Source organism: Bos indicus, chromosome 7 (genome assembly GCF_029378745.1).
Source record: "Bos indicus isolate NIAB-ARS_2022 breed Sahiwal x Tharparkar chromosome 7, NIAB-ARS_B.indTharparkar_mat_pri_1.0, whole genome shotgun sequence".
Lineage (NCBI taxonomy): Eukaryota > Metazoa > Chordata > Mammalia > Artiodactyla > Bovidae > Bos > Bos indicus.
This window is the reverse complement of record NC_091766.1, coordinates 39955703-40027791: the sequence shown is the minus strand read 5'-3', so window position 1 is coordinate 40027791 and position 72089 is coordinate 39955703. Positions and strand designations below refer to the sequence as shown.

The 72089-nt window shown below is 39.7% G+C and overlaps 5 protein-coding genes and 1 pseudogene across 5 annotated transcripts in view; 5 read left to right on the top strand and 1 right to left on the bottom strand.

Annotated features, from left to right (window-relative positions):
• LOC109561940 (olfactory receptor 2V1) overlaps positions 1 to 295 on the top strand; it is a 948-nt gene extending 653 nt beyond the window's left edge. Inside the window, exon 1 of the mRNA XM_019964795.2 lies at positions 1 to 295. This exon is cut by the window's left edge and continues 653 nt beyond it. Coding sequence (XP_019820354.2) covers positions 1 to 295 — 295 coding nt within the window.
• Positions 296 to 16507: 16212 nt separating this feature from the next.
• On the top strand, positions 16508 to 17458 carry LOC139183985 (olfactory receptor 2V1-like). Its single transcript, XM_070792278.1, has one exon. It carries the CDS (start codon positions 16508 to 16510, stop codon positions 17456 to 17458), a length of 951 nt encoding a protein of 316 aa, XP_070648379.1.
• A 7669-nt stretch (positions 17459 to 25127) lies between these two features.
• On the top strand, positions 25128 to 26078 carry LOC109561005 (olfactory receptor 2V1-like). Its single transcript, XM_019963436.2, has one exon. The coding sequence runs from the start codon at positions 25128 to 25130 to the stop codon at positions 26076 to 26078; it is 951 nt and encodes a 316-aa protein (XP_019818995.2).
• Positions 26079 to 34060: 7982 nt separating this feature from the next.
• On the bottom strand, positions 34061 to 34575 carry LOC109561945 (large ribosomal subunit protein uL23 pseudogene; annotated as a pseudogene).
• Positions 34576 to 46891: 12316 nt separating this feature from the next.
• LOC109561004 (olfactory receptor 2V1-like) lies at positions 46892 to 47842 on the top strand. Its single transcript, XM_019963435.2, has one exon. It carries the CDS (start codon positions 46892 to 46894, stop codon positions 47840 to 47842), a length of 951 nt encoding a protein of 316 aa, XP_019818994.2.
• Positions 47843 to 65219: 17377 nt separating this feature from the next.
• On the top strand, positions 65220 to 66152 carry LOC139183984 (olfactory receptor 2M3-like). Its single transcript, XM_070792277.1, has one exon. The coding sequence runs from the start codon at positions 65220 to 65222 to the stop codon at positions 66150 to 66152; it is 933 nt and encodes a 310-aa protein (XP_070648378.1).
• Positions 66153 to 72089: the final 5937 nt, after the last annotated feature.

The window sequence follows — 72089 nt, the reverse complement described above, 5'->3', positions numbered from 1 at the left end:
CTATGCTCGAATTTTGGGGGCTGTGCTCCATATGCACTCTGCTCATGCTCGTAAAAAGGCTCTGGCCACCTGTTCTTCCCACCTTACTGCTGTGTCCCTCTTCTATGGGGCAGCCATGTTCATCTACCTTAGGCCTAGGCGCTATCGGGCCCCAAGCCATGACAAGGTGGTCTCTCTCTTCTACACAGTCCTAACACCTATGCTCAACCCTCTCATTTATAGCTTGAGAAATCGGGAGGTGATGGGCGCCTTGAAGAAGGGGCTGGATCACTGCAGGGTTGGCAACTGGCACTGAACACCAGGGCATCTGGAGCCTGGTGCTGCCACCTCCTGTTTGCATAATGTTGGCAAGTCATTCACACTTTGTGAGTGACTGTTTCCTTATCAATAAATGGGAATCATGACACTACCCTACCTCACAGGGATTTTGTTGGGATAACTATATGTAAATCTAAAGTGCCATGAGGAAGCAATGCATTAGTTATTATTATCATTATTGATCATTTATGAAGTCTTTGAAGGAAATTCACTCTATTTTTAATTCTTCTTGGTTATAGTTGTGTTTTATTGAGTGCTTGCTATGTCCCGGCCACAGTCTTTTTTCATTTATGTATCATCTATATTATTTAGTTGATGATTTCACCTAAATATAAATATTTTTAAATAAAAATTTTCTAGATGGGAGAAATTGAGTCTCTATGATTCTTTATTGGGTGGTTCCTAGTCTAAGGGATGTGGGGGAGGGAGAGTCATGGAATGGGAGTTTGGGGTTGGTAGATGAAAACTACTTCCTTTAGAATGGGTAAGCAACAAAGTCCTACTGTGTAGCACAGGTAACTATATCCAATCTCCTGGGATAAACCAAAACGGAAAAGAACTTTTAAAAAAGAATATATATATGTGTAAAACTGAGTCACTTTGCTGTATAGCGAAGATTGGCAAAACATTGTAAATCAATTATACTTAAATAAAAAAGAAATACAAATATATCCCTAAATGCTAATAAATTATTTATGTATTTCCAGTACCTGGTTTTGTGTCTCATAGGTAGTAGTTACTTAATAAACCTTATTAAATGAAGGCAAAAAGAAGACATCAAAAGAGATATATGTATAAAAACATTTCTAAAAGCACTATTCAGGTGCCAGACTTGCTGTGGCAACTGTGATTATTTCTGTACTTAAAGTTCTGCAAAAGTAAAACTATATCTGTTTTGGAAAGTAGAGATTAGAACAGAAATAAAGACAGAATTCAAGCCATTGTTTAATAACTTACATATCAGTCAGGGTACAGCCAGGAATAAAAACTTTTTAAGTTACTTTAGCAGAAAAAGTGTAGTGTAAGGAGTTGTTAACCAGATATTTGAGAACTGAAATGGCAAAAGAACACTAAGGATTGCAGAGGAAAAAACAATCTGCAAAAAGAAGTTACTCTTCCTGGTGTGAGGTTGTTCGGTTGCTCAGTTGTGTCTGACTCTTTGTGACCCCATGGACTGCAGCACATCAGGCTTCCCTGTCCTTCACTATGTTCCTTAGTTTGCTCAGATTCATGTCCACTGAGTCAATGATGCCATCCAACCATCTCATCCTGTCACCCCCTTCTCCTCCTGCCCTCAATCTTTCCCAGCATCAGGGTCTTCTCTAATGACTTGGCTCTTCACATCAAGTGACCAAAGTATTGGAGCTTCAGCATCAGTTCATGGTGTTCTCTTATACTCATTTCTATTTCTGTATAGTCTCTAGTAATATCCCTACTTTCATTTCTGATTTTAGTTATTTTATTGACTTCTCTCTTTTTGTTTGCCATTCTAGCTTAAGTTTGTTCAATTTTGTTTATCTTTAAAGAAAAGACTTTTGGTTTCGTCAATTTTATTTAGTTTTTTAATCTCTTTATCATCACTCTAATCTTTGCTTTTTTCATTCTTCTAGCTTTTGGTTTAGTTTTCTCTTTTTCTTTAAAGTATAAAGTCAGGTAATCATTTTGAGTTCTTTACTTCCTTTCTGATATAGGCTGTAAAATTCTCTCTGAGCATTACTTTCCTGGCATCTCATATTTTGGTATATTATGTTTTCATTTTCATTTGTCTCAAGATTTTTTCTAATTTATCTTTAATTTATTCTTTGGTCCATTTGTTTTTTAAGAGTGTTCTGTTTAATTTCCACATTTTTTGAATTTTCCATTCTCTTCCTATCACTGATATCTAGTTTCATTCTATTTTGGTCAAAGAAGATATTATATTATTTCAATATTTGAAATTTATTGAGACAATTTTTAGTCTAACATGTGGTGTATCCTGGGGAGTGCTCCATGTACACTTGAGGAGAATGTGTGTCTTCTGTTGCTGGGTAGAGTGTCCTATATATGTCTGGTAGACAAAGTTGGGTTATAATATTGTTGATATCTTCTATTTTCTAATTAATATTCTGTCTAGATGTTCTATCAGTTTTTGAAAGTTAAATACTAAGTCTTCAACCATTATCACAGAACTATCTCTTTTCAGTTCAGTTTTATCAAAGTTTGCTTCATGTTAATTTGAGGCTGTGTTTAATACATGTATGATTAAAATTGTTATAGCTTCTTGATGAATTGACAATTTTCTCAACACAAGATGTACTTAGTTTCTTGTAACATATAACATAGTCTTTTAAACTATATTTTTTTCTTATATTAATATTTCCACCTCAGCTATTTTTTGGCTACATTTGTGTGGAGCATCTTTTTTCCATCTTTTTATTTTCCATCTACTTGTGGTTTCAAATCTAAGAGAGTTTCTTATAGACAAGATGGAATTGAATGATATTTCAAAAAATGTGTTTTGCCAGTCTTTGCTTTTTAATTGGAGAGCTTCAGTTCACTTCAGTTCAGTCGCTCAGTCATGTCTGACTTTCTGTGACCCCATGAATCACAGCACGCCAGGCCTCCCTGTCCATCACCAACTCCCGGAATTCACTCAGACTCACGTCCATTGAGTCAGTGATGCCATCCAGCCATCTCATCCTCTGTCGTCCCCTTCTCCTCCTGCCCCCAATCCCTTCCAGCATCAGAGTCTTTTCCAATGAGTCAACTCTTCGCATGAGGTGGCCAAAGTACTGGAGTTTCAGCTTTAGCATCATTCCTTCCAAAGAAATCCCAAGGCTGATCTCCTTTAGAATGGACTGGTTGGATCTCCTTGCAGTCCAAGAGTCTTCTCCAACACCACAATTCAAAAGCATCAATTCTTCGGTGCTCAGCCTTCTTCACAGTCCAACTCTCACATCCATACATGACCACTGGAAAAACCATAGCCTTGACTAGACGGACCTTTGTTGACAAAGTAATGTCTCTGCTTTTGAATATGCTATCTAGGTTGGTCATAACTTTTCTTCCAAGAACTAAGTGTCTTTTAATTTCATGGATACAGTCACCATATTCAGTGGTTTTGGAGCCTCCAAAAATAAAGTCTGACACTGTTTCCACTGTTTCCCCATCTATTTCCCATGAAGTGATGAGACCAGATTCCATGATCTTCGTTTTCTGAATGAGTAATGCAATATTATTCAGCTGTAAAAAGGAACACATTTGAGTCAGTTCTGATGAGATGAATGAACCTAGAACCTATTACACAGTGTGAAGTGAGTCAGAAAGAGAAAGATAAATATCATATTCTAACACATATATGTGCTCTCTAGAAAAAAATGGTACTGAAGAATTTATTTACAGCGCAGCAATGGAGAAACAGACAGAGAATAGACTTACGGACATGGGGAGAAGAGAGGTGAGGATGAGATGTATGGAAAGAGTAACATGGAAAATTACATTACCATATGTATAATAGGTAGCCAAGGGGAATTTGCTGTATGTTTCAGGAAACTTAAACCGAGGCTCTGTATCAAGCTAGAGGGGTGGGATGCAGTGGGAGATAGAAGAGAGGTTCAAAAGGAAGGGATATATGTATACCTATGACCAATTCATGTTGAGGTTTGACAGAAAATGACAAAATTCTGTAAAGCAGCTATGCTTCAATAAAAAATAAATTAAAATAAAGATTCTTACCTTCTAATAATTTAATTACAATGTGTAACTGTAAGGATATCTCATGTTTGTGCTTTTTGAAATTCATTGAACTTAAATGTGTTGATTCAAGTCTTTTTATCAAACTTGAACAGTTTCAATATTTATTTCTTTAAATATTCTTACAGTGTCTTTCTTTCCTCTCTTTCTTGAAAAGAAAGAAATGCCTATGTTGCTTTGCTTGATGACATCCCATAGTCTCTTAGATTCTTTTAGTTATTCTTCATTCTTTGTTCTTTCTACTTCTTAGATTTGCTAATCTGAATTGACCATAATCAAGGGCTCTCATTTTTAATTTTGCTTTTTAAAGTGTGATATTGATGCCTCTAGTGAGTTTTTCATTTCAGTTACGTACTTTTCAGGTTCAGAATATTTGTTTCATTTTATAATTTATATCTACTTATTGATATTGTCTATTTATTCATGGATTGCTTTCCTAAAATATTCCCTAAAAATTGTTTTCTGTAGCTTTTTCTCCATAGTTTCTTTCAGCACTTAAAGAATATTTAAGTCAGTTGACTTAAAGTCTTTGTCTGGTAGGTTTAATGTCTGCTTTCTCAAGGATAGCTTCTTTGCATTTCTTGTCTTTATAGTTTGTGATTTTTCACTGAAAATTGGATATTTTGAATATGATAATGTGGTAATTCTGGAAATTAGATTCTTCCTCCTCCTCCTCAGTATTGTTTCTGTTGCTTGCTCTATTTGTTTAATGAGATTTATAAACGATTTTTGTAAGGTCTGTATTTTGTCTCTATTTTTGGGCTTTAGAGGGACTGAGTGACTTCACTTTCACTTTTCACTTTCATGCATTGGAGAAGGAAATGGCATCCCACTCCAGTGTTCTTGCCTGGAGAATCCCAGGGATGGGGGAGCCTGGTGGGCTGCCGTCTATGGGGTTGCGCAGAGTCGGACATGACTGAAGTGACTTAGCAGCAGCAGCAGCAGCAGCAGAGGGAATGCAGGGAAGTTACACTAGTAACTGCATTTCTACAACAGGGAGAGGAATTTAGTTTGTCTATTCAGTTTAATTCTTAGAACACATATTTTATAGTTAAAATTATTATTTCCATTTTACAAATGAGGAAACTGGGGTTCACATGAGTCCCTTGCGTAAAAGAAGTTTAAACATCATGGACATACAGCTCTGCCTGACTTTAAGGTAAAGTGTCTGTTGTGCTATGCTACCTTTACTTTTTGTAAATTTTTTAGTATAACAAAAGCTCAACTGGGTTAGAGATGACAGAAAAGTGGGCAGGAGGAGGTCAGTCCAGGGACAGATTACTTCTTTATCATAACAGATTGTTTGTTGAATCTTTCATCTCTTGAGGACTTTGAATTGCAGCAGAATTGAACTCAGAGGTTAGAAGGGTCATTATGATTTTAGGTGGGCATCTCTTCATTTATCCTGGGTCTCCTTGGTGGTACAGTGGTAAAGAATCTGCCTGCCCATGCAGGAGATGCAGAAGACATAGATTGAATCTCTGGGTCAAGAAGATCTCCTGGAGTAGGAAATGGAAACCCAGTCCAGTATTCTTGCCTGGAACATTTCATGGACAAAGGAGCCTGGTGGACTACAGCCCAAGCTGTCACAAAGAGTCAGACATGACCCAGCACACGGTGCACCCTCTTCATGTAACCTAGATAATGGGAAGAGGCAGAAGGAATCAGAGGGGCAACAGTCTGGAAGACTCTGGAAGCTGTCCTGGTGGCTTCAGCTACACACATTATTTACTGAACATGCACAAAGTGGACCACAACTCAGAACAAAAGCCAACATTTCCCATTCCATTTTGGAATGGAAGGAGAGCCAATTTCCCCCAGATTGTCCTGTAGAATCTCTTAACAGTTTTCTTCTCTACATATCCCCAGGAGAGATTTTGTTTTGTGGTGAGATCAGGTGAGCAGATAACTTTGAAGGAGACTTCCTTCCCCAAGAGATTTAATTGCAAGGGACTAGGAACAAAGATGTTGCAGAAGAGGGTTCTCTAAGGATTTGTGAAAACAGAAGTAACTTTCCTCAGTCACAGCAGAAGGGAGAACGATGGATGGCAGCAAGGGTTGGCAAGGAATAAAGTCTCTTAGATAGATGCTTGACCTAGCCCAGTAAGGGGTTTCTTCCACAGGTGAGAGGCTCTATATTTTCTCCCAACCAGAAGCCCCTTTTCTTCTGGTCTGACCCACTCCCACACGGCTTTCCTTTGGGATGAGGAATGTCTGGTCTCTATGTGCTCTAATTTTTGTTCCTGAAAGACTCTTTCTTAACTCTTAAAGATTTTGCCAGGTTTTAGCATGGAACTCTCACTTCCAGGTTTTCCTAGATTTCTACATTCTTTCAGACTCATTTTCTTCCATTTTTAACCAGTCTTAAGTGCATTTCTTCAGAACCATGGTGAAAGGCATTTAGTATTTCCTCCCTCAGCTTGGGAAGTACCCATAGCACCACAGCTAACTGCTATTTTCATAAGACAGGAGGATATTCTTGAGGTGTTCTGACCACACAAGACTTTATTTCTCCTGGAAATTTCTTTTCTTTACATTTCCTAAGTCCCTCCTGATTCCATTTCAGGCCCATTTCCTTTAAGAAGATTACAAGATCTTTCTTGCAATGAGAGAGATCCCACTGTAGACCCAACTGACCGATCTGATCAGTCCTCCCTGGGTTGTGAAATCTGTTCACCAAGGACATAGGGCTCCCAGTGGGATCTGCCTCTTGACTCTCCAGGCTTTCCTGATGTCATTGATTACCTGGGTTCAGGTAAGGCTCTTCTTGCTGTGTCTTGTATCTCACCTCTCTGCTATCAAATGTCTTTTACCCCACTACCATTCCTGCCATTCTCCTGTTTACAATTTCTCTTAAGGTAGGAAACTCGTGTGGTTAGATTTTACTTCTGAAAAAAATTTTTACCTCTCTTAATCCTTTATTCCTTGGGCAGAACTAGAGAAGACCTGAGGGTTGTTTGATTGAGGTTTTCGGTTTAAAGCTTGGGAGACTGAGACCCAGAAAGAGAAGATTACCTCTCAGGGTCTCATCACAAGTTTCAGGAACAGTGGGCACGATTTGTCTTTTCAAGTCGAGAGAGGATGCAACAAAGTCTAGACTACCTGAAATTGGCTGACTCAGGGTATGGGGAGAGTTATCTGCCTGTGATGATATCTGGTTGTTAGATTTTGAAAGACAGGATAAAATCCTCTACTTACATATGTGCCTATATTTCCAACCTTAGAAAACAAATTTCTTCTTGCTGTTCCCCAACATCCTGTATATATATTTTTTTCTTTTGGAAGTCCTCTCCAATACCCCATCTAGTTGAATGTCAGAGCTCTACTCTCATTTGGAGAAATATGTTTCGATGTGCCTGCTCCCTTCTTTTCCAACCCTATAGCTTTTTCTTCTTTGAGAAAGTTACCCTATAGGTTTGACTTCCCCCCTTTGCGGTCTCTTACAAAATTCCTAGGTGTACCTCTGCAGGAGTGTCATGTACAGACTTGGGCTCCGGCAAGTCTGATCTGAGTGGTGCAGGAAACCTTTTCTGTCCTAAAATATCTCCTGCTTTGCCTAAGCAAAATCTTGTATGTTGCCACCTGGGAAGGCTTTCTCTGGAGAAATTTGTATATCAATCGATAGCAAAGTGTTAGATTACATTATAGTGGGGTTTCCTTATTAGCAAAGATCAGTTTTCCCATCAATTCATTAAAAGACATTTATCAAAAATCAATTGATTCATTTGGTAAGTCAGAGTAAACAGCTCAAATTTTCTTTTAACTTGTATGTTCTGATTTCCAGTGCAATTAACTTTTAAAAAAACTTACCTCTTTTACTGTCCTTCTGCTACCACTTTTGTCCAGAGCATAATAAGTAACAGAGGTTGTAGACATCATAATAATTGCCACTGTGTATACGGCACTTACTGTATACCAGACATTAGAGAAGAGGCTTTATATACATTATCCTATTTTACCCTCATTGTATTCTTTAAAGATGATAAAACTGGGGGGCTCCTGCTTGGACCATCATAGCTAATTACTAGTAGTTACTTCTTTCTCTCCTCTGTCTTCTTGTCTCTCTGCCATTCAGTGACTAGGCATTGACCTGCTCCTTTTCTCAACAGCCAAGGATACCCACCATTTGCTGAGCCTTTTCTGTGTGAGCTTTTAAACATGTGAACTCATTTAATCTTCATAACCACGGTGGAAGATGATTACACGTCATTTTATTGATGAGATGAAAGATTCGGTGAGCACTTGCCCAATGCTAATAATTGGCCAAATTCTATCTCTTAGCCATGACCTGGTGATATATAGGTTTCCATTCCAACTCTTGAATCTGAACATTCATGGGTAGGCTCCCTCAACTGCCAACCTATGCGGATCCTCTGCTGAGTCAATAGGCCCAACTTGCCACCCCCATCAATATTTTGCTTTCTCTTCTCTGCCTCAAGCTCTGTCTTTTCCCTATCTCTGAAGTATTTAATTGACTTCTGCTAAGTTTGGATATTCCAATTATCCTTCAGGATCCAACTTCACCTCCTGGGCACCCGGAGGCCTCTCTTGATTCCACAAAATAGTGGAGAACTTCCTCCCTGGTACCCTTAAGGGCAGAGAGATTGCACCCATGGGAATTGCTGGACTGCCACATCCCCTTAGTGCTACATGTTCTTGGGTGTGAACACTTGTGGTGCACACAGAGACCACACTAACAGTGTTTGTGTTCAGTAATTTAAGTTTGGGGAAATCCATTCTTAAAAGTGTAAACAGTACCACCAGATAAATAATGTCAATTTAGAAATGAAATGCATTTTATTTTCACTTTTTAAGAGAATATAATAGAACTGCAGACTTTCTATCCATAATTGTGCACATAAGCACCAAATTTTGTGCATAACTTCAGGGTTTATAAATTCCTATTTAAGCTAACTTTGATGTTCTGTTGGTCAATAAAGCACTACAAGATTAATCAGCAACTTATTAATTCTAGACACCAACTGATATAAGAGGAGAGACCACTGAGGAGGAGGGACTTGATGGAAGAGTCAGAATTTGGGGGGTTGGGAGGAAAGATCATCAGGAGTGTCAGATCCCAGGAGAGGAGTGCATCTGCTTATCCAGTCTATTCTCCACACCTAGAACAGAACCTGGAACGTTATAGATGTTCAGTAAGTGTCACCTGAATGAATGAATAGTCAGGGAAGGCATTCCAGGCAGATAGGATGGTATGAATTCAAGCACAGACTCTGTCCAGTAGGAACCTGAGTGGACTTGGACATATCAAGATGGAGATAAAGTCTGAGACTCAACAGGCAGGTCTGGCGTGTCAGGATCTGTTGAGTTTGGCCTTACAGGGTCTGTGGATCTCTGTTCACCTGGAAGAAGCCAGGCTCTTGAACATGAGCGCAGGATGTTCCAGTGGGGGTTGGGAAGGAAGCTGGGAAGGGTCAGGCCATTGTACTGCTTCTCTCCAGACTGTAAGCAACTGCCTCTGAGGAAAGCCAGAAGAGTTTGAAGACAATCCAGTCTGCTCCACAGCTTTCCCCAGAAGGGTGGGCAGAGCCAAAGACATTGGGCTCTCCCAGCTCCCAGAGTCTCAGAACTCAGAGAGCTCATTAATGTGTTGTTAACGGGAGAATTCTGTGCCTCTGCCTGGCTGCCTTCTGCACTCAGGGACTCCTTTTCCTATGTCTTCTCTCATCTGTGCCATTGTCTTTCCCCTGATCCTTCTCTCTCAGCATCTGTGTTCCCTTTTCTCACCATGTTTGTGTTCTCTACTTTCTCTGTCTCTTCTTGGGAAGAATAATTTTTTATATTGCAACACAGTTCTCTATTTTTTTTTTTTCTATTTTTTCGTGGCTATTAATCTTGTCTCCTTTTCCATGACATTTTCTCATTATTCCTTTCATCTCTCCCTTCCTCTCCTGGTCCATTGTTATTGTTTCTCCTCATCCTTCAGCTCTCTAATCCCTCACCCTCTTTCTTTCACATTCTCATCCTATTGCTCTACAAGGCTTACAGTCTTTGCCTGGAATGGGATTATCAATTTGATCCTATGTGCTACGAGTGTGGTGTGTATGGCTAGTTAGCTTTGACAACAAAGAGATCCCCCACAATATCCCCCAAGTTGACACTGAGAATTGTATTTGGCCAATGTTGCTAAAATATAAATTATTTCAAAAAATTTCCTAATGTTTAATTTGTTGAATGTGTCTTAAAAGTTATGTTACAGTGCAAGCTGAAAGAGCAAAGATCTACCAAATATGTTAGTTATCCGCTGATGATAATCTTCACTTAAATCCGGAAACACATAAATACATTCTTGTCAAAAAGTCAGTCATTATAGGTTAAGTTAGAGTTCCTCTTTGACCACTGCTGCTGCTAAGTCACTTCAGTCGTGTCCAAATCTGTGCGACCCCATAGACGGCAGCCAACCAGGCTTCCCCGTCCCTGGGATTCTCCAGGCAAGAACACTGGAGTGGGTTGCCATTTCCTTCTCCAATGCATGAAAGTGAAAAGTGAAAGTGAAGTCACTCAGTCGTGCCCGACACTTAGCGACCCCATGGACTGTAGCCTACCAGGCTCCTCTGTCCATGGATTTTCCAGGCAAGAGTACTGGAGTGGGGTGCCATCGCCTTCTCCGTCTTTGACCACTATCCTCACCCAATTCTAACCTTCTCTCCAGAAGTATCCATTATTATCCTCTGTGCCCTTCAGGACTTTATGTGTACTTGTTTTTCATATTCTTGCCTCCCCACACTTAATATTCCCAAACTTTATTCCAATTTGGTTAAAGAGTTGTATCTTTGTTTTAGTTTGATTTTCTCTAGTTACTAGTGAAATAAAGCAGTCTTTCTTGCTTATTTTTGCTTTTGTTTTGGTGAAGTAAAGAATTTATTGCACGACATCAAGGAAGAATGATGTAAAGGAGTTTTTATCTAATGTTTATTTGGATTTTTCCCCCTGAGAATTACTGCTTATTTTGTTTATCTTTTATCTTATTGTATTGTGTTATTCTTTAAACATATTGAATAGAAAAATGTTATGAATTGCTGTCTAATATGTATTTTATAATATATCATATCATTAAAAATTTTTATTTTATATTAGAGTATAGTTGATTTATGAGGCTTGTTAGTTTCAGGTGTATAGAAAAGTGATTTAATTATACATATACATGTATCTACTCTTTTTTTTTCATGTAACTTTCTTTTTCAGATTCTTTTCCAATATATTATTATAGAGTATTGAGTAGAGCTCCCTGTGCTAAACAGTAGGTCCTTGTTGATTATCTATTTTACTAAATACTTTTACTAATTATTAGTAGTATGTATATGTCAATCCCAATCTCCTAATTTATCTCTCTCCTTCACTTTTCTCCTTTGGTAACTATCAGTTTGTTTTCTAAGTCTGTGAGTCTGTTTCTGTTTTGTAAATAAGTTTATTTTTTAGATTCCACATATTAAGTGATATTTTATTTATTATTGCATACTTACTATATAAAACAGGTAGTATATATATGTATACGTCACTCTTTATGTCATATTTAAATGCATCTAGTCTTTGTCCTAGGTCATAAATACATTCTCCCATATTTCTTTTGATACTGTTATTTATTAATTCAGTTCTTTAAGCTTCCAGAATTTATTTTTGTGTGTGGTATGATTAGAGACCTAATTGATTTTCAAAAGAGATGAGCAATTGTTCTACACCATTTATTTAATAGCCCTTCTTTCTCACAGAATTTAGATGGTATTATTTAAATCAGAATGTAAATTTTCATACACATAGGATGATTCTGGACTTACTCTTTTTTGTTGGTCAGTTTTTCTATTCCTTCACTGATACTAGATTTTTAAAATTTTGATAATAGATGAGGTAGTATCACTTTTAACTTTGGTCTGTTAGCCATTGTTTAACCCTTTCAAAATTTTTTGACTCTTTGTTCAGAAAACATTAATTAAGTACCAACAGGAATCTTGGTTCTCACTTTATCAGTTCCCATTAATAATGCTATTGATTATCATTTCAGCATTATATTTATGTATTTATTTAAAGTATGTATTGTCTCACAAAGAGTAAAATTCAAGAGAGACAACACCATATACCATAAAGACTTTCTTTTTCTACCCTAGATTTCAGCAATCTGATTCTTCTAATTCTTTCTTCTGGGGCAAACACTGTTAGTAGATCCTGTGTTTTATTTCAGAGATTTAATTTATTTGTATATGCATGTATTATATAGAAATATCTTCGATGTATGTATGTATATATCTGTGTATATATACACATTTATATATATGTAAAATGTAATATTATATAAATTACTTGTATATATTATATAATATGTGACATAGTATATTATTATAGCATAAAATTTACATAGTAATATATAACATAATTATGGTACATAATTATATATTATACAGTATAACATTTTATATTTACAATTACATTATAAACACCACTTTGTAATGTGCTTTTTTTTTGAACAGTATTATTTTGGAGAAGTTTTTATCAACACATAATAAGCAATCTCATTCTGTTTCTTACTTGAATATTATTCCAGTGTTTATTCATTTTTTCCTCTGTTGATAGATTGCTTTCCAGCTTTTTTCTCCTATAAACAAATCTACACCAAACTGTCTTGTCTGTGCATCAATTCATGTATGTGCACATATATCTGTAAAATGAATAAATAGAACTATATTTTTACTAAAAAATCCTCCATCCTCTGAATGTTCCTTTTTCTATTGCACATCATTCTAGTTCATGTTTACTGTATCTTTCCTTACATCATTTAATGTTGAATGTAAACAGTTTTGTTTCCCTGAAGAGTTTCTTTTTTCATCCATTTTGCTCTGCTGTTGATTTTCCTTTCCTTCTTTGAGGTTGGAAACATTTTTCAGATGTTTGCTGACCCTCTGTTGTCTACCTGTATTAAAATGTGGGGTCAAAACAAACACGTTGGGCACCCTAAGCATGTAGGTGGTGGTGGTTTTTAGTTGCTAAATCATGTCTGATTCTTGCAACCCCGCGGACTGTAGCCCACCAGGTTCCTCTGTCCATGGGATTTCCCAGGCAGGCATACTGGAGTGAGTTGCCATTTTCTTCTCCAGAGAATCTTCCTGACCCAGGGATCAAACCTGGATCTCCTGCTTGGCAGGTGGATTCTTTCCCAATGGATTCTTTCCTAGGTGGAGGTATCAGGCAAGCCCATGGGCATGTCATTGTGGCTTCACTTAGCAAAATGACTGGCCTTTTTTTTTTAATTTACAATGTCAGTATCTTTAGATGTTTTCTGGGTTGAGTAGAGGCTCATCTATTTTCCTGCTTAAAGGGAATAAATCTGGATCTTGGGAACTCCCCCCAACCCCCAACCCCATTCTTGACATGTTGCCTTGTGCTCACAGCACCATCACCTCCACTGGGCCTCCACTGGGTTTGGAATTATTGGATTCAACTTCTCTGGAGAATTATTCTCCTACTTTCTGCCAGGATGAGGGATGGGTGGGGCCCATGTGTGCGGAGTTGGGAGGGAACTGTGCTCCTTTAGCCATCTTTCAGAAAATCACCATTTTCAGTCTCACCCTTGCCCTGACTTCTAGTCCCTTAGCCATCTTAGGTCTGCATGCTAGTTACAATCCACCCATTTATTTGAGGTTCTAAAAGCTTTGTTATTCTTGCTTTTCTCATGTTCAGATTTTACTCATTACCCTCTTTCTGGTAAGATTTTTTTGAGGAAACAAAAGTTGAGTATGTTCAATCAGCCATTTAATTCCAGAAGTGGAGTTCCTGGGACTCTGGTATCATAGGTCTTGGGACTCTGAGTGCCGAGTATAATATTTAGTTAACCTCAGGTTTCTAAGTTGAAGAACTACAGGGCTTCTTTTTTTTTTTTTGGCCATGCCACTGTGCAGCTTATGGGATCTCAGTGGCTCAACAAGGGACTGAACCAGGGTACAGGAGTGAAAGCTTGGAGTCCTAACCTCTAGGCTGCCAGAGAACTCCCTGGAGGGCTATTCTTATGTATAGCCTCTCTTCTCTCTATGCCACAAGAACAGAATTCTTGCAAATACAGCTCATCTGTGTGAGTCTTTGTTGAATCCCTTCTCCTTTGCTAGAATAAACCAGGTCCCAAGACCTTCTTTGTACCAGTTCTTTCCTTCTGCTGGCACAATCAGTTTTGGTTTTGCCCCACTCTTTGATGAGTTACTTTGAGGTCTATGCTCATGGGTGTTCTTTTCCCCTTTTCTCTTCACCCTGCTCAGTTTCTACAGCTTCTGGTGACCCTTACAATTTTATTTAGTGAGTTCTTTTTTAAGCTAACTCCAACTTCAGCCAACATGGACAGTGTTTCTGCTCTTGATCTCCTTACTGCCTTTGAGTGACTTTTGAGAGAATTCTGACTGTACACTGTCATTTCAAAACTGCAAGTGTTGTGTTGAGAATTTAATCATGATTACATGGAAATGATAGATTAATTTTGGGGAGAATTTGCATCCTTACAATGTTGAGCTGCATAGCTTTCTTCAGGCCTTCTTTTCTGTTTTTAACTTATGTTTTGTAATTTTTAGAATCAGCATTCTTTCCTAGGTACTTCACAGTTTTTTTTAAATATATTTTTAAATTTTATTTATTTATTATTTAGGGCTGTACTGAGTCTTCATTGCTTTGTGTGGGCGTGGGCTTTCTCTATTTGTGATGAGCAGGGACTACTCTTCACTACTTGTGGTGAGTGGGGGCTGTTCTTCAACTGTGTGAATGGACTTTCCATTTCAGGAGCTCCTCTTATTGCAGTGCATAGGCTCTAGGCACTGGGCTTCAGTAGTAGGACGTGGGCTCGTAGTTGTGGCCTGCAGGCTCTAGGGCGTGCAGGTTTCAGTAGTTGCCACACACAGGCTCAGTAGTTGAGGCTTGCAGGCTCCAGAGTGCTGGCTCAGTAGTTGTGGCACATGGACTCAGTTGCTCTGCAGCCTGTGGAATCTTCCCAGACCAGAGATCAAACCCATGTTCCCTGCATTTGGAGGTGGATTCTTATCCACTGTGCCATCAAGGAAGTCCCTACTTCATAGTTTTTGCTGCAGTTGTAAATATTTTTTTTCTACTTTTTAATTGGTTAGTGGTATAGTATGAGAAAGATACAGATTTTTGGCTGTTGATCTTATACATAGTATAATGTTACTTTAAAATTAAGTTATATATCTAAATAGAAAATGTGTAAAAAACAAAATTTTGGAGGGAGATAACTCTTAACCCCACTATCTAGGTGGAACCGCATGGTTAATATCTTGGCATATTTCTCCCAGTCTTTTGAAATACAAAAATATTTCATTGATATAAACTTTTTATTCAGTATCTATTAAAATGTCATAAGTATCACACTGACAACATATTATTTTATCATTTAATCATGCCACAATTTACTTAGGTTTTCCTTTGGGTTGGGCTTTTGGGTAGTCCCCAGTTTTTCACTCGGAGAAGGCAATGGCACCTCACTCCAGGACTCTTGCCTGGCAAATCCCGTGGATGGAGGAGCCTGGTGGGCTGCAGTCCATGGGGTTGCTAAGAGTCGAACACGACTGAGTGACTTCACTTCCACTTTTCACTTTCATGCATTGGAGAAGGAAATGGCAACCCAGTCCAGTGTTCTTGCCTGGAGAATCCGAGGGACTGGGGAGCCTGGTGGGCTGCCATCTCTGGGATCGCACAGAGTCGGATATGACTGAAGCGACTTAGCAGCAGCAGTTTTTCACTTACTATTTTTCTTAGAAAATATTTTAGGCTTTTACATTTGAAAAAAATTAATAAACCTCCCACTCTCTCACTTTCCCCACTTGTGAAATAGGAATAATCATTATTCTTTCAAAGCAGTTATGAGCATTGAATGCTAGAATGTGACAGTGCCCAACATGGTACCTGGTACATGGGAAATGATCAAATGACGTCAGCTGTCATCATTTCTGTACTACCAGGCATTGATCAAGTTGTTACTTTCAATCTTTACTATCACTTTACAAGACAGTTGTTACCCCAATTTAAGATGAGAGAACAGGTTCAGAAAGGGTATTAAGTGACTAGGTCGCAAAGTTGGTAAATGTCTTTTCTGCTTTGGTAGTTTTTCCCTGACAAAGCAAATCCTTTACTGAACTTCAGGAGAAGCAACTATGTGGGCTGGAGACAGATCCAGCCTACCAAAGGTAGAAGCAGTGTCCGTTTTAGTAAAAATAGCTTAACATTTGCTTTTCAGTTATGTGCAGAAAGACCTAGAAGCTGAAACAACAACAGCAGCCTGCATGTTTATTCGCACTCTTTCTCTTGAGAGAACATGTTTGTTACTCTAAGCCAGGTAACATATAAAGAGGGAAAAGTTTTGTGAAAAGTGTTAATGACTTTAGTAATACGGCATTGAATATAAACCTCCTGCTTTCAGATCACAACCCTCTGTCTGGCGCATCCCTCTGCAGGAACAATGGCCTTGATGAAAAATCAGACTCACATCTCCCACTTCATCCTCCTAGGCCTGTTCAACCACACACCACTGCACCTCCTCCTCTTCTCCATCATCATGGTCATGTTTCTGGTGGCCCTTTCTGGCAACGGGCTCATGATCCTCCTCATCAACACTGACTCCCGTCTACACAGCCCCATGTACTTCTTCCTCAGCTGGCTGTCAGTCATGGATCTCATGCTCATCTCTACCATTGTACCACGGATGGCCATCGACTATCTCCTAGGCCATGGTTCCATCTCCTTCACAGGCTGTGGGTTCCAGATCCTCTTCTTCCTCACCCTCCTGGGGGATGAGTGCTTCCTGCTGGCTTTCATGGCCTATGATCGCTATGTGGCCATCAGTAACCCACTGAGGTACTCAGTGGTCATGAGCCGCCATGTCTGCTGGCTCATGGTGGCAGGATCTTGGCTCTTTGGCCTGGTGGATGGGTTGTTTCAGGCCATCTATACCCTGAGCTTTCCCTACTGTGGCTCTCAGGAGATCGACCACTTCTTCTGTGACATCCCTGCAGTGCTTAAGCTGGCCTGTGCAGATACATCCATTTATGAGGCTTTGATATATGTGTGCTGCATCCTCATGCTGCTTCTGCCCTTCTCTGTCATCTCTGTCTCCTATCTGCTGATTTTTGTAACTGTGCTCCGCATGCATTCTGCTGAAGGTCGGAAAAAGGCCTTTGCTACCTGTTCCTCCCACATGGCAGTCGTCTCTCTCTTCTACGGAGCTGCCCTGATCACCTACATGCGGCCCCAGACCTACCACTCCTCCAAGCAGGACAAGGTGGTCTCAGCCTTCTATACCATGATTACCCCTATGCTCAACCCACTCATCTACAGCCTGAGGAACAAGGAAGTGGCTGGTGCTCTCAAGAAACTCCTGGGGAGGTGTCCATGTGGTGGGGGACAGGAATAGCATGGCACTGCCACTGCTTGTACAGCTCTGGGCCCTGGGAACCTGGCTTACTCAACTGTAGTTTGATTGAAGGAGGTATGAACATGCCCCACTGAAAATAAAAGTCATTCTCTGACCAGAAGTAACCAGATTAGCACATTAATTCAATGAATTCTGTCCATGCTGAGTATAGGCAATGTAAGAGCTTTTGGGATTACAAAGACTAGAAGACACAGATCCTTCACCCCTCAGGGGCTGGGAGAGTGGGCAGGTGACCACTCTCAGCTGTGTTCCTCTCAAGGAATTGTCCATGCTGAGGAGAGGCACCTTGCTGAAGGCCATGGTTCTCCTTGGAGAGCTGTCTGAATCTCGTGACTGGTAATATAGGATATAAATGCCTGACTGTCTTGTCTCAGTTTGACCCTGAAGGGACAACCAAGTTCCAGAGCTCCCCAAATTCAGTCTCCCCATAGAATCATCTGAGGAACTGCAGACGACTTCTTGCATCCAACTTTTCTTCCTTAACCCTCTTCTTTCACCAGAATTCTTAATTCTGAAGAGCATTCTCTAATAAATTTTTGCTTGCAAAGCATGCCTCAGTCTACTTCTGTGAAACTGAACTATGACTCAGGAATAATGGTGATTTAAAGCTGAGATGGCAAAATATCATCATGTACATGCACTCACTGCATGTGGGCATTAGGAGGGGCTCCTTTTATGGTTGATGTGAAGAGAAGTAAGAAATTAAATCATGGAAAGACCTTCAGTTCAGTTCAGTTCAGTCGCTCAGTTGTGTCCGACTCTTTGCGACCCCATGAATCGCAGCATGCCAGGCCTCCCTGTCCATCACCAACTCCGGGAGTTCACTCAGACTCATGTCCATCGAGTCAGTGATGTCATCCAGCCATCTCATCCTCTGTCGTCCCCTTCTCCTCCTGCCCCCAATCCCTCCCAGCATCAGAGTCTTTTCCAATGAGTCAACTCTTTGCATGAGGTGGCCAAAGTACTGGAGTTTCAGCTTTAGCATCAGTCCTTCCAAAGAACACCCAGGGCTGATCTCCTTCAGAATGGACTGGTTGGATCTCCGTGCAGACCAAGGGACTCTCAAGAGTCTTCTCCAACACCACAGATTAAAAGCATCAATTCTTCAACACTCAACTTTCTTCACAGTCCAACTCTCACATCCATACATGACCACTGGAAAAACCATAGCCTTGACTAGACGGACCTTTGTTAGCAAAGTAATATCTCTGCTTTTGAATATGCTATCTAGGTTGGTCATAACTTTCCTTCCAAGGAGTAAGCATCTTTTAATTTCATGGCTGCAGTCACCATCTGCAGTGATTTTGGAGCCCAGAAAAATAAAGTCTGACACTGTTTCCCCTGGTTCCCCATCTATTTCCCATGAAGTGATGGGACCGGATGCCATGATCTTCGTTTTCTGAATGTTGAGCTTTAAGCCAACTTTTTCACTCTCCACTTTCACTTTCATCAAGAAGCTTTTTAGTTCCTCTTCACTTTCTGCCATAAGGGTGGTGTCATCTGCATGTCTGAGGTTATTGATATTTCTCCTGGGAATCTTGATTCCAGCTTGTGTTTCTTCCAGTCCAGCATTTCTCATGATGTACTCTGCAGCTACCCGACGCCCCTAAGCCCAAAAACTGGATAATTTTGAATATTTGATGTGGTAACCTTGGAAATTAAATATCCTCCCCTTCTTGGCATTTGTTCTGTTGCTTGCTATGGACATTGGATATTTGTTTAATGAGTTTTATATTATATTTGTAAAATCTGTGTTTCTGTCACAGTTTTGTGGCTTTAGAGAGAATGGAGGCAAGTTACACTAGTAACTACAATTCTTACAACCTTATAACAGGGAGATGACTTAAGGTTGTCTATGAATTTAATTCATGCAACAAATGTTTTGTGATGAAAAATTATTGTTCCCATTTTACAAATGAGCAAATAGGTTCAGGCAGGTTCTTAGCTCAGAATGATGCCTAAAAATATTGACACTCAGCTCTATATAACTTCAATGTCAAGTGTCTGTCTATGCTGTTTATTTCTGTAAATTACTTAGTATGACAGAAACCCAACTGGGCCAGAGCTGATGGAAAAGTGAGAAAGAGGTGGTCAGTCTAGGCAGGTGATGTGTTTTTCATAGCAGAGTATTTGTTGAATTTTTGACTTGAAAAATTCCAGTGGAATTGAGCTCTGAGGTTAGAAAGATCAGTGTGATATTGGATGGGAACATCTTATAGCTTAATAGGAAGAGGCAGAAGGAACCAGAGGGACAAAAGTCTGGAAAACTCTGGAAGATTCCTTGTTGGCTTCACCTACACCCAATATTTAGTGAACACTTACAATGTAGGTCATATCCCAGAACAAAAGTCAATATTTCCCATTCCATTTTGGAATGGAAGGAGAGTCAGTTCTTCCCAGATTGATCCATAGAATCTCTCCCCAGTTTTCCTCTCAATGTTTCCCTGAAAGAGAGTTTGTTTACTGGTGAACTGAGATGAGCAGAAAACTTTGCAAGAGGCTTCCTTTCCCAAAAGGTTTAACTGCAACAGACTGGGGACAGAGATGTGGCAGAGGAGGGTTCTCTAAGGACTTGTAAGAACAGAAGTAGCTTTCTTTAGTCACAATTGAAGGGAAAACAATGAGTCTCAGTGAGAAGTGACACAGTATAAAACCTCTCAGCTGGATGCTAAACCTGGCCAACAAGTGTTTCTCCACAGGTGACAGAGTCTGCTGACTCCAAGATAGAAGCCCCTTCCCTCCTTGTCTAGCCCTCTTCCATGGTCTTTGCTTTTGGATGAGGGCTGTATGGTCTCTCTGTGCTCTAAGTTTTCTTTCCAAATGAGTTTTTCTTGACCACTAAAGGTTCTATTGGGTTTTTAGCATGAAACACTCTTTTCCAGGATTTGGGGGTTCCTTCTTTCTGAACTTTTTCTTCCCATTTTCAACCAGTATTAATGCATTTCTTCAAAATCTTTCCACAGCCAAGGTGGGAGACAATGGATAGTTTCTGCTGATGGATGGGAGGCCTTCCAGACATCTTGATCAACTGATATTTTCACAAGTTAGGAGGAAATTCTAGAGGAGTTCTGACCAAACAAGCCTTTCTTTCCCCTGGAAATTTCTCTTCTCGATGTTTAATAATTCCCTTCAGCTTCTGTTTCAAGAAGATGGAGATGTGTAGTTTTCTCTGCAGTTAGAGAGACCCTTTGTAGATCCAGCTGAGTGATCTGATCAGTCCTTCTTGGGTTGTGGAATCTATTTACTCAGGGCATAGAGCTCCCAATGGAATCTACCTCATGACTCTCCAGGCTTTCCTGATTACATGGTTTTGGGTAAGGCTCTTCCTCTCTGTGTCTTATACTTTACCTCTCTGCTATGAAATGCTTAAAATGATTTTTCACCTGACAACTATCCCTGACATTTTCTTGATTACTATTTATCTTAAATTAGAAAACTCTTGTGTGCTTAGATTTTGTTTTCTGAAATGATTTTTCTCCTAATTCTTTACTCCATGGGTAGAATTAGAGAAAACCTGAGAGTTGCTTGATCCAGTATTTCATTTTAAAGCTCAGGAGAATGAGACCTAAGAGAAGGGAAATTTCATTCCTATGGGCTCATGACCAGTTTTACAATGGTATACATGATTTGTCTATTCAAGTTTAATGAAGTGCAACATGGCTAGACCATCTGAAACTGGCCCCTTCAAGGTACTGGGAGAGTGTCTCTGATACCTGTTTGTTAGATTTTGAAAGATTATGGTAAAGTCCTCTCATGCTTATCTACCATTTGTGCTTATGTTTGCAACTCATGAAAACAATTTTTGCTTGTCTTTCCCTAAAACCACATAATTTTTTTTTTCTTTTGGATGATCTCTCCTGTTCCTCTTCTACTTGAATAACCCTGAACTCTGCTCTTATTTGGAGAAATGTTTTGGTGTGTTTGCTCCTTTCTCCTTCTACACTGTAGCTTCCTTCTCTTTTGAGAAAGTTCTACCATAGGTTTGACTTCTCCTCATTCTGCTTCCAGGCTCTCTGAGAAAATTCCTGGGTGCACCCCTACAGGAGTCATTTATGCACAACCTTGGGCTCTGCAAGCCTTACTTGAGGGATGCAGGATTGCCTTTCTACACTAAAATATCCCCTGCTTTGCCTGGCTGATTCTATATCTGCAATAGCTATCTGGTAAGGCTTTGTTGAAAAAAAATTGCTTTACAGTTGGTACCAAGGGATTACATTACATTGGAGTAGGGCCATGTTTATCAGTAAAGATTAGTTTTCCCAAGGCATTTATTGAAAGTCAACTGATGCATCTGATTAGCCTGAGTAAACAGTGGCCAAGTTTCCTATTAAGATGTAAATTCAAACTCTAATGCAATGCACTTAAAAATATTTTCCTTCCTTACATTTCTCTTGCTACCATCTTGTTCAGAGCATAATAAGTAATGGAAATTGTAGACATCATTATGTTCCTGCCTATGTGTATTGGGTACCTACTATGCACCAGACACAAGAGTAGAGGCTTTATATACATAATTCATTTTATTCTCACTGACAAAATGGATGATAAAACTGAGGCTCACAATGATTAGGTAACCTGCCTAACGTAACACAGCCAGTGGCCATCTCTTGCTTGAACCATCACAGCTTCTTACTAATAGTTTCTCCCCTTATCATGTCTCCTTGTCTCTCTGTCATTCAGTGAACAGGCTTAGCCCTACTCCTCTGCTCAACAACAGTACCCACCATTTGTTGATCATTTTCTGTGTGAATAAGGCAAGTGTCTGGTGCTTTTGACACACGAACTCAGTCTTCCTAACCACCCTGGGAGGTGACTATTCTTGTCCTCATTTTGCAGATGAGATGAAAGAGTCAGTGAGCACTTAACTGAAAACTAATAATTGATGGTGTTACTTTCAGAGGTTTCTTTCAGAGATTTTGACATTCACATAAATAAATGTATACAGAAACATATTCATTTCTTTTTACACATATATGAGTAAAATATAATACTAAGTAATACTCCCTGAAATGTATGAAATATAGTATAATTGTAATATGATATTTATTTAAACATATATATCACATAATTAATATAAAATAAGTAATACAATACCTTATATGTTCAATTTTACTGTATACACTCTTCTTTAATGTCACTTTTACATTGAACAATATAGTTTGAGGACAATTCTATATAAACATACAAAAAGCAACCTCATTCTCATATTATTTCAGTTTATTCAATTTTTACTCTTGATAGGTACTTAGTTCTTTTTACCTGTAACTGCTGTCTTTCTCCCACTCCAGTACTCTTGCCTGGAAAATCCCATGGGCAGAGGAGCCTGGAAGGTTGCAGTCCATGGGGTCGCTAAGAGTCGGACACGACTGAGCAACTTCACTTTCACTTTTCACTTCCATGCATTGGAAAAGGAAATGGCAACCCACTCCAGTGTTCTTGCCTGGAGAATCCCAGGGACGGGAGAGCCTGGTGGGCTGCTGTCTATGGGGTCGCACAGAGTTGGACATGACTTAAGCGACTTAGCAGCAGCAGCAGCTGTCTTTCTAGTGGTTTTTTTCAGGAGGCAGGTATTAGGTGTGTTCAGTTTGCCATTTTAATCCAGAGGTTGAGTTGTTAGTATGTCGTGGATTGCTACACTAGGTTTTGAGGATTCTATTTAGTTTTCCTTGAGCTACTGGGATGGAGAACTATGTGGATGTGTGTACATCCTGTCTTTCCCCCCATCACCAATACAGAACTATTCCTGCAAATACAACTCATCTGCACGTCTTTGTTCAAGTCCTTCTCCTCTGCTCCTTGGGATAAACTACTATCTTTAGAATCCTTGTACCACTTTCCAGCTGCTGCTGGCTGAAACTGGTAGTTTTGGTTTTATTCCTATCTTTGGAGAGGTTACTTTGCGGTTTATGCTCACAGGTGTCTTTTTTCCATTTTTACCCCTTCCCTTGCTCAGTTTTTTACTGCTTTTGCTGTCCCTTCAAATTTTATTTTGTGGGTTCTAATTTCAGCTAGCCTAACTTTATCCAACATATACTGTGTTCCTGTTCTTGATCTCATTACTGATTTTGAGTGACTTTTGAGAGAATTCTACCTCTATATGGTCATATCCAAAATGCAAGATTCCTTTTGGGAATTAATTGGGATCTCAAAGAAATTATAGATTAATTTTGTGGAGAATTTACATCCTTACACTGTTAAGCTTATGTCTCAAAAAATATGCATAGCTTTTTTCAGGCCTTCTTTACTGTCTTTCAATTATGCTTTATAATTTTTAGCATTAGGGTTCTTTCCTAGGCACTTCACAGTTTTTATTGCAATTGTATAAGTTGTTTATTTAGTGGTATGTATGAAGAAGATTCAGATTTTTGTATGTTGATCTTATACATAGTATAATGTTAATTTAAAATTATATTTCCATATTCCTAATATAAGATGTATAAAATACACAGTTGGAGAGAGATAACTCTCAACCCTACTACCTAAATGGAACTATGTGCTTAAATATATTGGCATATTTCTCAGTTTTTTGAAATACTTAAAAAGACTAGTTGTTATAATTTTTTTGCTCAGTATCTATTAAAATGTCATAAGTATTCCACTGGCAATATATTTTATTATTTGATTATTTTATAATTTACTTTGTGTTGGGTTTTAGGTTGCCTCCAGTTTTTCATTTACTAGCTTCTTAAGAAATACTTTATGCTTCCATATCTGAAAAAATAATCTCCCTCTGTCTCAGTTTCCCCACTTATTAACAGTGACAATAATCAGTCTTTCCAGGCAGTTATGAGGATGTGACAGAGTGGTCATGGTGTTGCTTGGCACATGAGAAATGCTCGAGTAATGTGAGGTATCATTATTTCTGTCCCATTAGGAATAGCTTATGCTTTCACCTTCAGTGTTTAATATCACTTTACAAGATAGCTGTTATCTCAAATTAATATGAGAAAACAAGTTCAGAGAGGTTATGTAAATGCTCAGTTCACAGAGATGGTAAATGCCTTTGCTGCTTTAGTACGTTTATCTGAAAAAGAAAATCTTTGATTAAGGCTGGCACCCCACTCCAGTACTCTTGCCTGGAAAATCCCATGGATGGAGGAGCCTGGTAGGCTGCAGTCCATGGAGTCACTAAGAGTCAGACACGACTGAGCGACTTCACTTTCAATTTTCACTTTCATGCATTGGAGAAGGAAATGGCAACCCGCTCCAATGTTCTTGCCTGGAGAATCCCAGGGACGGTGGAGCCTGATGGGCTGCTGTCTATGGGGTTGCACAGAGTCGGACATGACTGAAGTGACTTAGCAGCAGCAGCAGCAGAGCTTGGTAGGAAAAGCAGCTCTATAGACTGGAGACAGACTCATTCTAGTAGAAGCAAAATCAGTGCCCACTTTAGCAATAATAGCTTGATATGTGCTTCTCAACAAGATGCAGCAAGTCCTAGATTCAAAGCAGCATCAGCAACAACAGCCTGCATCTTTGTTACAGGTTATTTCTCTTAAAAGGACATGCCTTTTGTTCTAAACCAAATAACATTTAAAGAGGGCAACATATTGGAAAAAGTTGTAATGACTTTAGTAATGTTGCACTAAACATAAACCACCTGATTCCAGATCCGAACCATCTACTGGTGCACACTTCTGCAGGAACAATGGTCTTGGTGAAAAATCAGACTCTCATGTCCCATTTCATCCTTCTGGGCCTCTTCAACCACACACCACTGCACCTCCTCCTCTTCTCCATCATCATGGCCATGTTTCTGGTGGCCCTTTCTGGCAACGGGCTCATGATCCTCCTCATCAACACTGACTCCCGTCTACACAGCCCCATGTACTTCTTCCTCAGCTGGCTGTCACTCATGGATCTCATGCTCATCTCCACCATTGTACCACGGATGGCCATCGACTATCTTATGGGCCATGGCTCCATCTCCTTCACAGGCTGTGGGCTCCAGATCCTGTTCTTTGTCACCCTCCTGGGGGATGAGTGCTTCCTGCTGGCTTTCATGGCCTATGATCGCTATGTGGCCATCAGCAACCCACTGAGGTACTCAGTGGTCATGAGTCGACGTGTCTGCTGGCTCATGGTGGCATTGTGTTGGCTTTCTGGTCTGGTGGATGGGTTAATTCAGGCCATCTATACCCTGAGCTTTCCCTACTGTGGCTCTCAGGAGATCGACCACTTCTTCTGTGACATCCCCGCAGTGCTTAAGCTGGCCTGTGCTGACACTTCTCTCTATCAGACGATGATCTATGTGTGCTGTGTCATTATGCTACTCCTGCCCTTCTCTGTCATCTCTGTCTCCTATCTGCTGATCTTTGTAACTGTGCTCCGCATGCATTCTGCTGAAGGTCGGAAAAAGGCCTTTGCTACCTGTTCCTCCCACATGGCAGTCGTCTCTCTCTTCTATGGGGCTGCCATGATTGCTTACATGCGGCCCCAGACCTACCACTCCTCCAAGCAGGACAAGGTGGTCTCAGCCTTCTATACCATGATTACCCCTATGCTCAACCCACTCATCTACAGTCTGAGGAACAAGGAAGTGGCTGGTGCTCTCAAGAAATTCCTGGGGAGGTGTCTATGTGGTGGGAGACAGGAATAACTTGGCACTGCCACTGCATATATAGCTCTGGGCCCTGGGAACCTGGCTTACTCAAATGTAGTTTGATTGAAGGAGGTACGAATATGTCCTGCTGTTGCTGCTGCTACTGCTGCTAAGTCGCTTCAGTCCTGTCCGACTCTGTGCAACCCCATAGACAGTGGCCCACCAGGCTCCCCCATCCCTGGGATTCTCCAGGCAAGAATACTGGAGTGGGTTGCCGAATATGTCCTACTGAAAATTAAAGTTAGTTTCTGACCAGAAATAACCAGATTAGCACATCAATTCAATCTATCCTATCCATGCTGAGTATGGGCAATGTGGGAGGAAGTCCGAGCCTCTATGATTACATAGTACAGAAGACACAGACCCTTAATCCCTCAGTTGCTGGGAGACTGGGCATGAGACCACTCTTAGCTGTGTCCCTTCAAGAATTACAGAAGGCTGAGGAGACTGCCCAAGTTCATGGTTCTCCTTGGTGTGCTGCCTGAATCTCATGACTTATCAGTGTGGATGGGGTACACATATCTGGCTGCTGAGTGCCAAAGAATGGATGGTTTTGAACTGTGGTGCTAGAGAAGACTCTTGAGAGTCCCTCAGACAGCAAGGAGATCAAACCAGTCAATCCTAAAGGAAATCAACCCTGAATATTTATTGGAAGGATTGATGCTGAAGCTGAAGCTCCAATGCTTTGGCCACCTGATGCAAACAGCTGATTCACTGGAAAAGACTCTGATGCTGGCAAAGATCGAGGGCAGGAGGAGAAGGAGGCAAGAGAGGATGAGATGGTTGGATGTCATCACTGACTCAATGGACATGAATTTGAGCGAACTTTGGGAAGGAGTGGACAGAGAAGCCTGGTGTGCTACAGTCCATGGAGTCACAAAGAATCAGACATACTGACTGAGCAGCAACAATGTTTCCAGATACTTGCCTATTTCTTCTAGGTTGTCCAATTTGATGGCATATAATTGTTCATAGTGTTCTCATGGTATTTCTAACTTTCTAAAGTATAAGTTTTTATTTTTCCTTTTTTGTTTCTTATTGTGTTTGAGTCCTCTCTCTTTTCTTTTGGGGAGCCTGGCCAGAGGTTTGTTGATATTGTTTACCCTTTCAAAATACTACCTCTTGGCTTTATTGATTTTTATAGTTTTAAAATCTCTATTTATTTCCTCTATGATCTTCATTATGTCTTTCCTTCTGTTAAGTTTGGGCTTTGTTTGTTCTTTTTCTAATTCTTTTTGGTGGTAATTTAGGTTGTTCATTTAAGATGTTTATTTTTTCAGGAAGGCCTGTATTGCTAGGAATTTCCTACTTAGAACTATTTTTGCTGCATCTAATAGATTTTGTAGATTTGTGTTTTCGTTGTCATTTGTCTGAAGATATTTTAAATTTTCCTCCTTGATTTCATCATTTACCCATGGATATTTTTAGTAGCATTTTGTTTAGTCTCCATGTGTTGTATTATTTCATTTAGGATCTCTATTGCCTTATTGATTTTCTGTCTGGAAGGTCTGTTCATTGATGTCAGTGGGCTGTTAAAATCTCCTGCTATTATTGTGTTGCTGTCAGTTTCTTACTTTATGTCTGCTAGTGCTTGTTTTATGTATTTAGGTGCTCCTTTATTAGGTGCATATATGTTAATGAGTATAATATCCTCTTTTTGTATTGAGCCTTTTTTTTTTTTTAGTACATGGTGTCCTTGTTTATCATTCTTTATGGCCTTTGTTTTAAAGTCTATTTTGTCTGATGAGTATTGCTAACCCCACTTTCTTGTCATATCTGTTTGCATGAAATATCTTTTTTCATCCTCTTACTTTCAATCCAAATGTGTCCTTCATCCTAAAGTGGGGCCTCTTATTGTAAAAGCATTTTGTAAGTTTTTGTTTCATTGTCCAATTTGCCACCCTATGTCTTTTGATTGGAGGGTTTAGTCCATTGACATTTAAGGTAATTATGGATAAATATGTATTTATTGCCATTTTAAATCTTGTTTTCCAGTTGATTTTGTATTTCTCCTTTTTTTTCTTTTGTGGTTTGATGTCTTTCTTTTGTTTTTGCTTGAGTTCTGTTTGGTTTTTGTGATCCTATCATATGTTTTTGACTTGTGGTTATTCTGGTTTTCAAGTATGTTAACTCACTACTATATCTACTTGCTTTATGCAGGTAGTCTGTATAAACTCAAACACATTCTAAAACATAATCTATGTTTTTTTACTCTCCTTTTCCACATTTAAAAATTTTTATGTACTCTTTTACATCTTCATGGTTATCCTTTTGCTGTTCATTATAGTTACAATTGCTTTCCATTTTTGATTTTTAAAAATCTATGTACTGGCTTATTTAAACAATTTTCTTTCTTAATGTGATTTTTTTTCTTTCCTATAGATTCTTGCTAATTTTTTATTTAGAGAAGATCTTTCAATATTTCTTTAAGGATAGGTTTATATTGGTGTATTCTTTTAATTTTTGCTTGCCTGGGAAATTCTTTATCTCTCCTGTTCTAAATGGTAATCTTGCCAGGTAGAGTATCCTAGCTAAATGGTAATCTTGCCAGGTAGAGTATCCTAGCTAAATGGTAATCTTGCCGGGTAGAGTATCCTAGGTTGTAGGTATTTCCCTTTCAGAACTTTGAGTATATTTTGCCACTTCTTTCTGGTCTGCAAGGTCTCTGTAGAGAAATCAGCTTATAGTTTTGGTGGGGTTCCCTTGTAACTAACTCTTGCTTTTCTCTTGCTACCATCAGAATCCTCTTTAACTTTTGCCGTTTCAATTAGAATGTTTTGATGTGGGTCTGTTTGGATTCACCTTGTTTGAGATCCTTCATTTTTCTTGTACCTGAGTATCTGATTCATTCTTTAGGTTTGGGAAGTTTTCAACCATAATTTCTTCAAATGCAGTTTCAATCCTGTTCTCTTTCTTCTCTTTCTGGGATACCTATTATGTGTAGATTGACTTGCTTTATGTTATCCCACAGATCTCCTATGTTGCTTTCTTCGTCTTTTTTTTTTTTTTTTTAATTTGTCTATCTACTGTTCTGGTTAGGTGATTTCCATTAATCAATCTTCCAGATGACTTAATTTTCCTCTGTGTTATGTAATTTACTATTTATTGCCTTTAGCGTAGCTTTCATCCAGAAAACTAGTTTTCTAATTTTTTTGGAGGGGGCCACATACTTCATAGTATGTGCGATCTTAGTTTCCTGGCCAGGGATTGAACCTGCACCCTCTACATTGGAAGCACAGAGTCTTAACCACCAAACCACTAGGGAAACACCAGTTTTCTAATTTTGATTGGCTCCTTTTTTTAATTTTAATTTTTAATTTTTATTTATTTATTTTTAATATAAATTTATTTATTTTAATTGGAGGCTAATTACTTTACAATATTGCATTGGTTTTGCCATATATTGACATAAATCTGCCACAGGTGTATATGTGTTCCCCATCCTGAACCCCTCTCCCACCTCCCTCCCCATCCCTTCCCTCTGGGTCATCCCAGTGCACCAGTCCCGAGCACCCTGTATCATGCATCGAACCTGGACTGGTGATTCATTTCACATATGATAATATACATGTTTCAATGCTATTCTCCCAAATCATCATCCCCCCCACCCCCCACAGAGTCTAAAAGACTGTTCTATACATCTGTGTCTCTTTTGCTGTCTCGCATACAGGTTTATCATTACCATCTTTCTAAATTCCATATATATGCGTTCGTATACTGTATTGGTGTTTTTCTTTCTGGCTTACTTCACTCTGTATAATAGGCTCCAGTTTCATCCACTTCTGATTCCCTGGTGGCTCAGATGGTAAAGCATCTGCCTGCAATGCGGGAGACCCAGGTTTGATCTTTGGGTCGGGAAGATGCCCTGGAGAGGGAAATGGCAACACACTCCAGTACTCCTGCCTGGAAAATCACATGGATCGAGGAGCCTGGTAGGCTATAGTCCATGGGGTCGCAAAGAGTCGGACACGACTGAGCAACTTCACTCACTCCCTTCATCCACCTCATTAGAACTGATTCAAATGTATATTTTTAATGGCTGAGTAATACTCCATTGCGTATAATTTATAGTTTCTTGTTGTTTGTTATTGACAACCTTTCTTAATGTCTTTAGTATTTTTATTACCTCCTTTTTGAGCTCAGGGTCTAGTAGACTGGAGAGGTCTGTTTCAGTTTTTGTTCTTTCAAGGGAATTCTCTTATTCTTTTAATCTGGAATGGCTCCTCTGCTTCTTTATTTTACTTGTATTTCTCTGACTCTTTGAATTTAGGAGAAACAGTTATCTACTCTGGCCTTAAAGGATTGTTTTTATGTGAGATCAACCATGTGTAGCCTGTGTTAGTCTAAAATTTTTGGTGTGAGGGCTGTTTTTTAGTATGGATGCCTATCTGTCTTTCCTCAGTGCGTGCAGGCCTTCATCCTCTTGATGCCATGCATGCATGCTCAGTCGTTTCAGTCATGTTGGATTCTTTGTGATCACATTGACTGTAGCCCGCCAGGCTTCTCTATCCACAGGATTCTCCAGGCAACTATACAGGAGTAGGTTGCCATTCCCTTCTCCAGGAGCATCCTTTTGATAGGGTTGTGACTGACGTGGAAATTGGCCCCTACACTGGATGTTGAGTGGGGCTTCCTCTTTGCTCTGTGGTTGTCACAGCCCTGTTGGGGTTGGATCTACCCCCCAGTTGTTGGAGTAGAAGCTCCTTGATCCAGTTCTAAGGTGCAGTGTAAGGTAGGTGGGACTTGAGCACTTTAACTGAGAGAAGAGCCATGGAATACTGCTCTGCAGGAGCTACCCACCAGATAGTTCACCCTACGGCATTGCCTGTCACATTTTGTGTGTGCTCACAAGCATACTGTTGTTGCCACTGCCCTCAGCCCCATCTCAACCACGGGAATGCTGGCAAGCAGCCTGCGTGTTCCTTAGGTGCTGTGTCTACAAAGTCACCGGTGATCTGCCAAAGTTAGGCACCAGGAAAATATTCTTGCATATGGACTTGCCATAGGAGCTATAGAATCAGCCCATATGCCTGCCCCAACCTCCACATGCATGCACATACAAAACTCACCACTGCTAATGTCAGATCGGCTCCAGCCACAGGAGCTCTTGCTTGGAGGTTCTGCAAGTGCCTAGCTTACAAAGCTGCTGGCAGCATAAATCCATCAAAGTTGCATGGCTGCCAAAACATGGCTCAGATTTAAGCCCTGCCTCTGAAGGAGGGAAATCTGCAGGTGCATTCCCAGAGCTTGTAGAGGCAGAGCCATGCTTGCTGTGAGCACACTGGGAATGAGGCTGATATGATGGGACCCTGCACCTCTCTTTATGTACATGTTAACAGTGAGGCTTCTATGGTAGATCAGAGCACATCCGCAGTTGTGGCCAGGACCACACTCTTGAGCTGAGTAGTGCAGCAAGGTGGCCAGGACCGTCTACACTGGTGCTGTATGTTCTATCTGCCACAAGCCAGCTGCTGCACTGTCCTCTGAAACTCCCTATCTGTTCTAGCTGAACTTCTAGCCAGTGAAGGGGGTTCCTAGGGTGAAGGACCCTTTCTTCTTTCAAAGCTCCCCTTCAGGGGCCCAAGCTTCATCTAGATTCCCTTTAATCCCACCCAGTACATGGTTACCTTTCTTGCAATTTTGGTTGTATGAGCCCTTCTGCCAGTGTTCAGTGGGTACTCTGTGAATTGTTCCACACATAGATGTAATTTATGCATTTGTGGGAGGAATTGGACTCCACATCCTTCTTTTTTTTAATTGGAGAATAATTGCTTTACAATGATGTGTTGGTTTCTGCCATATAATAATGTGCCTCCTCTGTGTCTCATATCTGAGCTTCCAAGCAGAGCTGGAGTGTTTACTTGGCAGGGCAGCCCACTGGAGTAGTCATGAGAAATTGGCCAGCCACTCATGCAGTTGTCAATCTGCCTTCTCTGCCATAATTATATATTTATCCCCTCCGTCTGGAGCCTCCCTCCCGCCTCCCATCCACATCCTTCTATTTTGCCATCTTGATCTCCCTCCTCTCTTTCTCTTGTAATTGAAAAATATCATCTTCTCCTTTTGCATCACTCTCTTTGTTTCTATGAAATTAGGTAAAACAGTTACCTATTGCAATCTTGAAGTGATGTCCTTGTGTGGGAGCATCCCTATGCAGTATGCCCCATGACTTTGGTAGGAGAGCTGGATTCGACAGGAACAGAATTCACATTTTTCTTCAGGCAGCTTTCATCTTGGTAGGAGGCTGGTATGGAGATCGTGGGGCCAGGGCCTGAGCTAGGTGTGTTTCAGAGCTTCCCATCTTCTCAGTGGCTGTCACTTCCCTATCAGGGTTGGAGGCAGGTCTGAAGTTGCTAGAGCAGAAACTCTGAAGGCTGGGCCTAAGCTGGCTTCATTTCTTTTTAGTGGCACTCTCAACCCTCCCAGCACAGAATCCTTTCCCCAGAGGTTAGTAGTGCTGGGGCCAGAGTAGCTGATGTTGTCTGGAGCATGGGCTGTGATAGTCCATCTGGGGTCAGAGATATGAGTGCTTCTGATGCCCTGCTGGAGTAAGCACCTGTATTCGCTGCCCCTACCTTGTTCACACAGCATTTTGGGTCTGAGCCTCATTTGTCTCTCACAGCTGGCTCTTCCCTTGGACTCTGCTGCTCTTGCCCTGGTGTTGAGCTGCTCTTCCAAGTACGTGCGGCCTGTATGGACTCTTGGTATAAGTAGGGGCACAAGCTGTGGTGGTATGGTTGCTGGGAGAGACCAGAGCTGCTGCTGCTGAGCTGCCTATGTGAGTGCTGGTAATGGCTACCCCTGTTCTGCTCAGATGCCCCTTAGGGTCTGAGCCTCCTCTAGGTCTCATACCTGAGCTTCCAAGCAGAGCTGGAGTGTTCACTTGGCAGGGCAGCCCACTAGAGTAGTCATGGGAAATTGGCCAGCCACTCATGCAGTTGTCCATCTGCCTTCTCTGCCCTGCTTAGGGAGCATGTGCACTCCTCCTGAGCCAAGCCCAAACTTCCCACAGACTTCCTATTAGTCCCACTGGCCCTTCAACCCACCAAAGGGGCTCATCTTCCCTCTGTTGGTGCCCAGGGCTGGTACACCCAAATCTGGTTCGAATCTCACTACCACAGGAGGATCTCCACTCTATAATCTCCCTTTTCCTCTAAGTCCCCTTCCAGGTTCACAGGCCAGATTGGACTGATTCTCTTCCCTTCCTACCTGATTTTCTGTGGATCATCTTACAACCTTGGTTGTGCAGAATTCTTTCTGCCAGTCTTCAGTTACTTTTCAGTGAGAACAGTTCCACATGTAGATGTATTTTTGATATTTTTATTGGGGTTCTCTTTCCTCCTATTCCAACATCTTCACCTTCTCCTCTGTAACAGTTTTTTTTTAAACTATACTGTTCTGATATCACTATTTCCACTCCAGTTTTTTCTTGATAAATTTGCATAGAATGTTTTTTTTCCATTAAAAAATTTTTAATCTATGTCTTTGAATCTAAGTGAATCTCTTAAAGATAGCATAGTTGGATCATGTTTTATTCTGCCAATATTTGCTTTAAATAAGAGAGTTTAATTCATTGAAATTTAAAGTAATTACTGGTGTGGACAGACTTACTTCTGCCATTTTGATGTTTATTTTCTATATGTCTTACAGATGTTTAGTTTCTCACATCTTCCATTACTGTCTTTTGTATATAATTTATTTTTTGTTAGTGTACTGTTTTGATTCTCTCCTTGTTTCCTTTTGTGTATATTGTACATAAATTTATTTCTCAATTGCCATAGGAATTACAATTCATATCTTAAATTTACAATAATCTAGTTTGATTTATTGTAACTTTGTTTTTATTATATATAAAACCTTGCCCCCTACATTGCTCTGTCTCTCTTTATTTTGCTGTTGTCACAAATGCTACATCTTTACACATTGTTTAGCACAGGTTTATAATCTTCCTTAATATATTTTATTTTATTTTATTTTTTCATAGTGAAAACTTTTATATTTGGAATTAGCCAGCTGGACTCAGTTTAGATGATCCCAATTTTGTTGGCAACATCCAAAGCATCACAGTCAGGAGCCAGTCGAACATATGCCTTCTTCTCTCCATCAGGCCTGATCAGAGTATTGACCTTAGCCACGTCAATGTCATAGAGCTTCCCCACAGCCTGTTTAGTTTGGTGCTTGTTGGCCTTGACATCCACAATGAATACCAGTGTGTTGTTGTCTTCTATTTTCTTCATGGCTGACTCGGTGGTGAGGGGGAGTTTGATGATGGCATAGCGGTCAAGTTTGTTCCTCCTGGGGCGCTCTTACGAGGATATTTGGGCTGCCTCCCGAGCCGCAGTGTTTTGGGCCGCCGGAAGGTGGGCGACGTCCGGATCTTCTTTTTTTTGTGGCTGTGGACACCTTTCAACACTGCTTTCTTGGCCTTCAAAGCCTTTGCTTTGGCTTCAGCTTTAGGAGGAGCAGGGGTTTCCTTCTTCACCTTCGGCACCATCTTCAGTAATTTAGGAAAGTTGAAAACCAAAAATACAGTAATACTAGTTTTTATACTTGTGTTACTTTTGCCAGAATTCTCTATTTCCCATATGACTTCAAATTCCTATCTAGCGACCTTTCCTTTTAGCCTGAATAATAATGTAATCTAAAGGCTTTTGTGTAGCTAAAAATATATTATTTCTCCTTTATTTGAAGATTAATTTAGCCTGATATAAAATTCATTTTTTTTTCAAAAGTCAAAAATATATATATTTAAATCTAGTAATGTGTTGAACAGATGTGATGAAAACTGGCGTTTTTGTATTTTTCTTCATCTTAGAAGGAAAATTTTCAGCCTTTCAGCCTTATGTATGATATTAGCTGTGGACTTTTTTAAAACATTTTTTATTGGAAGATAATTACTTTACAATATTGTGATGGTTTCTGCCATACATCAACATGAATCAGCCATAGGTATACATACGTCCCCTCCCTCTTAAACCTCCTTCCTACCTCCCTGCCCATTCCATCGCTCTAGGTTATCACAGAGCACCAGCTTTGGGTTCTCTGTATCTTACAGCAAATACCCACTGGATAACTATTTTACATATGGTAGTATGTATGTTTCAATATAGAATTCTTTGTTGATGGTTTTTTTTTTTTAATTTCAGTGGTTTAAGTGGTCAGGGTACTTCCTTATGGTCTCAGGGTTTCTGAGAAATTTGTTGTTAATCTCATTGAGCTCATGTGCATGATGAGTTGTTTCTCTTTTGTTGCTTTCAAGATTCTCTCCTTGTCTTTGGCTTCCAACAATTTCATTATAATGTATAAGTATCTCTATTGTGTTTGTGCTGCTTGGAGTTCATTGAACTTCCTACATGTGTTTTTTCATGTGTTTATCAAACTTGAACAGTTCTCAACAATTACTTCTTTAAATATTCTTACTGTGTCTTTGTCTCTTCTCTTTCTTGAATTTCCAAATGCCTATGTTGCTATATTTGATTATATAACACAGATCTCTTAGGCTTTTTTTTTTGTCATTTAAAAAAATTTTTGTTCTTAGACCTGATAATCTAAATTGATCTATCATCAGATTCTCTGATTTGTCTTCTGCTTCTGCCTTTTAAAATCTGCTACTGATACCCCTAGTGAGTTTTTCATTTCTCAGCTTCAGAAGTTCTATTTATTTCATTTTATAATTTGTATCTGCTTATTGATATTTTCTATTTATTCATGAACTATTCTTCTAGTTTCTGTAGCTCGTTGTCCATGGTTTTCTTTAGCTCTTTCAGAATATTTAAGTCAGCTGATTTAAAGTCCTTTCTGATATGTCTAATATCTGTGCTTTCTCAAGGACAACTTCTGTTCAGTTGTTCTGTGAATAGATTTTACCCTCTTGTTTTCTTCATGCTTTGTGATTTTGCATTGAAAACTGGATGTTTTGAATATTATAAAGTGATAACTCTGGGAAATAGATTCTTTTCTCTCCTCAACATTTTTTTCCCTTGTGGCTTTGTTATTCACTTAATAAGCTTTATAAACTATTTTTGTAAAGTCTGTATTTGTCTCTGTTTTGGGGGCTTTAGAGAGAATGGAGGGAAGTCATACTAGTAACTCTAATTCTTAGAAATTATAATGGGGAGATGACTTCAGTTATCTTTTTTCAATTTCAGCCTCACAACAAACACTTTATAGTGAAAATCATTATTCCCTTTTTAAAGATGAGAAAACTGGTGTTCAGATGGGTCCTTTGCCTAGACTGAAGTCTAAAAATATTGACACCCAGCTCTGTCTGACTTTAAGGTCAAGTGTCTGTGCTATACCTTTAAATTTCTTAGTCTGACAGAAGTTCAGCTGGGTGTGAGTTGATGGAAAAGTGGGCAAAAAAGTGGTCAGTTCAGGGACAAGTGACCTTTGTCCCAGCAAAGTGTTTGTTGACTCTTTGACCTCTTTAGGACTTCATTGAATTCCAGGGGAACTGAGTTCTGAGTTTAGAAGCATCAGTGTCATCTTGGATGGGAATGTCTCATAGCCTAGGTAACAGGAGGAGGTAAACGAAATCAGAGGGGCAACAGTCTGGAAGACTCTGGAAGATACCCTGTTGTCTTCACCTACATACAGTATTTATTGGGCATTCATATTGTGAGCCATAACCCAGAGCAAAAGCCAACATTTCTTGTTCGAGTTTTAAGCCCAGGGAGAGACACTTTTTCCTGGACTGACCCAGAGAATCTCTCCCCAGTTTCTTCTCCACGTACCCCTGGGAAAGAGTTTGTTTATTGGTGAGCAGAGAACTTTGCAAGAGTCTTCCTTTCCCAAGAGGTTTAATTGCAACAGACTGGGGACAGAGATGTGGCAGAGAAGGGTTCTCTGAGGACTTGTAAGAACAGAAGTAACTTTCCTTAGTGACAGCAGAAGGGAGAAAAATGTGTGGCAGTGAGAAGTGACAAGGAATAAAACCCCTGAGCTAGATGCTGAATCTGGCCCAGTAAGGGGTTCTTTCACAGATGAGAGGCTGTGTGCTGGCTCCCAGCTAGAAGCCTGTCTCCTCCTGGTGCAGCCCTCTTCCACTGTTCTTTTGGATGAGGGCTATATGGTCTCTCTGTGCTCTGATTTTTGTTTCTGAAAGACTTTTTTTAACTTCTAAAGATTCTGCCAGTGTTTGAGTATGAATCTCTCTCTTCCAGGATTTTCTGGATTTCTTTTTTGAGCTATTCTATTTTCATTTTAATGAGTCTTATTGAATTTCTTCAGACAGTCCTGGTGGGAAGCATTGAATGTTTTCTCTGATTGGATGGCGAGTGCCCCAGGCATCTTGGTCAACTGCTACTTTCACAAGCAAGATAGAAGGAAATTCTAGAAGAGTTCTGATCAAATAAGCCTTTCTTTCCCCTGGAAATTTCTCTTCTCTGTGTTTAATGGTTCCCTTCTGCTTCTTTCAGCCCTATTTCCTTTAAGAAGATGGAAATATGCAGTTTTCTCTGCACTAAGAGGAACTTTGTTGCAGACCCAACTGACTGATCACAGCAGCCCTCCCTGGGGTGTGGAATCTGTTCACCCAGGACACAGGGCTCCCAGTGGAACCTGCCTCATGATTCTCCAGGCCTTCCTCATGTCATTGATTATATAGTTTCAGGTCTGGCTCTTCTCTGCATCTTGTACTGATACTTCTCCTCTCCACTATGAAACGCTTAAGATGATTTTTTCAATGCACAACTATCCTTGCCATTCTCCTACTTACTATTTCTCTTAAGGTAGAAGACTCTTGTGTGGTCAGATTTTGTTTTGAAGTATTTTTTCTCCTAATTCTCTAATCCATGGGTAGAACTAGGAAGGAGCTGAGCGTTGCTGCATCCAACCTGTCATTTTACAGGTGTGAGACTGAGACCCAGAAAAAGAAATTTACTTCCATAGGGTCTCATCACAGGTTATAGGGAGAGTGTGCACAATTTGTCTTTTCAAGTCTAAAGAGGTGCAACAATGGCTAGACTACCTGAAACTGGCCCCTTCAAGGTACTGGGACAGTGTTTCTGATACCTGGTTGTTAGGTTTTGAAAGGTTCTCATGCTTATCTACTGTTTGTGCTTATGTTTCCAATTCTTGAAGACAAGCTTTTGTGGCCTTTTCCCAGCACTGCCATGCACTTAAAAAAAAAGAAAAAAGACTTTCCTTCTTTACACTTCATCTTTGTCCAGGGAACAATAAGTGATGAAATTGGAGACATGATTATAGCTGTCGCGGTGTGTTGGGTACTCACAATGAACCAGGCAATGGAGTAGAGACTTCACACACATTATCCTATTTTATTTTCACTGCCAGAATGGATGATAAAACTGGGCAACAGAATGATTAAGGAACCTGTCCCAGGTAACACACCCCAGAGCTGTCTCCAGCCTGGACCATCAAACTGATTATTAGTAGCTTCTTCTCTTCTCCTGTCTTCCTGTCTCTCTGCCATCCAGTGAACAGGCATAATCTGCTCCTTTGCTCAACAGCCCACCAACTTGTGGGCACCAACAATGCCCACCACTTGTTATGTGTTTTCTGTGTGAATCAGGCAAATGTCTGGTGCTTTTGAACACATAAACTCAGTCTTCATAACCACCCTGGAAGGTGATTATTCTTGTCCTCACTTTGCAGATGAGATGAAAGGCTCAGCGAGCAGTTGCCCCAAACTAATAATTGGCCAGATCCTATTTCTTAACCATGACTCAGTGTTGTATCAATATAAAGTTCCATCTCCTAAGTACGGCATTCATGAGCAGATTCCCTCCACAGTCTCCCTGTGTGGACCCCTGCTCAGTCAAGGGACTCAACTTGCCTCCTCCATCAATTTTTGCTTTCTCTTTTCTGCCTCAACCTCTGTCTCCTCCTTCTGCCTGAAATATTTGGCCTCTGCTCAGTCTGAGGTATTCCAATTATTCTTGAGAATCAAAAATCACCTCCTGGGTTCCAGGAAACTTCTCCTGATTCATCCCAAAGTTGAGAATTTCTTCTCTGGCACCTTTAAGGACAGGAAAGTTGAACTCATGGTACTTGTCCGACTGCCACCTTTCCCGATGCTAAATGTTCTCAGGTGTGAATAGGTAATATAAGCAATACACACAGGGACCACACTTATGGGCTTTATGCTCAGTAAACATAATAAAAGATTGAGGAAATCCATTTTTGAAAGTGTAAGTACCTCCACCAGATAAATAACTTCAATTCAGAAATAAAAGCAAAGTCTTTACTTTTTAAAGGAATATAAGAAAACTGTGAATTTTCTGTCCATGACTGTTCACATAAACACCAGATTGTACATACAGTTTGGAGGTTCATAAATCCCTGTATTAGGAACCTTTGATGTTCTGTTGGTCAACAGGGCATTACTTGTAATCAGTATCTTATTGATTCCAGACAAGTGATATAGGAAAGAGGAGAAATTACTGAGGAGAAGAAACTTGATGGAAGAGTCAGGGTTTCAGGGATGGGAGGAGAGGTCATCTCCCAGAAGGAAAGTGTATCTGCTTATTCCCTTTATTCTTGGCACTTAGCACATTACCAGGCACATAGTGAATGCTCATTAAATATCTATTGAATGAATGAAGGATCAGGGAAGGCATTCCAGGCAGATGAGATGGTATGGATACAAGTACAGGCTCTGTCCAGCAAGAACTTGAATTGATTTAGGCATATAGAGATGGAGATGAAGTCTGGTTCTCAACAAGGAGGTCTAGAATGTCTGGATCTGCTGAGCTTGGCCTTACAGGCTCTATGGACACCTGCTCACCTGGAAGAAGCCAGGCTCTTAAACGTGAGCACAGAATGTTCCAGTGATGGAAGAGGAAGCTGGGAAGCATCAGGTCTTTACATGGTTTCTGTCCAGACTGAAAACTACTGCCTCCGGTGCTTGGGGGAGGCCTCAGGGCAAGTATGACAAGACACCAAAGAGGGCAAAGTTGACCACAGAAGCCAAAAGAGGTTGCAGATAATGCAGTCTGCTCCATAGCTCCTCCCAGAAGGGTAGGCAGAGTCAGACACTGGGCTCTCACAACCCCCAGAGTCGCAGAACTCAGAGAACTTACTGTTGCATTGGTTATGGGAGAGCTCTGTGCCTCTGCCTGGCTGCCCTCTGCACTCAGGCACTCCTCTTTCTGTGCCTTCTCCCGTCTGTGCCATTGGCTTTCCCCTGATCCTTCTCTTTCAGCATCTGTGTTCCCTTTTCCCACTATGTCTGTGTTCTCTGCCTTCTCTGTCTCATCAGGGGAAGAATAATTTTTTATATTCCAACACATTCTCTCATTTTTTTTTTCTGTTTTATCAAGTCTCATTTTCCTTGATATTTTCCCATTACTCCTTTCATCTCTCCCTTGATTTCTTGGTCTGTTGTTAGTGCTTCTCTTCATCCTTCTCCTTTCTAATCCCTCATCTTCTTTCTCTCACACTTTGCTTGCATCAGTGCCATTGCTCTATGTTCTATGAGGACTATAGTCCCAGTCGTTGCCTGGGATGGGATTGTTAATTTGGTCACGTGTGCTATGACTGATGTGTGTGGCCAGGTAGCTGTGACAACAAAGAGATCCACCACAACACCCCAGAGGTAAGTGACATTGAGAATAGTATCTGATTGATTACTTTTTCTATAAAAACATGTTAAAATACTAATTTATTACTTTAAAATTTTCCTAATTGCTAATTCCTTGGATGTGTTTTATAATGTTATGTTACAAAACAAGCAAAAGAAAAAGGATGTTCCAGGTGCATCAATTACCTGCTTATGACAATCTTCACTTAAATTTAAGGAATATATGAACATGTTCTTACTGTTTTTTTTCACATCTAAATATATACAATTTTATTTGTCAATTTTATCTCAATAAAATTTGGGAGATAAAAAAGACAGAAATGGAAGGTGACTTGACTCCAGTTAGAGATTTAGTAAAGGCAAGTTCAATAATAAGAAAAAAATGGGGGACGTGTAGGGGGGATACTTTCTGCCAGCTTATTTCAAAACTTCATTGTGCATAAACTTAAGATTCCTCATTTAATAGCTCTTAGATGGGGCAAAAGAAACCTGCTGTTCTAATCAGCATCAGAAATAATTTTTATGAGCACTAAAATTTGAGAATTGTTACAGGTCTTAGAATCAAAAACATTTTTCAAAAAAAGCAATATGACTACAAGCCTTTTTAAAATCTTTTCAAGACATAATGTCATGATTTAAAATAAGAGTAAATTCATTAGTCATTCTATCTACATGATTTCCTCCTTGTCACTTTTCTTTGTGCAGGCCTGGTAAAGTCATTTTGCCTACCTCTAATTCAATACAAAATTCTAAACATCTGAGCTTCATTACTTAATTACATGTCACACGGACTCTGTTTGAAACATTCATCTAAAGATATTTTATTGTCTTTTTTTTTGCATTTCTTTTTGACCATTTAAATATTGAAGTATGGTTCATTTATAATGTCATATTAGCATCATGTATACAGTTAAGTGATTTAGCTATATGTATATATATTTATTTTTTTCCAGATTCTTTTCCATCATAGGTTTTTACAAGATGTGCCATACAGTAGGTCCTTGTTCATCTCTTTTATACATAGTAGTTTGTATATGTTATTTCCTCATATACCACACACACACACACACACACACACCCCATCACTATTCCCTCTGTTAAACATAAGTTTGTTTTCTATGTTTGTGAGTCTATTTCTATTTTGGAAATAAGTTCATTTATATTATTTTTTTCAATTTCACATGTAAGTGATATCATATGATGTTTGTCTTTGGCATAGTTCACTTAGTAGATAATCTCTAGGTCCATCCGTGTTGCTGTAAAAGGCATTATTTCATTTGTTTTTATGGCTAATATTCCATTGTATATATATACATATATATGTACCAAATATTTTTATCCATTCTTCTGTCAGTGGACATTTAGCTTACTTCCATGTCTTAGCAATTGCAAATGGTGCTGCAATGAACATCAGGGTGCATATATCCAGATGAATTGTGGTTTTCTCCAGATATATGCCCAGGAATGGAATTCCTGGGTCATATGGTAACTCTATTTTTAATATTTCAAGGAACCTCCATATCATTCTCCATAGTGGCTGCAGCAGTTACATTCCCAACAACAGCATAGGAGGGTTCATTTTCTCCACATCCTCTCTGGCACTTATTATTTGTAGACTTTTTATTAATGGCCATTCATTCTGACTGCTGTGAAGTGATACCTCACTGTAGTTTTGATTTGCATTTCTCTAATAATTAGCAATATTGATCATCTCTGCAGATGCTTATCATCCATCTGTATGTCTTCTTTGGAGAACTGTATATTTAGGTCTTCTTCCCACTTTTTGATTTTTTTTTTTTTTTATGTATATAATGAGCTGTATGAGCTGTTTCCTTATTTTAGAAATTAATCCCTTATTTGTCACATCATTTGCAAATATTTTCTCCCATTCTGAAACCCTCAGGGTGTCTTTTTACTTATGATTTCCTTTGCTTTGTAAAAGCTTTTAACTTTAATTAGGTCCTATTTGTTTATTTTTGTTTTTATTTCCATTACTATAGGAGACACAGCCAAAAAATATTTCTGCAATTGATGTCAAAGAGTGTTTTGCTTATATTTTCCTCTGTTTTGTACTGTCTGGTCTCAAACTTACATCTTTAATCCACTTGAGCTTATTATTTGCATACAATGTTAAAGAATGTTCTAACTTCATTAGAACATTCATAAAGTCACATGTGACTTCCAGTTTTCCCTGCATCATTTGTTGAAGAGGCTATCTTTTCTTCATCATAGAGTCTTGCTTCCTCTGTCATAGATTAATTGACTGGAAGTGCATAGGCATATTTTTGGGCTTTCTATCCTGTTCCATTGATCTAGACTTCTGCTTTTGTGCCAGTACCATAATGCTTTGATTATTGTAGTTTTGTAGTATAGTCTGAAGTCAGGAAGCACAATTCCTCCAGCCTCATTCTTCTTTCTCAAGAGTGTTTTGGCTGTTTGGGGTCTTAGTATTTTCATACAAATTTTAAAAAACTTTTCTAGTTTTACTTCTGTGGAAAATGCCACTGTAATTTTACAGAGATTGCATTGAATCTATGGATGGCCTTGGGTAGTGTAGTCATTTTAATAATAGCAATGCTTCCAATACAAGAACATGGTATATCTTTCCATCTGTTTGTGCTGTCTTTCATCAGTGTCTTATAGGTTTTGCAGTACAGGTCTTTTGCCACCTTATGTAAGTTTATTCTTAGATACTTCATTTTTACATGTGATGATAAATGAGATTGTTTCCTTAATTTCTCTTGATGATGTTTCATTGTTAGTATAGAGAAATACAACATATTTCTGTATATTAATTTTGTATCCAGCAACTTTACTGAGTTCACTGATGAGCTCCACTAGTTTTCTGGTAGTATCTTTAGAATTTCCTGTGTATAACATCATGTCACCTGTAAACAGTTTTACTTCTTTCTGAATTTAGATTCCTTTTATTTATTTTTCTCTTCTGGTTGATATGGTAGAGCATTCAAAACTATGTTAAGTAAAAGTGGTGAGAGTGGACATCCTTGTCTTGTTCCAGATCAAAGGAAATTCTTTCAGTTTTTCACTGTTGATTATGATGTTAGTTGTGTTTGTCATTTATGGCCTTTATTATGTTGAAATATTTTCCCTCTATAGCCACTTTCCAAAGAGTTTTATCATAAATGGATGCTGAATTTTAACTAAATTTTTTTCTGTATCTATTGAGATGATCATGTGATTTTTATTCTTCAATTTGTTAATGTGGTGTGTTGCACTGATTGATTTGAAAATATTGAAAAATCCTTGCATCCATGGGGTAAAAGCCACTTGATGATGGTGTATGAGCCTTTTAATGCATTGTTGCATTTGGTTTGTGAGTGTTTTACTGAGGATTTTTGCATCTGTATTCATCAGAGATATTGGCCTGTAATTTTTTTCTTTTTGTGATATGTTTGTCTAGTTTTGGTATCAGGCTGATGATGGCCTCACAGAATGAATTCAGAAGTGTTCATTCCTCTGCAGTTTTTTGAGATAGTTTCATAAGAACATGTTCTTATTATTAAAAATTCAAACATCACAGGTTTAACTAGAGTCTTCTTTGACCACCATCCTTACCCAGTCTTAATCCTTTCTCCAGAAGTAACCACTGTTATATTCTGTGTCCTTCAGCACATTACATGTACTTATTTCTCATTTTCTTGTCTCCCCACACTTAGCATTACCAAGCTTTATACCACCCTGATATGTAAAAGTGTATCTCTCTTTTAATTTGAGTTTCTCTAGTTACTTGTGAAATAAAGTCATTTTATTGATGCTATTTGCAGTCTATTTGCTGAGAATTACTGCTCATCATGTTCATTGTTTTTCTTATTGACTTGTGGGTATTGTTTATATGGTTTGAATATGAAAAGGATATGTATTTGGTAATATATTATATTATAGATTTTTATCATTATATATAATAGTTTATAGATTTTGCTCATTCCTTTTGCTGTAATTAATGAGACCAATCCTACCACAAGGGCACAGACACATTCTCCCATATTTCTTCCAATAATATAAATTTCTCACTTTAAATCTTTAAGCTTCCAGGAATTTGTTTTACTGAGAGGTACAATTATGGACTTAATTTTTAAAGATTTTTCAAACAGGTGAAAAATTGCCCTAAATCATTTATTGAATATTCTTTACTCACAGAAATTAAACTATGGTATTTTAATCCAATTTAAAATTTTCACACATACGTGCCTGATCCCGCACTTCTTTTTTGTTACTTTTGTCAATTGTCCTGTTACTTCACCAGTATCAGACTTTATATATTCTGATAATTAAAGAGGCAGTTTTACTTTTTACTCTGGTCTGTAAAACATTGCTTTACTCTTGAAAATTTTTTGGTTCTTCGTCCAGTAAGATGTCCAGATCTATTAAGCATCTACAACATGTTGTGAATGAATGTTGGTTATCAATTGATCGATTTCCATGACAAATGTTGTTGGTTATCATCTCAATATTATATTTATGTATTTTAAAAAGTATATGCTGCTGCTGCTAAGTCGCTTCAGTTGTGTTCGACTCTGTGCGACCCCAGAGACGGCAGCCCACCAGGCTCCCCTGTCCCTGGGATTCTCCAGGCAAGAATACTGGAGTGGGTTGCCCTTTCCTTCTCCATAAAAAGTATATATTGTCTCACAAAGAGTAAAATTTAAGAGGTAAAAATCATATACCATAAAGATTCTTTTCCTAACTTGTGGGCATGCCAAGTTGCTTCAGTCACATCAGACTCTACAACCTGTGGACTGTAGCCCACCAGGCTTCTCTAACCATGGGATTCTCCAGGCAAGAATACTGAAGTGGTTTGCTGTGCCTGCTTCCAGGGGATCTTCCCAACCCAGGGATTGAACCTGCATCTCTTATAGTCTCTTGCGTTGGCAGGCAGGTTCGTTACCACTAGTGCCACCTGGGAAGCCCCTAGCTTAGGTCTCAGCAATCTTCTTCTCATTCTTTCCTCTGAGGTAAGCAGCATTACTAGCTCTTCTGTTTAATTCCAGAGATTTTACACTAAGTTTATAGATATAAATATATACAGACACATACTCATTTCTTTTTTAATACGTATCAGTAAAATGTAATATTATGTTGTATTCCATGATATATGATGTATAATATAGAATAATTATATGATTATAAAACATAAAGCATAATTTCTATAGGTATATATAACATATAATTATGGCATGTAATTATATAGTATGTAATATAGCTCATAAACTGCTCTGTCATGTACCTTTTTCACAGAACAATATTATTTGGGGAGAATTCTATATAAACACATAAAAAGCAAACTCATTTTGCTTCTTTTTTACAGTTTATTATTCCATTGTTTATTCAATTTTTCCTATATTGATAGAAATTTAGATCTTTTGTGATCTTTCTTCCACTATAAACAAATCTACACCAAATCCTGTTGTCAACACAACATTTCATATATGTGTAAATGTTTTTGTAAGATGAATTCTTATAAGTAGAACTGTGTAGTCTGAGGTGTATTTAAAAAGTTTTTTTAAGGTTCCATCTTCTACATACTTTTTTTCCTATAAATTCTTATTCATGTTTCATATTTACCTTCCTATATCTCATCTAATGTTGATTATAAAAATTGTTAATCCCCACTTGTTCACTTTCTCCATTTCACAAATGGGGCAAATGATAATTTTAAGTAGTTATGAGGATTAAATATGATTATAGAGTGCTCATCATTGTGCTTGGCACATGAGAAATGATCAAGTAATATCAGTAATATTTCTGTGCTACAAGACACTGCTTATGCTGTCATCTTCAACCTTTACTATTACTTCAAAGATAGCTGTTATCCCAATTTAAGATAAGAAAATTGAGATTCATAACGGTCATAAAAATGCTCAGTTCACACAGTTGTTAATGTCTTTGCTGCTTTAGGTCTTTTCTGGAGAAAAAGAAATCCTTTAGTGAGGCCTGCCCAGAACTCTATAGGAGAAGCATCTGTGGATTGGAGTACAGACCAATCCTAGCAGAAGTAGAAGCAATGTTTACTTTAATAATAATGGTTAAGACAGGCTTCTCAATTGTGTGCAGAAAGATTTAAAAGTAAAGGCAACAGAAGTATCCTGCATTTCTGTTAGGATATTTTTTCTTTTATTCTAAATCAAATAATGTTTAAAGAGGGCAACATATTGGAAAAATTTGCAATGATTTTGTATTATGGCACTGAACACAAACCTCCTGCTTCCAGATCCCAGTCCTCTCTATGGCACATCCCTCTGAAGGAACAATGGCTTTCTTGGGAAACCAGACTCTCATCTCCCACTTCATCCTCCTGGGCCTCTTCACACACTCACCACTGCACCTCCTCCTCTTCTCCATCATCATGGCCATGTTTCTGGTGGCCCTCTCTGGCAATGGGCTTATGATCCTCCTCATCAACACTGACTCCCGTCTCCACAGCCCCATGTACTTCTTCCTCAGCTGGCTGTCACTCATGGACCTCATGCTCATCTCCACCATTGTACCACGGATGGCCATCGACTATCTCCTGGGCCATGGTTCCATCTCCTTCACAGGCTGTGGGCTCCAGATCCTCTTCTTCCTCACCCTCCTGGGGGATGAGTGCTTCCTGCTGGCTTTCATGGCCTATGATCGCTATGTGGCCATCAGCAACCCACTGAGGTACTCGGTGGTCATGAGCCGCCGTGTCTGCTGGCTCATGGTGGCAGGGTCTTGGCTCTTTGGCCTGGTGGATGGGCTGATCCAGGCTATCTTTACACTACGATTCCCTTACTGTGGCTCCCAAGAGATTGACCACTTTTTCTGCGAGGTCCCTGCAGTGCTCAAGCTGGCCTGTGCTGACACCTCCCTCTATGAGACTATGATCTATGTGTGCTGTGTCCTCATGCTGCTCCTGCCCTTCTCTGTCATCTCTGCCTCATATCTGAGGATCCTGATAACTGTGCTCCACATGCGTTCTGCTGAAGGTCGGCAGAAGGCCTTTGCTACCTGTTCCTCTCACATGGCAGCTGTGTCTATCTTCTACGGGGCTGCCATGATCACCTACATGCGGCCTCAGGCCTATCATTCCTCCAAGCAGGACAAGGCGGTCTCTGCCTTCTATACCATGATTACCCCTATGCTCAACCCACTTATCTACAGCCTGAGGAACAAGGAAGTGGCTGGTGCTCTCAAGAAACTTCTGGGGAGGTGTTCTTGTGGTGTTGGGCAGAACTAGGTTGGTTTTAGCACCTGGAGATGTGCTCTGGGGCCAGGAAATCTGACCCAACCAACTGTAGTTTCATTGGAAGAGATATGAATGTGCCATACTAAAAATAAAAGTCATTCTCTGATTAAGGTTAGTCAAATTTAGACATCAACTCAATCTATCATGTTCATGGTGAGTGTGACAATTTGGACAAAAAGTTGGGCTGACAGAGTTATAAGAATAGAAGACACACATCCTCCATTCCATGGTTGTTGAAAGAGTTGACAGGTGGAAGCTTTCAGCTGTGTTCTTCTCAAGCAATTGCCCATAGCTCAGAAGAGACATCTTGCCCTAGGCCTTGCTTCTCCTTGGGATAGTGGAGGATGCCTGGAGAGGTCAATGGAGGATTACAAAGGCTTGACTACCTTGCCTCAGTTTGACTCTGATGGCCCATCCAACTCCAGAGCTCCCCAGAGTTCCCCAACTCCAGTGCACTACACATAGGCATCATAGACCACTTCTCTCTGTATCCAGTTTTGCTTCCTTAGCTAACTTTCCATTTTATAGGTCTTCATACTGAGAAGATTCTCCAATAAAGTTTCTGCATGCAAAGTCTATCTCACTTTGCTTCTGGGAAACTTGATTTGTGATGCATTTAAACTCAGCAATGACAGTAACTTAGAGTTTGCTGAATAGGTCACTTGCTTCTTGGAAGAAAAGCTATGACAAACTTAGACAGTGTATTAAAAATCAGAGACATCACTTTGCTGACAAAAGTCCATATATTTAAAGCTATGGTTTTTCCAGTAATCATGTACAGATGAGAAAGTAGGACCATAAAGAAGGATGAAAGCTATCAGAGAAATGCAAATCAAAACCACAATGAGGTACCATTTCATGCCAGTCAGAATGGCTGCTATCCAAAAGTCTACAAGCCATAAATGCTGGAGAGGGTGTGGAGAAAAGGGAACCCTCTTACACTGTTGGTGGGAATGCAAACTAGTACAGCCACTATGGAGAACAGTGTGGAGATTCCTTAAAAGACTGGAAATAGAACTGCCTTATGACCCAGCAATCCCACCACTGGGCATACACACTGAGGAAACCAGAAGGGAAAGAGACACGTGTACCCCCAATGTTCATCGCAGCTCTGTTTATAATAGCCAGGACATGGAAGCAAGCTAGATGTCCATCAGCAGATGAATGGATAAGAAAGCTGTGGTACATATACACAATGGAGTATTACTCAGCCATTAAAAAGAATACATTTGAATCAGTTCTAATGAGGTGAATGAAACTGGAGCCGATTATATAGAGTGAAGTAAGCCAGAAAGAAAAACACCAATACAGTATACTAATGCATATATATGGAATTTAGAAAGATGGTAACAATAAACCTGTATGCGAGACAGCAAAAGAGACACAGATGTATAGAACAATCTTTTGGACTCTGTGGGAGAGGGCGAGGGTGGGATGATTTGGGAGAATGGCACTGAAACATGTATAATATCATATATGAAATGTATCACCACTCCAGGTTCAATGCATGATACAGGATGCTTGGGGCTGATGCACTGGGATGACCCAGAGGGATGGTACGGGGAGGGATGTAGGAGGGGGATTCAGGATGGGGAACACATGTATACCCGTGGCAGATTCATGTTGATGTATGGCAAAACCAATACAATATTGTAAAGTAATTAGCCTCCAATTAAAATAAATAAATTTATATTAAAAAAAAACACCTGAAAAAATCAAAAGAATCGTCAACAATACCATGAAAGAAAAATAAAAAGAGACACAACAACCAAAATTTATGGAATGCAACAAAAGGAATTCTAAGAGGAAAGTTCATAGCAATAAATGTCTACATTTAAAAGAAAACAGGAAAAATCACATATAAACAATCTCACTTTATAACTCAAGTAAGTAGAAAAAGAACAAATGAGCCAAAAATACAATATACTGAAGAAAATATAATGAATAGAGCTGAAATAAATTATATAGAGTTAAAAAGACAATAGAAAAACAATGACACCAAGAACTGGTTCTATAAATAGACAAACTAAATGGAAAAACCTTTACCTAGACACACCAATGTAAAAACAGAATGCTCAAATAAAGTCTGAAAGGAAACAAACACAGTACTATGACACTACAGAAATATGGAGTACCAGAAGAGTGTGAACAATTATAAACAAATTGATTTGACAACCCAGAGAAACTGAATAAATTTCCAGAAACATATAATCAAGGCTAAAACATGAAAAAAAGAAAATCTGAATAGACTCATTATTAGTAAGGAGATTGAATCAATATAATATCACTATAATCAAAATCTCTGAGCAAAAGCAGTCTGGAACCAAACATTCAAAAAAGAATTAATACCAAACCTTCTCAAACTCTTCCAAAAAACAAAAGAGAAGGGGACACTTTCAATTTACTTATAAGATCAGTGTCACCCTGCTACCAAAACCAGGCAAAGATGCCACAAGAAAAGAAAATGGCATGCCAATAGCCCTAATAAATAAATATAGATGAAAAAAAATACTTAACAAAGTATTTCAAATTGAATGGAACAATACACTTAAAAGATCATATGCAATGATCAACTGAGATTTATTCTAGGGTTGCACAGATTGTGCCACATCTACAAGTAAATCAAGGTAATATGTCATCTTAATAAAATGAAGAATAAAATCAATGATTATCTTAATAGATTCAGAAAATTGTTTACAAGATAATATTTTGAACCAAGAAAACAAAGATGTAAAAGGTAGTCCCTTCAATAAACACTGTTGGGGAGACTTCCCTGGCAGTCCAGTGGTTAATACTCGCCTATTCAAATGAAGGGAGTGCAGGTTCCATCTCTTGTTGGGGAACTGAGATCCCACATGCCATGTGGCATGACCAAAAAGTAAAAAAAAAAAAAAAAAAGTGTCGTGGGAATAATTGGAAAACCACATGTAATAGTATGAACCTGAACCATTATCTTACAACATACACAAAAATTACCTCAAAGTAGATTAAAGAGTTAAATGGGAGATGTGAAAGCACAAGACTCCTAGAATAAAACATGGCAAAGCAGATCCTTGACATTAGTCTTGGAAATCACTTTTTGAATGTGACACTAAAAACAAAGAATAGCAAGAATAAATAAGTGGGACTCCATCAAGCTAAAAACATTTTGCACAGCAAGAAAAACCATAAACAAATAGAAAAAACAGTCTAATGAATGGGAAGGATATCTTCAAATTACATATTAGATAGGGGATTAATAACCAAATTATATAAAGAATTCATATAACTCAATAGCAGTAAATCCCAAAGAGACCATTTAAAATATGGGCAAAAGGATATGAAGAGATATTTTTCCAGAGAAGACATAGAGAAGGCAACCAGCACATGAAAAGGTTCTCAATATTTCTAATCACCAAATTAAATCACAATGAGCTATCACCTCACACCCATTGGTATGGTTGTTAAAAAAGAAGCAAGAAATACCAAGTGTTGGCAATGATGTGGAGAAAAGGGAACCCTCACGTACTGTTGGTGGAAATGTAGAGGATGCAGCCACTGTGAAAACAGTACGGAGTTCCTCAAAAAATTAAAAGTGGAATGACATTATGATCCACCAATTCAACTTCTGAGTATTTATCCAAGGAAAATGAAAACACTAACTCAAAAAGATATCTACACACCTTCTTCACTGCAACATTATTTATAATGGCCAAGATGTGCAAACAGCCTGAGTTCACCAATGGATGACTGGATAAAGCAAATATGATATGTATATATACATATATATGTACACATGTTATTTATATATATAGCGCTGAAGAATTGATGCTTTTGAACTGTGGTGTTGGAGAAGACTCTTGAGAGTCCCTTGGACTGCAAGGAGATCCAACCAGTCCATTCTGAAGGAGATCAGCCCTGGGATTTCTTTGGAAGGAATGATGCTAAAGCTGAAACTCCAGTACTTTGGCCACCTCATGCGAAGAGTTGACTCATTGGAAAAGACTCTGATGCTGGGAGGGATTGGGGGCAAGAGGAGAAGGGGACGACAGAGGATGAGATGGCTGGATGGCATCACTGACTCGATGGACGTGAGTCTGAGTGAACTCTGGGAGTTGGTGATGGACAGGGAGGCCTGGCGTGCTGCGATTCATGGGGTCGCAAAGAGTTGGACACGACTGAGTGACTGATCTGATCTGATCTGATGTTATAAAATTGGTATTAATGTCATTCCACACTGGTTGAATGTCATTACATATATATGTAAATAACATTCCATGTTATTTAAATATTTACACATATATACATATAACGGAATGTTATACCTATGTAAATAACACAAAATGTTATTCAGCCAGAAGAAAGATGAAGATTTTGTTATTTGTGACAACATGGATGAACCTTGAGGGCATTACACTAAATGAAATGAGTCAGACAGAGAATGACAAATACTTGATGATCTCATTTATATGTGGAATCTAAAAAAAGAGAAAAAATATAGTCACAGATAAAGTGTAGAGACTGGTTGTTGCCAGAGGCGATTCGGAAAGGTTGGCAAAATGTTTCAAGAGGGTCAAAAGGTATAACCTATAAAATAAATATATCTTTGGGATGTAATGTACAGCATGGCTAATAATGACTATAGTTAATAGTATTTTATGGCATATTTGAAATTTCTAAGAGAGTAGATCTTAAAGTTCACATCAGAAGAGAAAAATTGAAATTATGTATGGTAACCCATGTTAACTATACTTATTGTGGTGATTGTTTTGCAATAAACACAAATATTAAATCATTATGTTGTACATCTGAAAGTAATATAATGTGATATGTCAAGTATGCCTCAATAAAAAAATGAATACCCAAAACACACCAAAACAAGTCCTAAACTTTAGGCATATCATATTCAAACTGAAAGAAACCGAAAGAAAATCAAAGATAAACAGATAATGAGATTGAGACTTCATTATTGAAGAAAAAGGCAAAAGAAAAAAGGAAAATGGAGGCATCAATATTCATACCATTCCTATAGCTTTGATCATCAATTTTCTCCCACAAAGACATAAGTGACATCAGAGTAGGACTATTTTGGAGTTTCACGTGGGACTTGACACCTGGAAATCACTTGATACATTCATGTCCATCTAATTGTCTATAGATATACAAAGATGTCCCCAGACATCTTTACAGTTTATTGTTGTTGTTGTTTAGTTGCCAAGTCATGTCCAACTCTTTTGTGACCCCATGGATGCCACCAGGCTCTTCTGTTCATGAGATTTCCCAGGCAAGAATCCTGGAGTGGGTTTCCATTTCCTTCTCCAGGGGATCTTCCTGACCCAGGAATCCAAGCCATGACTCCTGCATTGGCAGGTGGGTTTCTTACCACTGAGCCACCAGGGAAGCCCTTCCAACTTACAGGAGTGAGATTTAAAATGGTTCAACTTTACGATGGTATGAAAGTAATATGCCTTCAGTAGAAACTGTTCAAACTTTGAATTTTGTAATTTTCCCAGGATAATGATCAGTTCAGTTCAGTTCAGTCTCTCAGTCGTGTTCGACTATTTGCAACTCATGGACTGCAGCATGCAAGGCCTTCCCGTACATCACCAACTCCCAGAGTCTACACAAATTCATGTCCATTGAGTCGGTGATGCCATCCCACCATCTCATCCTCCGTTGTCCCCTTCTCTTCCCGCCTTCAATCTTTCCCAGCATCAGGGACTTTTAAAATGAGTCAGTTCTTCGCATCAGGTGGCCAAAGTATTGGAGTTTCAGCTTCAGCATCAGTCTTCCCAATGAATATTCAGGACTGATTTCCTTTAGGATGGACTGGTTGGACCTCCTTGCAGTCCAAGGGACTCTCAAGAGTCTTCTCCAACAGTTCAAAAGCAGTTCAAAAGCATCAATTCTCCAGCACTCAGCTTTCCTTATAGTCCAACTCTCACATCCATACATGACTACTGGAAAAACCATAGCTTTGACTAGATGGACTTTTGTTGGCAAAGTAATGTTTCTGCTTTTTAATATGCTGTCTAGGTCGGTTTTAACTTTCCTTCCAAGGAGTAAGTGTCTTTTAATTTCATGGCTGCACTCACATTCTGCAGTGATTTTTGCAAAATAAAGTCTGTCACTGTTTCTTTCCATTGCTTCCCCATTTATTTTCCATGAAGTTATGGGACGAGATGCCATGATCTTAGTTTTCTGAATGTTGAGTTTTAAGCCAACTTTTTCACTCTCCTCTTTCACTTTCATCAAGAGGCTCTTTAGTTCTTCTTCACTTTCTGCCATAAGCGTGGTGTCACCTGCATACATGAGGTTACTGATATTTCTTCTGGCAATCTTGAATCCAGCTTGTGATATAAGGTACAAAACTCTCTCACAATACTGGGCAGTGACATGTAGTTCTGATGTATTAAATGCATTTTCAATTTACACTATTTTCAACTAGAGTACATTTATCCATACTTAACTGCATGGTAAATAGAGGAAGATCTGTACAGAAACCTCTTCACCTGTGGAACTTGCACCTTTTGGCTAAGGTAAGCCTCGCTTAAGCTGAGGAGAGCAGAGGTGAAGGTCCCAGAACCCCACACACTGGGTGGAACCCTGGTTTATGGAGGAGGTGGTCATGATCAGCCCCAGGGCTGATCCCCGCAATGATCAATCCCTCCAGGCAAGAGGGTCCTTCTGCTGGAGAACTGTCCCTTCACCTGGGGCTGGTGGTGAAGGTACAATTGTTTGACTTCAACAAGGCAGACAGCTCTCATGTCATCAGCACTGCCTGTCCACCTGGTTCATCGTCCCTGCAGGTGCACAGGAGGTCTGATCCTGGGCTAGGGGTGTGTGATGATGCCCACCTACTCATAGCTTCCAATGGAGCCCATAAGGGAGAGGGAGGAGATGTGGTGTGGGGATGGTCTAGTACAACTAGAAACTTGTGTCTGTGAGAAGTGGGAGGAAGGAGTGACCAGGACCAAGTCCCCTTGGACACTAGGGAGGTTGCAGAATGAAATGTTGGGCAGCACACATGTTGGTCTATAATACATCTACCCAAAAACTCATTGACATTATAAAGAACCACCTGAAAACTTGCTTCCTTTAAATGGCACAAAATTATTCATCACTTTTAAAGGAATATGTTATTATTAAAATATATATGCATTTTTAATAGAAAGAACTAACAAAGAGATAACAGTGCACAGTATGTTAAATACAGTTACTCATTTTATCGGAGAAGGCAATGGCACCCCACTCCAGTACTCTCGCCTGGAAAATCCCATGGGCGGAGGAGCCTGGTAGGCTGCAGTCCATGGGGTCACGAAGAGTCAGACACGACTGAGCAACTTCTCTTTCACTTTTCACTTTCATGCATTGGAGAAGGAAATGGCAATCCACTCCAGGACTATTGCCTGGAAAATCCCATGGACAGAGGAGCTTGATAGGCTACAGTCCATGGGATCGCAAAGAGTCTGACATGACTGAGAGACTTCACTATATATGGTGCCCTGAAGCTGGGAAAGACAGAGGGAAGGAGGAAAAGGGGGTGACAGAGGATGAGATGGTTGGATTGTGCATTGACTCAATGGACATGAGTTTAAACAAACTCTGGGAGATAGTGTAGGATGGGGAAACCTGGCATGCTGTGGACTATGGGGTTGCAGAGTCAGATGCGACTGAGCAAATGAATGACAACAATGTTGATGCAGATGATAAAGTGAAGCCCAGAGAATGAAGTAACTTTGTCCAAGTTTCACAGTTTCTACATCTCAGGCCACCTCTGATCTTTGCACCTCATTTCAATGGACAATGAGTTTTGAATCTCTTTCTACTCCTTGCTTACTTTTAACATGCAGTTCAGAAGACAGACTTTCCCTAGCAAACCTGGGGAAAAGGTAAATAATATATCTACAGTCCTTTATTGCGTGGAGAGTGGTGCTCAATGGAGGAAAGATTCATTGTGATACTGATCACTTATCATTTGTTACACTGACCTCTTGTATCCAAACATTTTCAGATTGCTCGGCTTGTAGCCTCAACCCAACTAGGCACAAGGCCCCAATTTGTACTGAGGAGGAAGTCTGAGCCACAAGAAGACTTGAGATTGCAGAGGAAAGACAAAATCAAGAGAGGAAAACCCAGAAGGGTGGACATGACTACATTCTCCATGTCCCTAGAACTTTCTTCCAGGCTCTCATTACCTCCATGTTACTCAGTCTGTAAATAAGTGGGTTGAGCATTGGGGTAAAGATGGTATAGAAGATGAAGGTGGCTCGTTCTCCCACTGATGTCCTAGCAGAGGCTTTCTGCATGTACCTAAAGATGGCTCCCCCAGGGTAAGGGCACCACAGTTGGGTGAAAGAAGCTGTGGTCAGAGCTTTCTGTTTCCCCTCAGTGCAGGTCATGTTAATCACAGCAGTGAGGACCCAGGCATAGGAAGCCACAATGACCCCCAGGGACAACAGCAGCATGACCACACAGCAAGCATAGATGAGGTCCTCGAAGAGGGATGTGTCTGCACAAGAGAGGTGCAGCAGGGTAGGAAACTCACAGAAGAAGTGGTCCATCTGAGAGAGCCACAGTAGGGGAAGCTGAAGACCATGCCCGTGTTAATCAGCTACTCCACTCACCCAGGATGCCAGGCCATCAGATAGCAAGTCTTCCATTTCATGGGCACAGGGTACCTATCGCAGGGTGTGACACACAGCCATGTACCTGTCATAGGCCGTGACTGCCAGGAAGAAGCACTGACTATTTAGAAGACCTGAGTGGCACAGCCGCCCTGAGACATGAAGTTACTTCCTGAGATAAAGTTGGCTGCCATCTTGGGCACCACTGTACCCATCATGGTCAGGTCCATGATAGAGAGCTGGCTGAAAAAAAAGTACATGGGGGTGTGCAGTGGCCTGTCAGCCTGAGTGAGCAGGAGGAAGAGGATGTTGCCAGCCAGGGCAGTAGCAGAGGCCAGAAGGACAAGGGGGAAAGGAAGAAGTCATATGATGAGTAGCTGAACAGACCCAAAAGGATAAATTCTGATAGGGAGGTGTCATTCCAGATGTTCATGGCATTGACCCTGAGGGAAGAAAAAGCAAGCATAAAAACAATATAACTTACCAGACAATTCCATCACATAAGGAAAATAACCATCTTCCATTTCTACCTCAGATCTCTGATATAGCCCCATCCTTTCCTCCTGCCATGAAAATTCATTTCGTCTCAGTTGACATCAGTGATTATCAAGCAGGATTTGATCTTATTTCTCTTGAAAGACTAAGAAGCAGGCCCTCAGAGGAGGAGAGTCGGAGAATGAAAGGGAGAGAGAGGAGCTTTAAATAACAGGTGAATAGCTGTAGATTTAGGCAAAGGGAATATACATTTAAAAAGATATGGAAAATAAAATTTGTCACCCCCAAATTTCTCCTTAGCATATGGATTTACTTAGAGCTGAAAATAATCAAGGCCCAAAAGACTAAAGAAGAAACTGACTTTCACCCCAAGTACCTAAAAGAGTACCAAAAGAGAAATCTGCAAAGAACATGGACTCAGTGTACCTGTGTGTGAGAGCAGACTCTAGGGAGGGCCTAGAGATCAGAGGCCACTCAGTTTCCCATTGTCGCTGCATAGCCCAGCAAACATTTATTTACCAAACATTTGCTTTTTCATCACCATGTGAATAGTCACAAACCACGATCGCCAACATCCTCTTTTGTATTGAAAGCCAAAATAGTATTTAAGGTGAGGTCCTTTCCACAGGGTCACAAAGAGTCGGACTGAGGGACTTTCATTGTCACTTTTGTCCTTTTGGTGAGTTAATCACTTTTCTTGGGTCTCTCCCACATACGAAAGTTATTAAACCTGTGTTTGATTTTCTCCAGTAAATGTGTATCAGGTGAATTTAATTCTTAGACCATCCTGAAAACCTAGACAAGTAGAGGAAAATTTCTTCCTCTAATGAGTCTCGCAAAGAAGGCAATGGCACCCCACTCCAGTACTCTTGCCTGGAAAATCCCATGGATGGAGGAGCCTGGTAGACTGCAGTCCACGGGGTCGCGAAGAGTCGGACGTGACTGAGCGACTTCACTTTCACTTTTCACTCTCATGCATTGGAGAAGGAAATGGCAACCCGCTCCACTGTTCTTGCCTGGAGAATCCCAGGGATGGTGGAGCCTGATAGGCTGCCATCTATGGGGTCGCACAGAGTCGGACACGACTGAAGCGACTTAGCAGCAGCAGCAGCAGTGAGTCTTGGGTGTGAAGAGAGAGAAAGAGAGGAGGTGGGAAAGGGGGGAATAGATGTAAGGACAAACCAACTTGAAAACAAAGGAAAAGACTCCTACCTCCCTCTTTCCTTAGCAATTACTTAGAAGAAGTATAATTGTAACTTCCTTATGTCTCTGATAAGGTAAGTGAATGCGTGCAAAGTCGCTTTAGTTGTGCCTCTTTGCGACCCTATGGACTGTAACCCACCAGGTTCCTCTATACAAGGGATTTTTCAGGTAAGAATACTGGAGTGGGGTATCCTGCCCTCCTCCGGGGGATCTTCCTGAACAAAGGACTGAACCCGTGTCTCTTACGTCTACCTGCATTGGCAGACGGGTTCTTTACCACTAGTGCCACCTGGGAAGCCCAGGGATTGATAAGCTATAGAGATTTGACAGAATGTGGTCCACTGGAGAAGGGAATGGCAAACCACTTTGGTATTCTTGCCATGAGAACCCCATGAACAGTATGAAAAGGCAAAATGATAGGATACTGAAAGAGAAACTTCCCAGGTCAGTAGGTGCCCAATATGCTACTGGAGATCAGTGGAGAAATAACTCCAGAAAGAATGAAGGGATGGAGCCAAAACAAAAACAATACCCAGCTGTGGATGTGACTGGTGATAGAAGCAAGGTCCGATGCTATAAAGAGCAATATTGCATAGGAACCTGGAATGTCAGGTCCATGAATCAAGGCAAATTGGAAGTGGTCAAACAAGAGATGGCAAGAGTGAATCAGGAATGAATCTAGGAGTGAATTCCAAGAGTGAATCTAGGAATCAGCGAACTGAAATGGACTGGAATGGGTGAATTTAACTCAGATGACCATTATATCTACTACTGCGGGCAGGAATTCCTCAGAAGAAATGGAGTGGCCATCATGGTCAACAAAAGAGTCTGAAATGCAGTACTTGGATGCAATCTCAAAAACAACAGAATGATCTCTGTTTGTTTCCAAGACAAACCATTCAATATCACAGTAATCCAAGTCTATGCCCCAACCAGTAACGCTGAAGAAGCTGAAGTTGAACGGTTCTATGAAGACCTACAAGACCTTTTAGAAAAGATGTCCTTTTCACTATAGGGGACTGGAATGCAAAAGTAGGAAGTCAAGAAACACCTGGAGTAACAGGCAAATTTGGCCTTGGAATACGGAATGAAGCAGGGCAGTTTTGCCAAGAAAATGCACTGATCATAACAAACACCCTCTTCCAACAACACAAGAGAAGACTCTATACATGGACATCACCAGATGGTCAACACCGAAATCAGATTGATTATATTCTTTGCAGCCAAAGATGGAGAAGCTCTATACAGTCAGCAAAAACAAGACCAGGAGCTGACTGTGGCTCAGACCATGAACTCCTTATGGCCAAATTCAGACTTAAATTGAAGAAAGTAGGGAAAACCACTAAACCATTCAGGTATGACCTAAATCAAATTCCTTATGATTATACAGTGGAAGTGAGAAATAGATTTAAGGGACTAGGTTTGATAGATAGAGTGCCTGATGAACTATGGAATGAGGTTCGTGATATTGTACAGGAGACAGGGATCAAGACCATTCCCGTAGAAAAGAAATGCAAAAAAGCAAAATGGCTGTCTGGGGAGGCCTTACAAATACCTGTGAAAAGAAGAGAAGTGAAAAGCAAAGGAGAAAAGGAAAGATATAAACATCTGAATGCAGAGTTCCAAAGAATAGCAAGAAGAGATAAGAAAGCCATCTTCAGCGATCAATGCAAAGAAATAGAGGAAAACAACAGAATGGGAAAGACTAGGGATCTCTTCAAGAAAATCAGAGATACCAAAGGAACATTTCATGCAAAGATGAGCTCGATAAAGGCAGAAATGGTATGGACCTAACAGAAGCAGAAGATATTAAGAAGAGGTGGCAAGAACACACAGAAGAACTATACAAAAAAGATCTTCACGACCTAGATAATCACGATGGTGTGATCACTGACCTAGAGCCAGACATCGTGGAATGTGAAGTCAAGTGGGCCTTAGAAAGCATCACTACGAACAAAGCTAGTGGAGGTGATGGAATTCCAGTTGAGCTATTCCAAATCCTGAAAGATGATGCTGTGAAAGTGCTGCACTCAATATGCCAGCAAATTTGGAAAACTCAGCAGTAGCCACAGGACTGTAAAAGTCAGTTTACATGCCAATCCCAAAGAAAGGCAATGCCAAAGAATGCTCAAACTACCACACAATTGCACTCATCTCACACACTAGTAAAGTAATGCTCAAAATTCTCCAAGCCAGGCTTCAGCAATATGTGAACCGTGAACTTCCTGATGTTCAAGCTGGTTTTAGAAAAGGCAGAGGAACCAGAGATCAAATTGCCAACATCCACTGGATCATAGAAAAAGCAAGAGAGTTCCATAAAAACATCTATTTCTGCTTTATTGACTATGCCAAAGCCTTTGACTGTGTGGATCACAATCAACTGTGGAAAATTCTGAAAGAGATGGGAATACCAGACCACCTGATCTGTCTCTTGAGAAATTTATACGCAGGCCAGGAAGCAACAGTTAGAACTGGACATGGAAGAACAGACTGGTTCCAAATAGGAAAAGGAGTTAGTCAAGGCTGTATATCGTCACCCTGTTTAACTTATATGCAGAGTACATCATGAGAAACGCTGGACTGGAAGAAACACAAACTGGAATCAAGATTGCCAGGAGAAATATCAATAACCTCAGATATGCAGATGACACCACCCTTATGGCAGAAAGTGAAGAGGAACTAAAAAGCCTCTTGACAAAAGTGAAAGTGGAGAGTGAAAAAGTTGGCTTAAAGCTCAACATTCAGAAAACGAAGATCATGGCATTCGGTCCCACCACTTCATGGGAAATAGATGGGGAACCAGTGGAAACAGTGTCAGACTTTATTTTTCTGGGCTCCAAAATCACTGCAGATGGTGACTGCAGCCATGAAATTAAAAGACGCTTACTCCTTGGAAGCAAAGTTATGACCAACCTAGATAGCATATTTAAAAGCAGAGACATTACTTTGCCAACAAAGGTTCGTGTAGTCAAGGCTATGGTTTTTCCTGTGGTCATGTATGGATGTGAGAGTTGGACTGTGAAGAAGGCTTAGCGCCAAAGAATTGATGCTTTTGAATTGTGGTGTTGGAGAAGACTCTTGAGAGTCCCTTGGACTGCAAGGAGATCCAACCAGTCCATTCTGAAGGAGATCAGCCCTGGGATTTCTTTGGAGGGAATGATGCTAAAGCTGAAACTCCAGTACTTTGGCCACCTCATGCGAAGAGTTGACTCATTGGAAAAGACTCTGATGCTGGGAGGGATTGGGGGCAGGAGGAGAAGGGGACGACAGAGGATGAGATGGCTGGATGGCATCACTGACTCGATGGACGTGAGTTTGAGTGAACTCCAGGAGTTGGTGATGGACAGGGAGGCCTGGTGTGCTGCGATTCATGGGGTCGCAAAGAGTCGGACACGACTGAGCGACTGATCTGATCTGATCTGATCTGATCAATCTTTTTAAAGTAAAATAATCTCTAACCAAACTTCTGAATCAGGAATGTCTTTTCAAGGATCTAAAATCCATCTCTTTGAAATGTAATCATCAAGGAAGATAGTATCCTTACTTCCTGAGTTGGACACAACTGAAGCAGCTGAATGAATTGCTGGGAGAAATATCAATAACCTCAGATATGCAGATGACTGTGATCTGAATGATGAATCATCATGTCCCCTACCCACCACCTCCCAGCTAGAAACTGTTTCTATGAGGGGTTTTGTTTTTGTTTTTAGATTCTACATATAAGTGAGATCATGGAGTATTTGTCTTTCTCTGTCTGTTTTATCTCACTTAGCAGAATGCTTTCAAAATTCATCTGTATTGTTGCACATGGCAGGATTTCTTATTTTTTAATGGATGAATTGTAACCCATTGTATATACCCATACTTTTTCTTTTTTTTTTCTTCCTTTTTTTCCAGCATTTTTAGAACCTTCTTTATGGTGAGTGTTCTTTTTTCCTCCCAGTTTTAGTGAGATATAACTGACATGTAGCACTGTATAAGTTTCAAGTGTACAGCATAATGATTTGATGTAAATACATTATGAGATTATCACAAAATTTAATTAACTTTACTTATCATCTCATATAAATACAAATTTTTTTTCCTTGTATGAGAACTCTTAGAACTCTCTCTTAACAGTTTTCATATTACAATGCAGCAATGTGATATTCACATTTATAGCTGCTGAGAGATTGAATACGCAGACAATGGACCATATATAAAAAAAGAACTCTGACCCACAAACTGCAAGAACTTGCCAAGGAAATCAACCCTCTTGTCAATCATAAACAGTCCAGCCAGGAAGGCAGTCTTGTAGAAGATAGAGTGTTCACTTGGGTAACAATATAGGAAGCTTAACAATCACTTCTGTAAAAATAGGCCCCAAATGTCTAAGGCTCGTTTAATAACTGACAACTTCCCTAATTTTTTGCCCCACTTCCAAGTTAAGGCCAACCAAAAAAAGCCAAATATGTACCCTACCAATATCGGTGCTGTTGATGAGACTGCCAACAGATTCACCACACCGATATTCTCCAATCAGGGCACATGTGGAGCTTCTCTTTTCCCAAAGCTTTCCCACTCCTCTGCCTGCATTTGTGTCTCTGCCAAAATGCAAGTAACAGTGGCTGACCCTTTTGCTATCGAAAGCTCTGAAGAAAGACCCTTTTCTTCCCTCATGTGGCTGCTCTTTGTTTCGTTGCATAGTGCACAAATATAGCTTCTTGAATGGAAACAAAAAACCAACAATCAAGTCCATAAAGGTATAGGACATCACTTGAGTACAAGTTTCATAGGTTAACTGACCAGGGACCACTTCATCATCCATGACCAAACTTCTGGAATGCAGCTAGATATTCACTCTGATACTCAGTGGTGATCACATTCTCTCCTAGCTCCCATGGATGAAGTGAGGGTTAACAGTCCTGAGGAGAGTGTAGGTGGACGTGTCAAGGTATGGGTCCTTCCTTTGCTTAGAAGGGAGTCTGGGGTGCTTTTCAGAGCCAGGGCTATGGGGAATGAACTTTATCCTGAGGCCATGTCATTAATTTTGGCTTCTTCTTTGGGGTGGAGGCTCTATCTATTCCCTGGGGTCATTATGAGCTCAGTTGGGTCTCCCAGGATATCTGCTCTGCAACTAGAGATAGAAACCTGGGACATGAGCCATCAATTTTGTAAGCAGCAGAAGAACATCTTGAATGGTTAGTTCTACAAATTTTTATTTGGAGCCATAGAGTTGGAGGAGAGTCTGTGAGGGGATTTCTCAGGTCACCACTTGCTCGTGCATTGCCCTGAGGACTAAATCTTTGCATATTGCTTGGCTTTCACCCGTTTCTGTTGAGATTTATAGGTCAGAGTGAAAGATGAACTGTGGGGAAAGGAATAGGGGTGGTAGGTGCTGAAGCAGGTGAGGGAAGACCTGACAGATAAGGACAGAAAGTGACTGAGAAATGTGTAGTTTCACTTCAGGCTTCAGATTATAGTGTCAGGCTGGACACACAGATACTTCCTTGCTGTCAAGTGACAAGTGTTATCAGCATCAGAGACCAAAATATGATAATCCTAGTTTTCCTGGGGAAAATTTTTATCATTGATCATCTGTTCTCCAGCCTCTGAACTGAGACGAAGTGGGCAGACAGATCTGTTGTGCCTCTGCCACACATGTGTCTGCATCACCGCAGTGTTCCTGCCTGTGCTGATCAAGGAATCTACCTACCCGAGCTTACACTGGCTCCCTTGGCTGGCTGTGCTTAGTTGCACAGTCATCTCCCACTCTTTGTGACCCCGTGGACTGCAGCCTGCCAGGCTTCTCTGTGCATAGGGATTCTCCAGGTAAGAATACTGGAGTGGGTTGTCAGGCACTCATCCAGGAGATCTTCCTGACCCAGGGTTCAAACCCAAGTCTCCTGCATTGCAGGCAAATTCTTTATCATGTGAGCCACCAGGGGCTGGCATGATTGTGCAATTCACTATGTCCTGGGATTTCTCTCCCACTGCCACAATTTTCTGACTCTAGAAATATAACAAAAACTAAATCTCCTTCCTACCCTGAAAACCTCTCCAAAAAGGTATAAGAGAAAGAAAACAGCTTTAGTTTTGAATAAACATTAAACCAGAATATGATGTGCATTATTGGTGATCTGCTAAGTGAATGCAGAGACAGAAGGATATCACTCTTTTCTACATCCAGGCAAGGATAATCCATTATATACATGCTCTCAGGATAAACAGTAGCCAGTTCTCAAATAAGAGACTTGACAGCACCATTTGGCACACAGAGTTCATTCTAGATTCACCTGGTAATTGGAGTGACTGTGTTGGTTAAGTGGCTTTATTCAAAGGAAAACAAACTTCTCTCATTCTATGACAAGAGAGAATTCTGCCACTTGGAGCAAGGTGCCTGCTGAAGTTAGGGTCCTACCCTCCTACAGAGCTGGGGGAGTAGGGGCTCTATCTTCCTAGATGATTGCAATGAAAAGATGTGGATCTCAATTTTTTTTAATTAATTATTTTAATTGGAGGCTCAAGTTTTTGAGAAAGACACTACTGGGTCTGAAAGCTGGCTAGAAGGTTATTTCACTTTTAAACTGTGTACATTTCAGAGTCAAGTAACTTACACATTTCTCTAAAGTAAATGCTTTAAGAAAATGGGGGAAGGGAAAATTAAAGGCTTATATTTTTAATAGCATTTATTCTTACATCTGTTATACACTTTTCCTCCTCCTACTCTTTATTGAAAACTCCAATACTCTCATAGTCTTAAATCTGTACCCACTTTTCCTAAACCTATAGCTATTTATCCTAAAACCCCTTCTCTCTCTCCCTTTGCATTATTTAGGCCCCTTTCTCTGGGGGCGTACTGACTACTTTTCTAGACAAATAAGGATCAAATCTTGTTTGGTAACCATCGAGGACAAATGAGAGGAAAAGGATTTCATTGCAGAGGGAAAGGACAGGGATAAGACAGAGAGCTGGCTACTGTCCTCTAGAAGATACAGGAGACAGTACACGTATATGATGGAGATGCCAGGTAAGTTGTTTCGTTTTGATGTTTACTCATTTATTTTTCCCTCAGGGTCAAGGCCATGGACATCTGGAACCACACCTCGCTATCAGACTTCATCCTTTTGGGTCTGTTCAGCTATTCACCATATGACTTCTTCCTATTTTCCCTTGTCCTTCTGGCCTCTGCTGCAGCCCTGGCCGGCAACATCCTCTTCCTCCTGCTCACCCAGGCTGACAGGCGCCTGCACACTCCCATGTACTTTTTTCTTAGTCAGGTCTCCATCATGGACCTGACCATAATGGGTGCAGTCGTGCCCAAGATGGCAGCGAACTTCCTCTTGGGAAGTAAGTTCATCTCTCGGGGTGGCTGTGCCACTCAGGTCTTCTTAGTGGTCATGGTAGGAGGAGCTGAGTGCTTCCTCCTGGCAGTCATGGCCTATGACAGGTATGTGGCCGTGTGTCACCCTCTGCGGTACCCTGTGCTCATGAACTGGAAGGCCTGCTGTCTGATGTCCTTGGCATCCTGGATGGGTGGAGTGGCTGACAGTGTGATTGATGTAGGGATGGTCTTCAGCTTCCCCTACTGTGGCTCTCTCCAGGTGGACCAGTTCTTCTGTGAGGTCCCCGTTCTGCTGCGTCTCTCTTGTGCAGACACATCCCTCTTTGAGGACCTCATCTATGCTTGCTGCGTGATCATGCTGCTGCTGTCCCTGGGGGTCATTGTGGCTTCCTATGCCCGGATCCTCATGGCTGTAATTAGCATGACATCCACTGAGGGGAAACAGAAGGCTCTGTCCACGTGCTCCTCCCACCTGGCTGTGGTGGGTCTTTACTATGGGGGAGCCATATTTAGCTACATGCAGAGAGCCTCTGCTAGGACACTAGCGGGAGACCGAGCCATCTCCATCTTCTATACCATCCTCACCCCCATGCTCAACCCACTCATTTACAGCCTGAGAAACAAGGAGATAATGAGGGCCTTCAAGAAGATGTGGAAGATGCAGGGGAGATAGAGCGTGTAGACATGCCCACCCTTCTGGGGATTCCTCTCTTGTACTTCTCCTCCCTCTATAAGCTCAGATTCTTTTGTGGCTCTGAACAAATTGAACCCTCTGCCTGGCTGGGATGAAGCTATGATCTGAGCAATCTGAAAGCATTGAATGGAAGATGTCAAGGAAACAGACAGTAGCAATTAATTTCACACTGAATCATGTTTCTTTTGTTATTAAACAATGGAAAGAGACTTGTGCCTTCTTGAAATTGTACATTAAATACAAGAATCCATGTGTAAAGACTAGAACTTCTTTGTAGTCTTCCTCTAAGAATAACACCATGAAAGGTAAAGTCATTTCTTTTGGGGAGGAGAGGGTCAGGTTGATTCTTTCTCATCAACACCAAGGTTATGATCTCAGAGAGATGGCAATTAGCAATTCTGAAGCAGGACCTTAGTTCCCTGCCCAGGAATTGAACCTAAGTAGTCTAGATGAAAACCAGAAATCCTAGATGCTAATCCACCAGGGTAAACAGGCTAGAAGCAAAGTTGCTCTGGATCTTGCCCCATTTGAAAGCAAGAATATATCACGGAGGTAAAAACTGTAAAAACAAGTAAAAAGTGTAGTATTATTAGCACAACACAACAGGTGGGAGAGCACAGAGAGAAGCAGTTTATTTATTTATGACAGAGGCAAGGCAGAAATACACACCTGGAGAGAAAGGGTAAGGGCATCTTCCCTAATGAGGAGGAGCACACTAAAGAGGTGGCTAGTCATTTATCTAGGAACAGACCTTCTGGGCCTTTGTTCTCCTCTGGCTAAACATCTCACTTCTTTTTTCCACATCTGAACTTCCTTAGGACCCTCCCTGATATTCAGGTGCATCTTTTTGCTAAGCTGGATTCCAGTGCAAAGGTAAAAAGAGTATGACAACACATATTATGGGATGATGCCTCCCTCCTTGGGAGTCTTTTTGCACATGTGTAGCTGAGGAGACTTCCTTGACCTCCGGAATGAGAGATGTGGTCCTCTTATCTCTTTACTCCAGCACAGTTCAGATCCTGACATTAACGTTGTGCTTGGAGTGTCTAAGAAAAATAAAATTTCAGTTTGACAAACTCCCACAGCTCAACCCCTGGGCCCATCTATCTGCTAACTCAGTTGGGAGAGAAATGAGGTGTGAGGATAAAACCCTGGCAGAAACTTGTTTCTATCCGGTTTTTAGTTCAAGAGCTCTGGAGGGATTTGGGAAATAATCTCTTGAGTCATGTCTTCTACAAGTATCTCCCTGAACACACTGGACCAAAAATCTCTTTTCAAACACACTGCTTCCAAGAGACTTGCACTCATATCCTTAGAGTCTGTGGGGTTTTGGCAACCTATGGGGGTGGGTGGAGTGCACACACAGTGGTGAAGGAAAGAGCATAGCCCGGCCCTGGGAGAGTTTAGGGTCTGGCTACTGATGCAAAATGTTCTAGGCAGAAGGGATGACTGAGCAATGGCTGAGGCCAGTGTTCTAGAGCAAAGCGAGCCAGGGATAAGCTGAGGGAGAGCTGGCTAGAAAATAGGGCCCACATCTCATAAGGTTTGGTAGGCTATGTGAAGAAATAGGGTTTTGAGTAACGAGGAGTTATGATCTGCGCCCTCTGTTAGAAAAAAGAAAACCAACCTCGCTCTCTGTGTGATCCACCCAAAAATCCTATAGTAATTCAAGTGAGAAATGATGACACTTGGATCACGATGGAAAAAAATGCAGACTGTAGCGGAAGTGAGCAGGTTCTGGTAATTTTTTTTCATCTTTTAAAAAAAATTGAAGTATCGTTAATTTACAATGTTGTGTTAGTTTCATGTATACAGCAACGTGACCCAGAAAAGTATCTCTCTCTCTCTGTCTCTGTCTCTCTCTCTGTCTCTCTCTCTCTCTATATATATATATATACACATTCTTTTTCAGACACTTTTCCATTATAGGTTATTACAGCATATTGAGTATAGTTAGTCTGGGTACATTTTGAAGGTCAAGCCAAGAGAACTTTCTAGCTTACAGTAGAACCATAAGAATGGTCTGATGTGATTTCTGTCTTTGTGGAAGAGAACTAATGATCAGAACAATAAGAGTTGTATGAATTTTGGTGCTTTCCTTTCCCCATTTTATTTCCTTTATTTTTTTCAAGTAGAAGTCAGAACCCCATTATCTCTTTATCTTTGATTGTTTGCAATTCAAATATGATATACTTAAAATTTAGAGGTTTTTTTTGTTTTGGAAAGTGTTTTTCATATTTCATTTTTTAGAGATATAAATGTCATTAGCACAGTACATTATTTTCAGGTGTACAACATAGTGATCTGATATTTGTGTTTATTGCAAAATAATCACCACAATAATCATAGCTAACATAGGACACCATGTAATCACAAAAATTTTTCCCCCTGATAAGAACTTTAAGATATACTTTCTTAACAACTTTCAAATATGCAATATGGTATAATATAATTAACTATAGTCAATGTTAACCATGCTGTACCTTACATCCCAAGACATATTTATTGTATAGTTGAAAGACTACGTTTTGACCCTCTTCATCCATTTTTCCAGCCCTTCAACTTTCACCTCTGACAACCACCAATCTATACACTGTATCTATGAATTTGATTTTGCTCTTTTTTAGATTCCACATATAAATGAGATAATAAAGTATTTGTCATTCACTGTCTGACTCATTTCATTTATCATAATGTCCTCAAGGTCCATCCATGTTCTCATACATGACAAGATTTTCTCTTTTTTATAGCAGAATAACATTCAATTGTGTGTGTGCATGTGTGTGTGTGTGTGTGTACACATTTCACATTTTCTTTATCCATTTATCCAATAATGAGCTATTAGGTTGTTTTCACATCTTGGCTGTTACAAGTAATGTTGCAATGAGCAGGGGGTTTAGGTATCTTTTTGCGTTAGTGTTTTCAGTTTCTTTGGATAAATACCTAAACATAGAGTTGCTGGATCATAAAGCACCTCTACTTTAAATTTTTTGAGGAATCTCCATACTGTTTTTCATAGTGGCTACATCAATTTACATTTCCACTAACAGTGCACAAGTGTTTCCTTTTCTCTACATCCTTGCCAACACTTCTTTTTCCTTTTTTAACAGCCATATCGACAGGTGTGGGTTGATTTTGATTTGCATTTCCCTGATGATTAGTTATATTAAGAATCTTTTCATGTGCTGGTTGCCATCTGTGTATCTTCTTTGGAATAATATCTCTTCATATCTTTTTGCCTATATTTTAATTGGTCTATTTGGGTGTTATTACTATTGAGTTGTGTGAATTCTTTATATAATTTGGATATTAATCCCTTATCCAGTACGCGATTTTCAGATATTCTTCCCTTTCAGTAGGTTGTCCTTTCATTTTGTTGATACTGTCTTTTATTGTGCAAGAGCTTTTTAGTTTGTGGAGTCCCACTTGTTTATTTTTGCTATTGTTGCCTTTGTTTTTAGTGACAGATGCAAAAAAAAAAAAGATTGCTAAGACAATTTCAAGGAGCTTCTAAATGCTTTATTCTAGGAGTTTTAGTATATCAGGTCTCACATTCAACTCTTTAATTCATTTTGAGGTAATTTTTGTGTATGGTCTATGATAATGTCTCAGTTTCATTATATTGCAGGTGATTGTTGAATTTTTCCAACAGCCTATACTGAGGAACTTTTTCCCCTTTGTGTTTTTTTGCTCAAAATATTATTCAGTAAATATTTGGTTTGACGTTTAATTGGATCAAAACTTAACTGACCATGTATTCATGGATTTATTTCTGGTCAGTTTTATTCCCTTTTATCATGTGTCTGTTTTTATGCCAGTACCATAGTGTTTTGGTTATTTTATATCTTGCTAATATAGTGTGAAATAAGGGAGTGTGGTGTCTCCAGGTTTGCTCTTTCTTCTCAAGATTGCTTTGGTTACTTGGGATCTTTTGTGATTCTTCACAAATTTTAAGATTGTTCTATTTCTGTGATAATGCCATTGGAAATTTGATAGAGTTTTCACTGAATTTGAAGATTGCTTTTAGCAGTATGGACATTTAAACAATTTTAATTTTACTCATCTATGAGCAGGAAATATTTTTCTATTTATTTGTGTCTTGTTCAACTTCTCTCATCAACGTCTTATACTCTTCATTGTATAGGTCTTTTATATATTTGATTAAATTTATTCCTAGACTATTTTTATTTTTGAGGCATTTGTAAATGAAAAAATTTTTTAATTTTTGATAGTTCATTACTTGTGTATGCAACAGATTTTCATATATGGATTTGTATCCTGCAACTTTACTGAATTTGTTTGTTAGTTAATAGATATTTTTGGTTTAAAAAATCTGGAGGTTTTTTTAATGTAATATATGTTATCTGCAAATAGTGATCATTTTTCTTCTTTTCTGTTTGGATTACATTTATTTCTTTTTCTTGAGTAAGTGCTGTAGCTAGGATTTCCAATGCTATGTAGAATAAAAGTGGCAAGAGTGAGCATTCTTATCTTGTTCCTGATCTTAGAGGAAAAGCTCTTAGTTTTTCACTGTTGAGTATGATATTCACTGTAAGCTTGCTGTATATGGTCTCTATTACATTGAGTTACATGACGTCTATACTCATTGTTGAAAGTTTTTTTTTTTTTTTATCATAAATAGATGTTGAATTTTGTCAAATGCTCTTTCTGTGTCCACTGAGGTAACCATGTGATTTTTATGCTTAATTTGGTTAATGTGGTTGGTATATTGCCTCGATTTACTTCTGAATGTGGAGCCACCTTGCATCCCTGGAATAAATCCCAATTCATCATGGTGTATGATCCTTGTCATGTACTGTTAAATTCGGTTCACCAATATTTTGTTGAGAATTTTTACTTCTAAGTGCACTGGTGGTATTGATGTGTCATTTTCTTTCCTTTCGCCATCTTTGTCTGGTTTTGTATCAAGGCTGACTTTGTAAAATAAGTTGAAAGCATCCCCTTCTTTTCTGTTGTTTGGAAGAGTTTGAGAATTTTGATATTAATTCTTCTTTGAAATTTGGTTTTGGACTTTTGTTTGCTCAGAGGTTTTTTTTTTTTTTGTAACAAAGGCAATATTTTATATTTAAAAAGGAAATGAAATTACAGATGCATGAAGAGCAAAAGTTTAAAATACCAACGACATTTTGTTTGGTGCACTTAATATCAATATTTGGAGGGATTTTTAAGATTTAAAAATAAGGCATTAATAATAGCTCTGTACAATAATATTTATAAGAACAAGAAAATGAAAACATCTTTTTACCATATTTTCACAAACTGCTCTAAAGATAGAAAACTCGTGCTCAGTTGTTTTTCCTTTGCTTTAAAATAAGTTATCAATAATTCTAAACCAGTCTAAAATGTATTGTTCATGAATCAAATCTAAGCATTCATACTTGCAAAAATGTTTTGCAGTGAGTCCTCGACCTACAGAGAGACTAGAGTTTACTTTCAAATTGCATGACAGGCTTCCAATAATCCCTTATCAGTAGACTTACCAGCAAAATACCAGATATTAAGGATCAGATTTAATTCTTTGGTATAAGCATGAAATGGTTATTGATAGCTTTCCGTGGCTAGCATACCAAGTAACTGAAGGACCATGAGAGACAACAATGAAGTCTAGTATATCCTGCAATGCAGGCGGGAGCCATAACAATGTTTTGTGTTTTAACAGGGAAAATCAACACAACACACTGCAGGAAAACTAACACCTACTTAGAGGTTTTAACATTACAGCATATCAAAAACTAAGCTTCAAAATGACCAAACTTGTAAAATGTAGTTTGAATATTTTGCTGAATTTTGTTGCATTTTGCTGCATTTATACCATAACTTAAAATTTACAACCATCTGAGGACTTTTAGCACTAGCTTGGCACAACAAATTAACTCCTCCTAGCCCTCCAGAGTG

Bases quoted from the DNA above. Each gene is read 5' to 3' on its own strand.
- LOC139183985 (XM_070792278.1), top strand. From the start codon at position 16,508: ATGGCCTTGATGAAAAATCAGACTCACATCTCCCACTTCATCCTCCTA.
- LOC109561005 (XM_019963436.2), top strand. From the start codon at position 25,128: ATGGTCTTGGTGAAAAATCAGACTCTCATGTCCCATTTCATCCTTCTG.
- LOC109561004 (XM_019963435.2), top strand. From the start codon at position 46,892: ATGGCTTTCTTGGGAAACCAGACTCTCATCTCCCACTTCATCCTCCTG.
- LOC139183984 (XM_070792277.1), top strand. From the start codon at position 65,220: ATGGACATCTGGAACCACACCTCGCTATCAGACTTCATCCTTTTGGGT.